Source organism: Geotrypetes seraphini, chromosome 1 (assembly GCF_902459505.1).
Source record: "Geotrypetes seraphini chromosome 1, aGeoSer1.1, whole genome shotgun sequence".
In the NCBI taxonomy this organism is placed as follows: domain Eukaryota; kingdom Metazoa; phylum Chordata; class Amphibia; order Gymnophiona; family Dermophiidae; genus Geotrypetes; species Geotrypetes seraphini.
The window spans coordinates 337,779,878-337,851,966 of NC_047084.1; the positions used below are offsets into that span (position 1 = coordinate 337,779,878).

Genomic DNA, 72,089 nt, shown 5'->3' on the forward strand with positions numbered 1-72,089 from the left:
AGAGCCGACGCTGGTGTGAGCAGCAGGTTGGGGTTGCTGCTCACGACAGGAACGTTAAAAAGGTACAGGGGAAGGCAAAGGGTGCACGTGGCAGGAGGTTTCAGGGAAGGAGCAGATGGAGTTGGGATCGGAGAAGAGGGCGGGGGAGAGGCACCACCGTCTCGGTTGCCTCTCACCCTTGCTACACCACTGGATTTAAATGGTACTTTGGGTGGTTTGGGGAGTGAAGTTGTTCTGCCCCACTTTCAGTGAGAGCAGTTTACTTAAGATAAGTAAACAGTTTGCTATGCTGCGGGTTCAGTAAGCTGGAGATCCCCCCTCCCTGCTCCTAGTGGATGCTGCTCAGTGGGCGGAGCCATCCCCCTTCTCCTGCTCTTTAGTGTGCGTGTGTGTTTAACCAATCTGTTTTTACCTTTTGGAGCACAATTTTATTTCCTCTTAGAGTATATGGGGGCAGTGGCATAGTAAGACGGGGGCAAAAGAGATGGTCCTTCCCTCCTCCCCTTTTGTGGTCTCACAGCTCCAGGTCCTTCTCTTCCCCCTCTCATCTACCTCTCTCTCCTTCTTCCTTTCCCTAGTCTGGCATCTCTCTCCTTCCTTCTCCCTCCAGTAGTCCAACATTTCTCTCCTTCACTTTCTCCCTTCTTATGGTCTGGTATTTCCTCTTCTCTCCTTCCCTCCTCCTCCTCCCTACCATGGTCGGGCATCTCTGTCCTCCCCTTCCCTTTCCCTTCCTTCCCCTGAAGATCTGGCATCTTTTTTTTTCTTCCTCTTCATCCCCGCAGTCCAGCATTTCTCTAATGACCCACCCCAGCGATCCCCCCAGCGACCCCCTGCATTCCTCCCCTCCATGGGGTTTGGTAAGGCAGCTACTCTTGTACTCTTTGGGTTGCTAGCAACATGAGTGAAGTAAACACGCTGCCTTCGGTAGCCTGGAAGCTTTCCATCTGCTACTGCTTCACGCCTAATCAGGGACAGGAAGTGAACGGAAAGCTTCTGGGTCATGGAGGTCAGTGCATCTACTTTACTCATGCTGCTGACAGCCCAAAGAGTGAAAAATTGGCTGCAGCGATGGATCCCGTGGGGGCAAGGGGTAGAATGGAACCCCGAACTGCTGCATGAGTCACCCAAAAGATCTCCGACTATGGGCCTTGAAGTGAAGATCACTGCAATATTGCGTCTGCAGTCACATGAGGTCCCATAAATATTGGGGGTGCTCAGGCACCCACAGAGCTGGTGCCTATGGCCACCAGTGCCTCTTCTGAAGATTTTACTTCACACTGGCAACAGGAAGAGCAGGTTAGAGAAGCACATGGCCTGCTATTCCACCAACTCAGCTGATGAAAGCTCTTTCTGAGCATCATCTAATACCTGTAATCTGAAGTATCTGACCTGAAAGGTCTTATTTTTGCCGGTAGTCACTTTAGCCTGCACAGTAATCTCCAAGCTCTAGCAACTGATCCATCTTACACATAAATGTTTTAAATGATTCTGTGTACCATTCTAAATTCCTTCCAAAGACAGTGTCAGCATTCCATCTTAACCAGACAATTGTCTCACCAATGACTTTTCCCAGACCTCATGCACACTCTGAATTCCAAGAGAACCTTGGCCTTCTATCTGAAGTGGAATAAAGTGTGCTCAGCTTTTTATTTCTTTTGACCCTAACAGGATTGGGGTTGCTGATGGTAAACCCAGGTTTACAGATTGGCCAGCAGACTGCATATCCTTTACATAGTCCCAAATGAGTTTCATTATTGAGAGTCATGTCACAGCCCATATTGTCAGAGCTATGGCAGACTTGGTAGACTGCTTGAGATCAGCCTCCATGGAGGAGATTTGCAGAGCTGTTCAGTCACTTTCTTTTAACATTTGGAACAAAACGCTTGACAGTAGGTTTGGTTAGTCAACCCTCCCAAAGCTCTTTGGGGATTAGAGGCTACCAACTACATCTCCCAGGCTGATTTTTGTCAGTTCTAGGCTACCTTCTTTAAAAACACAAACAGAATAAAAAAACTTTAAAAGGCCTGTTGCCACCAGAAACAATCTCAGTGTCTGCCTGTTGCAGGTTCCAAATGCTGAAGTTGCCGTCCAAGCTCACTCCAGCCTATCCAACCATCCTGTTTGCAGGATATCTACCATAAAGTCTGGCCAGTAATATCCTCACGTTCCAAGTTACTGGAGTTCCCACTGATGCCCTCCCCAGCCCATCCTACACCAAATCACCTCAGAGAAAATACAAGTTACTTACCTGTAACAGATATTATCCATGGACTGCTTTGAAAATGGACTGAAGCAGTCCTGCATTACGGAGGCATACAGAAAGTAGAGCATATGCATGGTAGACTTAGTCAAAAGTGTCTAGAATCTTAAAGGAAGTAGAATTTTCGTTGGGCTCCATTGATGGTGTAGCCTGCGTTGTGAGGACCTGTGTCCTGTTGTCAACAGAGAACACCTGCTACAGGTAAGTAACTTGCCCCCTCTTTTACTAAGGCGCGTGCTAACCACTCACACATCCATAGAATATAATGAGCGCGTTAGCATTTAGCGCATGCTAATATTTAGCGCACTAAATCAGCTAGTGCGCCTTAGTTAAAGGACCCCTTGGTTTTACTAAATGCAAGAGCTCTCAAAGGAAGTAGTGAATCAGGCACCACAAAGATTTCCAATGATTTCCATGCAACACTAAATGACAGAATAATTGTTTGTCTAACTCTGTGTTTTCTGGTGATGGTGTCTTGTCAACAGTATACTCATGAAACTACTGCTTACATAAGGTGTAATTTTCAGTCTGTATTTTTCTTTCTATTTAATCTCAGTTCTGCCTTCCACAGTTCTTGTTTTTCTCTGTTATGAATCATCTATCTAGTTTAAGCGGACTAAATGAACAGATACATGTCACATTTCGGAAATGTGTTGCAACATAGGATGTAGCAAGGAATAATCTTCAGTCTCGCCCAGCCTGGAAAAAAATAAATGTAATTTCTAGTTATAATGCCACATACTGACTATAAAGAGAAGACATCTGGCAGATGAGACCAAAGAGTAATCAATACTGTGCAAAGCTTTATATATCCTCGATTAGGCAAATAATAAATTGACAAGTTGAAGTAGTGTTGATGCTAGAGGTTTTTTCTCTGTTCATGTGTTAATTTGTCCTAAATAGGGTTGATGGCTTGGTGTGTCCCGAGGACTGCATTGAGAACCCCAGTTCTAGAAGGAAGGAGTATTTAAAATGAAACATTATGTAGAAAGAACCAGGATTGTGGAGGCACGAGTCTTGTTTAAGTTTTCTCGTATTTGTTTTAAGTTGATTTGGCGACTGTTGCCAACTTATCTTTTACCTCATTTTGTATGGTATAGTCCGATAAGGAAAACTAGAAGTCAACAGTTATTTGCTTACCCAAAAATTAATGGTTGTAAATACAAGACTTTCCTGGCAAGGACCTTTGCGTTCCAAGCAGGGAAACAGCAGTCTTGGTTGGGTAAGTGCATTTGTCAAGCCATGTCGTCCTACAGTATTTTTCGGAAACTGATCAAGACGACATGGTTTGAAAAATTTATTTCGTAGGGCTCCTTTTACAAAGGTGCGCTAGGGCCTTAACGCGCACAATAGCGTGCGTTAAATTCCTGAGCGCGCTAGCCACTACCGCCTCCTTTTTAGGAGGCGGTAGATTTTCAGCTACCGTGTGCTATAGCACGCGATAATTTTGTGCGTGCGCTAAAAACCCTAGCGCACCTTCGTAAAAGGAGCCCTTAGAGCAATTATGTTATTAAGAGTTCAGATTCTACTTAACAGTTTATACAGTATTTTCTTAATGAATAGTTGTACTTATAAGACATATTTTGTACTTTTTTATCATCTTGTATTTTACTGATTGTCCAGTCTTCTTTGGTGTAAACCGCCTAGAAATCAGCCGGTTAAGGCGGTATAGAAGAATAAAGTTATGTTATATGTTATGTTATCTTGACTTCTGCTATTGTTTTGGCTTCCACCAGTTCTGTCGAAAGACGATTTCATGCATCCGCCAGGTTTATTAAGAAAAATATGTTTCCTTATGTTACTTCTGAATTTACAAGCAAACAGACATGTGGAAATCAAAAAACAAACACACATAGAGGTGACTGGATAGTATAAGCATAAAAAAATGCTCTTTACTATAACATATCATATATTGGACTCAACATGAGCTGTGAAATCGTATTAATACAGATAAAGAGCTCATTCAAAGACAAACAGGGCCGGATTGTGTAACCGGCACCTATGTCAGTGGCTGCCTGAAAAGCGGCCCCGATCGTGTAAAAATTATTCGACAGCGCCAGTTACAGAATCGTGCCTAAATTTAGCCAAGATAGGTGGATGAAATGTAGGCCCAGAAAACCCTGGCCTATATAGCAGTTGCTTATCTATGCCGCCGTGGGATCCTATAGTCAGGCCGCAGCAGCCATAAGCTGATCATGGCAGGGGAAGTTATCCCCAATCAGCTGAGCCAGCAGTGCTCCCCGAAGCTGTGGCTCAGCAGATCATGGGGGAAATACCCTTGCTGTGATCAGCTGAATGATTGCGGCAGCAAAGCCCCATCCCCTGACATCAGCGGAGCCCCTTCCCCCGACATCAGCAGGAGGGTTGCCCACACCCTCCAGCTGGAATTCTCGAAGCACCCTTCAACTGCCCACTGCCTCCTGCCTGCAGGCTCCCCAAAACCCATGACCCGCAAATACTCCTAAACCCCCCGGACCTCCCCCAATAACTTTTGCTATAAGGCCAGCCAGAGGGATGCCTATACCCTCTGGACAGCTGGCCCGCATCTTCACAATGCCGGACCTTCACCTTCCCAGTGTATCCTGGGATGCACCGGGGAGGGACCTAAGGCCATTATTGGCCCAGGCACCATAGGAGAGGCCTTAGACACTTGGACCAATCAGAGTCATAGGCCTCCTTTCCAGTGCATTCTGAAATGCACTAGGAGTGGCCTAAGACTCCAATTGTCCAGATACCAAAAACCACAAGGAAGGGGCCTAAGAGAGGAATGCGCAAACACTGGTCACTCTTACCCCTGCCATCTCTGTTGTCAAAATAGCAGTCATTTTGAGATTGGAGCCAGCATAGGCAGGAGCAACTGTGGATCATTCCTGCCTATGCTGGCTGCAGTTTCAAAATGGAAGTCATGTGAGACTACTGTGGAAGGTCTCTGCAGCCACTTTGACAGTGGAGATGCCAGGGACAGGAGTGCTGGGGATGGCTCATGCCCTAGTTAGATCAATAGACCACCAGGGCTGCTAAGGTAGACTCAGGGAGGGCCTAGAGAAAGTGAGAGGGTGACAGTTTTATTCAAGGGCAGTTTTGGTTTCAGCCAAAAATGTACCGGCGTGCTGATCAAATTGGAATTTCAAGCTGGTTTCAGTCCTCTAGTTTTTTGGTTGTTTTTTTTACACGTTTGGAATGTGTTCGGTTTATGCAGATTTTCTTTTTGTCCCCATTAAGGGCCTCTTCTATCAAACTGCGCTAGCAGTTTTTAGCACAGAGAGCCATGCTGAATGGCCCATGCTGCTCCCAACGCTCATTGGAACTCTATGAGCATCGTGAGCAGTGCAGGCCATTCAGTGCGGCTCACTGTGCTACATACTGCTAGCGCAGTTTGATAGAAGAGGCCCTAACTCGCCCCACTACCTAGGGAAAGATGGTGTTCTAGGTGTCCCCTCTTAATTTTTCCACCCAGGGTCCATCCCATCCTAGCTATATCACTGATAAGAAGTACAGTACTCCCCCAAAATTCACGGGGGTTCCGTTCCAGGAACACCCGCGAATTTTGAAAAACCGCAAATGTGGTTTAAAGGGCTGATCGTAGGCAGGAGAGGCCAGCTGGGGCGCCAGCGGGCTGAAAATCGTTTGCGGTATTTTCCGACCGTCTCTTCCTGGTACTAAAGTCAGGCTACATCAATCAGGAGCTGCTTTGACACGTCAGAAAGCATGTCAAAGCAGCTACTGATTGATGTAACCATGACTTTAGTACAAGGAAGTGGCGGTCAGAAAATACCGTGAATTACTGAGTCCGCGATGTGCGAACTGCGACTTTGAGGGGGTTTACTTTTTATTTTTCTGTTCGGGTTTAGCTTACAACTTTTTCAGTAGTAGCTCTCGATTAGTTACACTCATGTACACTAGGTATTTTCCCCTTTCCTGTGGCACTTACAAGCTTATTTTTGTACTTGAGGCAATGAAGAATTAAGTAACTTGCCCAAGATCACAAGGATGATCAACAGGATTTGAAGTAGGTATCCTTGGCATGTGGTGTAGTATGGTGGGAGGGTGGCATCTTGGTGGGGGCACCAGCCCCCATCCTACTCTCTGCCCCCCCACTTCTTCCATGTCTCCCTCTACCACTACTGCGCATGCGCACCCCTTCCCTTCCCCCGTACCTCTCACTGCCCGGACTCGCACCTAGGAAGTGACGTCAAAGGAAGAGCCGATGTTGGCTGCTTGCGCCGGGAAGAGAAAGGGGTGCGCATGGCAGGAGGGGGCAGGGAAGGAGTGGATGGGAGTGGGGGAGTCAGAGACGAGGGCAGGAAGGGAAGCCACTGTCCCGGGGGCCTCTCACCCTCGCTTAGCCACAGTCCCTGGTTGTCAATCTAATGCTCTAACTACTAGGCTACTCCTCTACTCCATGCATTGTAACTATTTCTCTATGTGGCATTGATGGAGTGCCAATCCCAGACTTCGTTCCTTTCATCTAGCTGCCCCCTATGCTTGGAATAAATTACCTGAGTTTGTCTGCCACACCCCTTCCCTTCCCTTGTTTAAAAGCAAACTGAAAACCCACCTTTTTGATATAGGCTTCAAACCATAACCTTACTCCCTACTGCCCACCAACCCAGTCAGCAGATTAACCGTTCCCCTTAACTGTATCCATGACATCCTGTTTGGCTGTCTTGTCTGTTTAGAATGTAAGCTCTTTCAAGCAGGGACTGTCTTCTTTGTGACTCTGTACAGTGTTGCGTACATCTGGTAGCATTATAGAAATAATATTTAGCAGTAGTAGTATGGTACCTTATTTTTCATGCTAGAGGTAGTTGTTAGTAATAAAAGTTTATGAATTGCAATCATTTCTCGCCATATCATTAACATGTGAAATTTGGGTTTAGCTTTCTACCACAATCACTACAATTTTAATATCAAAGTAAAACATTGTATAAATTAAGACATTTCTTTACTTTGCATGTAGTTTTATAATACAATAAGGCAAATTGTTCTATGTAGCAAGAAAACAAAGAAAGCTGAGGGTCTGGGCTGAACAGGTTTTCCTCCCATTCTTTGTCTATGCGAAAAATAACAGCTTTGTGAATCAGCCCTTTAATACCTGTAACCAGCAATTTTGGTTATGATAATTTGTTAGGCATGTAAGTAACATAAATTCCAAGCTTTGCTGCAGTGTGCAATTAATTTGTGAGTGGATATTACGTCATGCTACGTTGATCTATCTAGTTAGCAAATATCCTGTTTTTCTAGTACAATGGTCTCCAACCTTTTTCATGTAAAGGGCCACAATGTGAATACTAAATTATATAGAGCAAAATTTTATAAGAGGGTCCCAAAAGTTTGGCGCTGAATTAGGCACCGTTCAGCGCGATTCAAGTAAAATTGGGTGCTGTTTAGAGAATCACGCACCTATTTTGGAGGCGCCCAATAAATAGGCCAGCTCTAGGCGCAACTAAAACTTAGGCGCCCATGCGAACGCTTAAGCACGCTTAAGAGTAGCGATTCTGTAACAAGGCGCCTAGCACGAAGCCACGCCCACGCCTAACATGCATAGCGCCTATTTTTTTGAAGGCCGCCTAAATTTTTTTAGAGGCACCTCGTTACAGAATCGCTCTTTCTTGATAAGCGCCTACGTTTCAATTAGTGCTGATTAAAAAGCTTAATCGAGCTTGTTATTCAGTTTAGATAGGCGCCTATCTAGTTGGACATCTCCAAAATAAGTGCCTAACATTAGGCACCGGTTACAGAATTTGGGCCTCATTGATCTACCCAGTGTCCTGTGCATCTGTCATAATTAGATTGTAAGCTCTTTCGAGCAGGGACCATCTCATGCATGTTTAATGTACAGCACTGTGTTCATTCGGTAGCACTATAGAAATAATAAATAGTAGTAGTAGTAGTGACAAGAGTCACCAAAAGATTTCAAACTTACACATTTAGGCCAATACTAGTTAAATATATCATTGAAAATTCTGTTTTTTCATTATGCATTTTTCTGTGTTTTAGCAAAACTTAGGTATGGTTTCCACAGTTCTCTGAATGCAAGTGTTTCATGGTTTCTCTAGCGTTGCCATACCACTACAGTACATGTGCATCTAATTGTGAATCCTGACCTTTGGCCTGTCCTATGGCCGTATGTACATATGGGGTAGGCATGGTAGGTCCTACATCTGCTGTATGCCGATCTTTGTTCACTCTGGCCTACAGCAATCCTTTTTTTCAGATATTTAGGAGCTGATTTTATAAACGGTACAGTGGTTAGAGCTACAGTCTCAGCACACTGAGGTTGTGGGTTCAAACGCACACTGCTTCTTGTGACCCTGGGCAAGCCACTTAATCCCCCCATTGCCCCAGGTATATTAGATAGATTGTAAGTCCACCGGGACAGACAAGGAAAAAATGCTTAAGTACCTGAATAAATTCATGTAAACTGATCTGAGCTCCCCTGGGAGAATGGTAAAGAAAATTGAATAAATAAAATCGGCCAGCGCCTAGAAAAATGGCTCTGGCCACATGTCAATCACATTTAGATGGCCACTCAGGCAGCGAAGATAGACAACCAAGTCTCCAACCTATTGACAACAAGATGTTCAGAAAAGAAATAAAAACTATACTCTTCAAGAAATCCCTTAATAAAGCTTAATACCATGATAAAGCTTAACCCCCCCTCTTACCATCCCCTCCCTAACCCCAGATCCTACTTTTCCCTCTCTTGGAAACCTTCTCTGATCTAACGTTGTAACCCTTCTTCCATAACTCTTTTTGTAATCCGTTTTGAACCGAAAGGTAATGTCGGAATAGAAATCTGTAATGTAATGTAATGTAATTTACAGAGTTGTGGCTAGCAGTGCTTATATAAAAGCTTAGGCACCTGAAATGTAGGCCAAGATTTTAAAGGGGGGGGGAGGGTCCGGCAGGAGGGATTGGGCATCCCTCAAGTTGGTAGTCTTTGTGGGGAGGACAGGTTCTCTGCTGCGGCTGCTAAACTGATCGCCGCAGGGAGATTCCCTTGCCACGATCAGCTCAGCGGCAACCCAATTCTCTAACTGGCACCTGTGACATGGACGCTAGTTAGAGAATTGTGGTGTTAGGTGGGCTTAGGTGTCTGTCTATCTATCTGTGAGGACAGACGTGATTCTATATAGGACGCCCATATTGTCATGGGTAGGTCAGCGCTGCGCCATCTGTAACGCCCGTGTGCCCTAAGCAGACCTAGAAAGGGACCTATATTTCTTGCCCAGAAGGTATCAGGGTATCCCAAACCCACAAGAATGACAGGGATGTGGGTAAAAGTAAAAACTTTCACATTAACAGGAAAGAGGTTAGCTGTCAAACCGGACCTGGGGTTGCAGTTTTCCAGGGGAAGGAAAAGAGAGCAACACCAGGGTCCCTGGAGATTAACGACCATACTAAATACACAGAGGAAGCACCTGTTTGGAAAAACAAGCTTTATCAGGGTATGCCCCGCTTGAGGAACCCAAACCCAGGCAGCAGGCTTGCCAGAGGGAGGACTTGGAGGAAAGTTCCAGCCTTCAGGAGAAAGCAGACACAGAAATGTTGGATGCTGCTTGCTGCTGAGAGTAACGGGGAGTCCTCATTAGAACAGCTCCAGTCCATAGAAGTCACTCCTGAGTGGGCAAGTAATCCCCAGAATAGGGTTGGAGAGGAAGTAGCCATGGAGGTACTGTTAGCCAAGCAAAAAGGTTGTAAACCGTAAAGGTTTTTCTTTCAACTTTAAAAGTGAACTGTTTGTGCACTGTGAAGACTGGCTGTGGCTGTTACCTAGAGTGGGGGCTGAGGAAAAAACGTTCCAGCTGGGTGATTACTGCTATCTCCATTTGCTCTAACCTGAATCCTTATCTGATAAAGCCATTAAGGACTAGTGCCTGCAGAAAGCCTAAGAGAGAGCTAGGCTGTGAAGCTTTGTTTTGAATGATAAATTCTCCTGCTTGTTCTAACCCGGGAGAGAGATTTGTAAAACCCTGCTTTCAGCAGAGAGAGAAGGGAGAGACCTCTGCTAAAGCTGTTTCAGTTTGCCCTAGAGACAAGGGTTTTTGGGGGGTTGTTGGGTTTGTTTTTTTTACAAACTGCATTTTAAAGTGATTATTTTGAATTGTAAAGGTTTATGGGCATTCTCCACAGTACAGTTTGTGATCAAGTTCTGTTTTTTTTTTTGGCAAGAAATTGCTGAATTTAAGCATTGGGCCATTCTGACTATTATTTGGAGGCTCATGGGAATGAGTAACCACGTGTCTGTCCAGCCGTCCAGAGGTGTGCGCAATGGCTGGCGGCACAAATTGCGATTCTCAAAAGCTGCTTAGGTGGCTTCTGAGACCGGGCGTCCTATACAGAATCCGGCCCTTTCTTTCCAGTGCGCCTAAATCTTAAGGGGGCTTAGGATGGGCTTAGGATTTGGATGTTCTACAGGGATAATCAAACTTTCAACAAAATGTCTGAGGTACCATTTAGACATTTGGGCTAGACCTGTTTTAAAAATGAATAAGGATCAAAAAAGTGCCTAAACTGATCAGATGACCACTGGAAGGATTAAGGCATTACCTTGCCTTACTCCCCCAGTGATCACCAACCCCCTCCCACCACCCAAATACGAGGGCTGTTAAAAAGTAAAAAGTATCAGAACATAATTTTTCTTGCGTAAACAAATAAAGCTAGGGAGGCATGGTTTGGTGCACATATGTAGGCAACCCTAAAGCGCATACTTGAATTTTTTCCTGCCTACAGAAGCTGCCAGTCGCCGACAGACCGCCGATGAGTGAGGAAGAGTAAGTGAGCGCTGTCTGATTTTCATTTGTGACAAAATGACAGAAAAAGTTGAACAACGCTACTGCATTAAATTTTGTGTAAAGTTTGGCGATTGCCAAGTGGAAATGATCCGCAAGATTCAACAGGCCTTTGGGGATGAAGCAATGGGCACCACACAGATAAAGGAGTGGTACAACCGCTTCAGAGATGGCCGCACATCAGTGGAGAGTGAAGCACGTTCTGGTAGGCTCTCAACATCCAGAAATGAGATCGTCGTTGACCAAGTGAGGACCCTGGTGATACAGGATCGTCAAATCTGAGAACTTGCAGACGAGGTGAGCAACAGCGTTGGATCCATTCATTCCATTTTGACTGAGGATTTGGTCTTCAGGAGAATTTCAGTGAAGTTTGCGCCAAAGCTGCTAATGATCGAGCAGAAGCAACTCCGTTTGGAGATCGCACAGGACATGCTGGAGACTGTAACAGTGATCCCAACTTTCTCAGCACAGTGATCATTGGTGATGAGTCCTGAGTTTATGGGTATGACCCAGAAACCAAGTTGATGTCATCACAATAGAAGCATTCAACATCCCTGAGGCCAAAAAAAGCAAGGCAGGTCAGCAGCAATGTCAAAGTCATGCTGACTGTTTTCTTTGACTCCAGTGGCGTGGTTCATCATGAGTATGCATCACACGGCACAACCATCACCAAGAGGTTCTGCATCACCTTTGTAACACTGTGAGACGCATATGGCTGGACTTGTGGGCAGCGGGCAATTGGCAGCTCCATCATGATAATGCACCTGCCCAATCTTCACATTTGTTACGGAGTTTCCTGGCCAAACACAACACACCTGTGATTCCTTAGGCTTACCTACTCTCTCGACATGGCTCTGTGTGACCGCTGGCTTTTTCCCAATCTGAAAATGCCCCTGAAAGGGACCATATTTCAGTCAAGAGAAGACATCATGCAGAATGCAATGGACCAGTTGCAAGCAATCTCAAAAGAGGCATTCCAGCACTGCTTCCAACAATGGCAGAACGTTGGAAGAAGTGTGTGGCAGCCAAAGGGAACTACTTTGAAGGAGATTAGTATAAAATTGTTGTATCTGAATACAAGTATGTTTTATGAATAATGGTCTGATACTTTTTGAACAGCCCTTGTATACTCCTCCCCTCCATATTAATTGGGGTTGTGGGCAAAGCCGGCCCACGAATAAGAAAAATTCATGAATAATTTTAGAGCTTAGACCCATCCTCTCCTCCTTCCCATCTTCAGGATCTCTCCACAACTTATATTTTAAAGCTTCTAGCAGTGAAGCAGGACAGGAGTGATCGTTCTACATTCCTGCCCCATGCAGAACCATGATAAAAAATGGCTGCCATGAGTTCCTGTGGTTTCATGAAACTACAGCGGGTCAGGAGCATAGGAAGATCGCTTCTGCCCTGCTTCACTGCTAGACCACCAGGCTTTAAAAAGTAAGTTGTGGAGAGGTCTGGGAGGTGGGGGTGGGTCAGAGTTGGCCCTAAATACTGTAAATTGTGGATGCTTTAAAAAGTAAATTGTGGCAAGGTCCGAGTTGGGGGTAAAAACTGAATAATCAAAGTTGCGAGTGCCAAACCCACAAATATGGAGGGGGAGGTGTATGTGAAAAAAAACCTAGTACTTTCCAGCCTGTTTTACATATTCACATGGCTCATATACATATCTATAGCAGAGAGGAGGGGCACTCTAAGGATTACTGCAGTGAATGTCACATTAAAAATCCCAGGTCAGATGTCACTATAATGTGCTTATATTGTATGGTGAGCCCTCAAAAATCTACTGTACCTATATAAAGATGACACCTGCAGGCAGAAGGGCTATTGTTGTGGTGAACAAGGTGGGCTCTCCCTACAAAATAAGCAGGTTACAGTGATGTGTACCTTAGACTTTTTATATGACATTCACTACAGTACCTCTTAGAGAGCCTTTCTGCTGTGCTCAGCTCTCTGTGAACAGTTTGCTAAGTATGCTGGCTGTTTGGACGTCCAAAAAGCTTGCTTTTCTGTGTTTTTCAGAAAGGAAACCAGATCTTTCAGGAATGCATGTAAATAGATTATATTTAGTTGAAATGGCTAACCTCCTTAAGAGGTATGTAAAAGTGTATAGTATATTTAGCGGCAGTAGTAAACCTAGTATTACATAGGATAACTGATTTGGTATAAACATGTGCATATAAGTAGGATGATGAATTATTGACATAACCATGCAGGTATTAATAACTCTGTAACACCACCACAGAGCTCTGTGTATTTCAGTATAGAGCCCATGCATTGTAACACCTCACAACTCCTTATGGTAACATCATTACAGAAGCTAATGAATCATTTCACCTTTACAGAAGCTCATGTAGTGTATCGCCTTTGCAGAGGCTCATATAGACTGCTCTGAATTGACTCCCCAGTCATTAGTACTGTATAGAAGCTCTCAATAATCATAATCATAATTATATTTGAGAATGGCCAAAAAAGATAGACATACTAAGGGCCAAAATGTCTAGATCAGTCAATAAAAAATAATAATAAAAAATAAAAAAATAAAAAAAATATATATATATATGTCTTGCAGTTTTGAAAATGAACATTTTCTCTACTGGATCTCTGGATGTCTTTCTCAAAACGTCCAAATTCAGACTTGGACGTCCTATTGAAAATGCCCCTCAATGTGTACACTGTGTATGCCTAATAGTGCTATAGAAATGATTAGTAGTGGTAGTTATCCACACAAATGTAGCAGTTTTAAAAGCATTTCTGGAGCCTGGTAAACACTAAGGAGCTCATAATTGAAAGAGAAAAATGTCCAAAAACTGGCCTAAGTCAGCACTTGGACAATCATCAGTCAAAAACGTCCAAGTGCCGATAATAAAACCGGGTTTTGGACATATTTCTAAACAACCTAGGCCTTCACAGTACTGCTGAACGACCATAGCTAAACGGGGCATTTCAGGAGGAGTGTCGAGGGTGGGATTTGGGCAGGACGTGGGCAGGCTTAGACTTAGTCGTACTGCATGTATAACCAAAAGTTATACAGCACAGCATAGACAGAACTTGGATGTTGTGACCTGGACCATTTAAAACATGGTCTAAGTCACAAAAACCCACCTAAAGTCACCAGATAAGCACTGCTGACACAAACTACAGACCCTCACAGATTACCCCAGTGATCACCGACCCCCCCCCCTATAAAAATATTAATCACAACTTAAAAATTGTTCCTCCAGAACATCATCACCTGGCAGCCTGGCGTAGGAAAGCCTAGTTGTGCTGCAACGAGGCGTCTTAAGCCATCTTGGGGGTGGGTTAAGGACCTATGCCCATAAGCCCCTGTAATCACTGCATTGATATTGAAACATGTGCACTCCCCTATACACCTCCAAAACCCTTTTGTACTGGCATATAAGTGGCTCCTGCAGCCATAAGAGCTATTGGGGTGGTAGATAAGTGGGTCTAGGAGATTCTGGAAGTGGTTTGGGGGGGCTCACCATGACCTATAAGGGAGCTATAGTGAGATGATGACATGGCACTCTTTTTGTGAAGTTTACAGCAGTGCCTGTATGGTACCCCACTATTTAGGTGCCATGTCTGGGTGTTCAGTCCATCACTTTGCAGACCCCTCCAACAGGGCTTGTTCTAGGCATTTTTGACTTGGACGAAAAATTGGACGAAAATGTGGTATAAATATGGACGATTTAGCAGCTTGGATGATCAGATTGGCAGGACATATACTTAGACGATTTTCGAAACAAAAAAAAATTTTGACGTATTTTTCAAAAATGTGCCCTAAGCTGTTTTTTACTGAGGACGACTTGCGACTTAGACAAAAACGGACTTAGACATTCCTTTCGATTATGCCCCTCTAAAGTTCAGTTTTGGCTAAATAAATTTGGGCAGAAAAGTTGACCCACAAAATGGGCCACCCTAAAGTTATAAAGTTATATGGGATTAATATTATCTGCATATCTCTACTTCTCAGACAGATTGCTCATCTTATGTACCTTTAAAGTCTATATCTAATACAAATGTAATATTGTTCCATTTTTATTAGATAGAGAATTTTTAATTCTAAAAAGAGGGTAATTAACTTAGGGGTAATTTTCAACAGCCTGCAATTTATGCAAAATATAGGGCATCTCTCAGAGGACATACCTTGCACCAGTTCTTAAGAGAAACAACCCGTATTTTTTAACTTTTGAAAATAAGCATATCCAAAGTATGTTTCCTTCTGTTGTTTTCTCAGCCCTCCACTTACCCCAAAAGGAATCCTATGGTAGAATTTGACTGTAAATTCATAAAACACACGTGTGAGTGTTTTCTCCCTAGTGGAAAGTTAAAGGAATTAGGAGCCTCTTAATGATATTTCTTAGATTTCTGGCAACATATTATGCTAAGATGAAGATAAACTGATTGCATAATGGAGGCTCAGTGTTTTGACTCACAAAGATTTGCAGATTAATAGGTATAGCCATGGAATTAGGAACACAGTTTAAATATGCATGCTACAGAGAAAGGACTTTACTGCTCTTCAGCTGGCCTGTCTGATCATTACTAATAGGTAAGAGAAGTTTTATCTTCAGTCTCTGTCTTACTTTGCTTGGAATATATATTTGCGTTGATGGTATGGATGTTGTACTACAGTTCAGGTATGTAAAGAAATGTGCAAAGTTTGATCTGAATTGTAAAGGTTAAGTCTTGGATAGCACACCAGTGATATAGATTATTGTGGCAGGCCTTTTGTTATGCACAGTAAACATTCTTCTCTGATGAGATAAAATGCATTGTAGCCTTTTTGAACAAACCAAAGTCTTCACATGGGGGTCTATATTTCTGCTTATCAGATGATTTTGAAAGTGAAACTACACATTCAAAATTGATGCAAAGTGTGAGGGTTAAAAGTACCAGCCTTGGATTTTAATGAACTCCCCCTGCTGGCTGCCTTGTACTCTGAAGTCTTGCTGCTTGTGTGTCTTTCCCATAATCTTTCCATGATTCTTTTATTTCTGTATTGTCTTCCCTTTATGCATGACGAAGGCCTTGATGACGTTTGTATTTGTAATAACTAAATTACTGAGTTGTTTTTAATAAACGTTTTGATTGTGGGTGACTTTAACATTCATGCAGATGCCCTCAAAAAAAGTTGGTCTGTTTACGCATGCAAGTTCACAGCAGATGCCCTATGTAGTCTGAGTACAACTTTGCTTAAAGAAAATGAGATTGTCTGCTCTGAAAATGTAATCTATATTAGGAAAAAGGAAATCTCTTTGCCCCCCTCCCCACCTTTTGCCACCTCAAACTGGAGGATTCTTTTATTTATTTTTTGTTGTTGTTTCCTGCTCAAGGGTTTTTTTTCTGCTTATTTAAAACTTCCCACCTGCAATAATGGAACATTATAGAAAACATCCAGGGCAAAATTTGAACATTTGAGGCTAGACTTGCTTCAGTAATAAATAAGTGCCAAAAGGTTGGCCAAACTGACCAGATAACCACTGGAGGAATGAAGCCATGGCACTCCTTAACCCCCTATTGATCAATGACCCTCGCCCACCCCCAAAGATGTGAATGAAATAATATATACCAGCCTGTATGACAGCTTCAGATGTTATGGTCAGTCCTATTAGAGCAGCAAACAGGTTTCTGGAGTAGCCTAATGGTCAGGGCAGTGGACTGCAGAGACGGGAACCCAGGCTCATATCCCACTCTAACTAGTACACTTGGGGTGGAAAGAGTGACTCCTCCAAAACCCACCCCAAACCTACTATACTGATATATATGTGACACCTACAAGCATAAGGGCTATTCTTGTAGTGTATAGTTAGGTACAGTAGGTTTTAGGTGAGTTTTTGAGGAACCACTGTACAATGTAAGGGGGTTATGTGAGATGTGAACCTGGGACCTGCATGGCCAGTCTACAAAGAATGCTGGCCCTTCCTAAGTCCCAATAGCTGGCTTTTGTGTGTTTTGTGCGTTTTGGACATTGTTTTTCAAAAGCGATTCAAAAAGATAGATGGATTGAGGACAAACATCTAGGAAATGGCCATTTTCAAAACAAAAATATAGGTATTTTTCTGCTTTGAAAATGGTCATTTTCTCTATTGGATTTTTGGATTTTTTTATTTGCCTAATGTCCAAAATCAAATTTAAACTTCTGGTGGGGGGAATCCTATAGGATATCGGAAGCCAGTGCTCCTCCTTCAGAAATTGGGTAACATGGTCCCACTTCCTTGCCCCTTTAACTAGTCTAATTGCAGTGTTTTGGAGTAATTGTAGACATCAAATATCAATAACAAGGATTCCTTCAACAGAGAATTGCAGTAATCAATATTTTTCAGTATCATGAAAATAATAATTCCAAAATATTAGTAGTAAAAAGAGATTTTACTGATCAAATTACACATAATTTTTAATAGCATTTTTTGGCACTCCCCCAATATTTGCGGGGGTTCCATTCCAGGAACCCCCGCGAATCTTGAAAAACCATGAATATGGTTTTTTGTGGGGGAGACTGGAGAGGGCAATGGGAGAGGCAGGAGAGAGCAGCCGAAGCGCTGGCGAGTGAAGGAAATCACTCGCTGTATGCTCCGACCGCCTCTTCCTGCACTAAAGTCGGGCCTTACCAATCAGGAACTGCGTGTCAAAGCAGCTCCTGATTGGTAAGGCCCGACTTTAGTGCAGGAAGAGGCAGTCGGAGCCTACAGTGAGTGATTTCCTTCACTTGTCGGCACTCCGGCTGCTCTCTCCTGCCTCTCCAACTATCCTCTCCTGGTCGGCGGTCAGAAAATACTGTGAATGACCAGGACTGCGAATGACCGGGAAACACTGTATATGAAATTTAAAGATAGACTCTTGTCCCGGAAAAACTCCTCAAATTTTTAAAGATGGGACCCAGTGTAAGGTACATTAGCCATTTGAATATGAGATGTCAATGTTAGTGTTTCTTTCATATTTAAAGATCAGCCCTTTCGGTTTTTTTTCTTTGTTGTGTTTCATTCCATGCTTTTCTAACCAACTAAAAAATTTATCAAGTTTTTCATTGAGAGAAGAAGAAATTTCCTGTAGGTTGGTAGAAGAAATTTCCTGTAGGTTGGTAGCATCAATTTGGAAAATTGTCTGCCTAGTCATTATTTTTTTCTTGTAGGAGCAAACATGTCTGGACTAAATACATGTATAATATGCAAGAACTAAATAAATTTGGCAACATCTGGAACCTGCAAAGAGCAAAATATAACAGTGCAAATCTCTTATCTGTGCCTATTCACTAAGGGCTCCGTTTACTAAGGTGCGCTAGCGTTTTTAGCACAGGTAGAATATTACCGCGTGCTACGTGGCTAGAACTAACACCAGCTCAATAGTGTAGCGCACGCTATTCCGCGCATTAATGCCCTAACTCAGCTTCGTAAAAGGAGCCCTGATTCTTATTATGTATTTTTCCTTATTTTTAAAGTTCATGTAAACCGTGCCGAGCTTTATCTTTATAGAGAGGATGCGGTATATAAGCTTAAGTCTTAAGGTTTAGTTTAGTTTATGGAAAAAATGACCTACACAAAATTGCAATGAAAATTCAGCAATATGGTAGCAGATATTTTGGCCTTACTTTTTTCTTCATTGTCATAGGCTTATCAATCAATATGAAGCTAATTCTTCTCGCCTATCTTTTGGGTACTGCCTTCAGCATGCCAGTCCCTGTAAGTATACATTTTATTATGGCTAAATCTTCTTTAGAATACTTTTTACCTAACCTATTGTCTTATCCTTCTATGTCTCACCTTTTCTATATCAATTGTAGTTCTTCCCTACTATCCCATTGTTGTATAGTCTGTACGTCTTTGACTTTTATCTATTATCCCTGTTTTTATACGTTCTTATGCATTTTATTATTTGTTTTTATGTAATTTTATATTGTTAACCACTTAGAAACCAGAATAAGCGGTCTATAAAATATTTTAATAAACTTGAAACTTGAATATAATGAGATCAATGTTTAAACAGCATTTATGGGCCAGATTCTGTAAACTGCACCTAAATCAGGTGGTGGCTACAAAAACTGTGCCCTTTGTGTGCCAATTATGTGTAGGCACTGTTTACAGTAGCGTGGCTACAGAAAAACTTAGGCGCTGGTAATGTAGGCCAGGGTTTTAACGGTTTATATTACTGGCGCCTAAATTTGACTGAGAATTGTGACTAATGACACCTAAGGTCAACTCTGCCCCCTAACAATGCCTACCCACTGGGTAGATGCACATGTAAATTCAAACTGTTGCCATTTAGAAACACAGAAACATGACGGCAGATTTTAAAGGCCAAGCGGCCCATCCAGTTTGCCCCTCTACACCAATAATTGTTAGCGCTTGATTATTGGCACTTAATTGGCTTGCTATTCAATTTAATTGCATGTATAAATTGGACATGCAGCCAAATTTGCACGTACAAATTTGAGTACCATATATAAAATTGGGGGGCTAATGCTGTGGAATATAGGAATAATCTGAAACATCTAGAGACTTCCAATTATTCCCTAGAGGTTTTCCTGAAAATTGACACAGATAAATATTAAAACTGTTATCAAGCTTAAAAGATTTATGTAGTTAGAAAGTTCACCAGGGTATATCCCCAATATCAGTGCCACCTGTAGCGCACTTTAGGGTTTTACCCACAAACATCATTTGTTGCCTACCCGAGATTCAAATTTTTATTTAATTACTAAAAGTGCAGTGTGCAAATATAAAATAGAGATATCAAAAATATCACAAAAATCGTTTAAACCCAGATTCAATTTCTAAATAAGAGAAAGTGTCCTTCTTGCAAATCATAACTCATTTTAACAGGAAACCTATCTCATGAAGTCCGCTGATGCTCAATAATTTTCTTGGAGGAGGGGCGGGGGGGCCTCAGCTGAATGCCCAACAAAGTACCCCATTTCGTTCCCTTCCTCAGGGGCAAACTCAGGGGCACAACCCGCTATGTTTGTAGTATCGTTGTGTGCCAGTAACTTAAATGTGTAATTATTTTCAGAGAAATATTTAGTTTTCACCAGAAAAGGAAATAGCTGGAAGAAGGAGTAGCCTAGTGGTTACAGCTACAGCCTCAGCATCCTGAGGTGGTGGGTTAAAACCCCGCGCTGCTCCTTGTGACCTTGGGCAAGTCACTTAATCCTCCACTGCCCCATTATGAGTCCACTGGGACAGAGAGGGAAAATGCTTGAGTACCTGATTTTAAACCACTTAGACCAGTGTTTTTCAACCTTTTTATACCTATGGACCGGCAGAAATAAAATAATTATTCTGTGGATCGGCATCGGTCCATGGACTGGCGGTTGAAGAACACGGGGCTAAGTTGTGGGCCAGACCCCGCCCATCTCCACCCCAGACCCCGCCTCCATAATAGTACTAATTGCACCTTGCACGTCCCGTGCCTCATCTGGAAGCCTTCCCTCTGATGTTGCAATGTCAGAGAGAAGGCTTCCGGTTCAGGCGCAGGATGCCCGTAGGAGCCACTGAATCAGTTAGGAAGAGGGAGCTGGCTCGAAGATAACGTCGCATCGATCGCACCGTGGACGGGCGGTTGAAGAACACTGTTTTGGGCCTGATGCACGTGCTGGCCCTGTGGTCCGGCAGGAAATTTCTGTGGACCGACACTGGTCCATGGACCGATGGTTGAAGAACACTGACTTAGATAACCTTGTTAGGCAGTATATAAATACTTCATTAAAAAAAAAAAATTTACTCAACAACATAGTATACCTTAGGGCTCCTTTTACAAAGGTGCACTAGTGGTTTTAGCGTGTGCTTAGCACGCGCTAAAATGCCCCGCGCGCTAGCCGCTACCGCCTTCTTTTAAGCAGGCGGTAGTTTTTCAGCTTGCGCACGCTATAGCGTGCACTAATCTTGTGCGTGCACTAAAAACGCTAGTGCACCTTAGTAAAAGGCGCCCCTAGTGTTTGAAATTCAAATAGGCATAAATTGTTATGGTTTTAAATAGTAACTGCCATAAAAACATAACTGGAAATACAATATTAGAAACATAGGAATAACCAGGGATACTGCAATAATGTCATTCAATGCTGCAGAGGTGTCATAATTTTTGATAGGATTATTTTTTTGTTGCACTCATCCAAGCTGGGTACTAAAGGCCATATTGTGCACTGATATCTCTTAGCCATAACTGCAGAACTAGGAAATGCAGTACTTCCTGCAAAGTGCAATGGTCTTGGCCAAGTCTGCCACCACAAGAATCTTCCTCCTTGCATGCCACAGATGGCGTTTAGCTCTTGCTGCAGTATGCAATATGAGTACTTGCTCATAACTCAGCAATTTTAACAGCACCAGCTGCAGGACTTTTTAACGCATGCTGACCGAGAAAAGGACTTTCAATTTCAAAAAGTAACTCTCAACAACTCTGGCAGAAACTTGGTTAGGAAGGAAATCCATGTCTTGGCTTTCCAACCCCTATGGAACCCCAACATTCCCAAGTTCTCATGTTGATTATGGTTTGCTAAATCTTCCTTATCTCTCTGCAGAATGATGAGTTTGCTGGTCTTATGCTCCAGCTTTACCACCTACACTTCAAAATCCTACTTTTATACCTTCACTTCAATTCATTCATTCTTGAAAGGGGAAGCCAATAACAGAATTTAACGGTTTATGTTTATTTAAAATTTGATGTACTGACAGGCTGGACAAGATCTAGGTGGTTTAAAATACATAAATATAAAGAAAAGGAACAAACCCCCCACGTAAAATCCAATAAATAAAAGAAAGCAAGTGGGGAGTGTGATAGAACACGTCAACCTTGAGATAAATAATATTTATTTGTACAAACTCAAAATAAAATACATATAAAAATACATGAATAAAAAGTCCTATTATGCTAATATTTGTAGTGTCCATGCAATCTTGACCTTTATTCGTGTAACGTGTTTACTTTTTCCAGATTGACAACCACACCCCTGAGGCAGGCCTTCATTACTAGGCCGAAACACGGACCGTGTTGGGTCATCCACTGGATTATTATACTAGTTTTTTTTCTTTTTTCCTTTTAATTGTAAATTTTAAAATGTACATAGCTTAGAATATTTGATTAAGCGATTGATCAAGTCACCTAATAAACTTGAAACTTGATACACATATTAGCATAATAGGACTTTTTATTCATGTATTTTTATATGTATTTTATTTTGAGTTACTACAAATAAATATTGTTTATCTCAAGGTTGACGTGTTCTATCCCACTCGCCACTTGTTTCTTTTACAATACATAAACACTTACGGCCTCTTTTACAAAGCCGCGCTAATGGCCCCGAAGCCCATAGAGATTTAAAGGGCTTCGGGGCTGTTGCCACGTGGCAGCCGCTAGCGTGGCTTGTAAAAGAGGATGTTAAACTTTACTATAAGAAAAGAACTCCATAAAAATAATAAGAAATACCTATCACATTCTTTTTTTTTTTTTAAATAAATCTTTATTCATTTTTAAAACTTTCAACAAGTGTAACATAAGATACAATCATTATATCCTTTAACATCATTTCATTTACCATCAAATTCTAACGCACATCAAATATCACCCTCCCTTATACCCAACAATTGTTCTTAAGCATAAGAAATCATAAATTATTCCCTCCCCCCGGACATGTATGAACAAATGAAGAAAATAATACTCATTCTGTACAATATTTTGTTAATGGCTCCCAAACATCCCTAAATTTCTTAAAATGCCCCTGCTGTATAGCTATTACCCGTTCCATTTAAAAGATTTGGCATTACGAATTCCACCAAAAATGATAATTAAGCAGATCCCAATTTTTCATAATTTGCTTTATGGCAACCCCTGTCATGATGAGCAAAAGTTTATTATTATTAGAAGAGATTTGACTCTTGGCTCTCAAGGAAATACCAAAATAACACAGTGTCATATGTTAATGCCACCGGATTTTCCAGTAGACTAATCACTTGGCTCCAAATGGATTTCCAAAAACTAAGTATCAATGGACAATAGAATAGTAAATGATCTAATGTCCCAGCTTCGAGATGACAGTGCCAGCATCTATTAGACTTAGAGCTATCTAATTTCTGTAAACGAACTGGGGTCCAGACTGCTCTATGTAACAAAACCCCCCAAGAGTAGCCGTATCCTGACTAGACTCCACCTCTAATTAAGTTTACCTGTTTGATATTGGTCTTTCCCTGTTTCGGAGTTGTACCGTTTCTCTTGGTGGGGATGGGAGGGGAAGGGGGGGTGTGGGATTCTTTCTGTGGGGTTGGGGTGTTGCTTCTGATTGTGGAGGACATCAGAGTCCAGTCCTCCGTGGTTGTTGGTTGATATTGTAAACCATGTTTTCTACTATTGTTGTACCTGCTGTTCTCACTGCTTAATAAAAAAGATTTAAATATAAAAAAAACAAGTTTGTCTCATAGATGCCGACGCCGTACATCTCATCCTCCAAGCCCAAATTTGTGGCCATTGAGACCTATCACATTCACACATTCACAGAAACATTCTAAGTCTCTAAAATTGTTCATCTTCTGCTTTAATCTCCAAGTTAGCAGTATGTTTTGTGGTTATTGTAGCCTCTAGGCCTTACAGCAGCTCCAACACTAGCTCCTCAGTAGGCCCATCAGGGTTAGCTGCCATTTTATCCAGGGAAGATGGATCAGATTTACCACCTCAAAGAGCATATAGAAAGTCAGGTAGAAACTCAAAATGTGTGTAATTACAGCACCTGCCTCAATTCTGTGGCTGGATGGATGGAATGGAAGAATTAAAAGAGGAGAGAGATAGAGAATGTGACATGTAAAATGAAGGTCTGAGATGAAAGGTGTCGTACAAGCTGATGTAGTTTCCACAGACAAAAATAATGAAAATAACATTTGAGTTTATGAAGGAATATAGTAGGTATTTTTCTTAAAATGTAGCATGCACAATGATTTTACTTAACTCTAATATTTACTTTTTAATTGATTTTACAAGCTGAACGATAGTGGAAGTTCCAGTGGTCAGGTAAGCTATTACTATTTGTGTTCCTGTTTTTTGGTTTTTTTTAATTAAATTACTGACTGAAATATTTCATAATTATGACACTAAATAACTGTGAAATGTTTTATTTCCATAGATGAATGACATTATTCCTCAAATAGTTCCTCAAATGCCTCCAATGCCTCCATTTCCATTTTTTCCCCAGCCTCCTCAGCTTCCACAGGTAATCCTTTGGCCTAGAAGAATAGATTTTCAATGTGCAGTTTTGTAGTAAAGAATATATTGGTTTGAATGTGAAATTCAATCTCATTTAATTAGTATCTAAGATTCTAATCCAGTCTTTGCATGGCTCAGTCACATGCGATACTGAGGCTTTATTTACCAGAACTAACAGAAAGCAAAGAATAAAGCCACATGTTAAATATGTTTAAAAATAATTAGGTCTTTATTCTGGAAGTTTTAAGCAAGTTTCTAATTTTTAATTAATAAGAAATTTTAATTTTGCTAGCTATGGGATCCTTGCGGACTAATGGATTGTGTTGCCGTCCTGTAGTAAATTTGTCTGTCTGTGCGCATACACTGTGCACTAAAATTTATTTTGCTAATTTTCTCCAAGGGGCCATGTTTGAGGGAGGAGAGTGGATGTGACAGCACTAATCAGTTACCACGTGAGGCATTGCCACACACTAATTGATTAGCACAGGGTTAGCACATGGACCGTTGGGGCCTGAGTCTATATAGCAGGGCTGCCCAAGTCCAGTCCTCGAGATCTACTGGCAGGCCAGGTTTTCAGGATATCCACAATGAATATGCACAAGAGAGATTTGCCTGAACTGCCTTCTTGGTATGCAAATCTCTCTCTCATGCATATTCATTGTGGATATCCTGAAAACCTGGCCTGCCAGTAGATCTCGAGGACCGAACTTGGGCAGCCCTGCTATATAGGATGCCTAGAAATCAAGGATACCTGGTGATGCTTAACTTTGGAATTTACATGCAACTTCTTTTTTTTAATTAGCTTAATTGGCATGGTAATTGACCGCACCAGTTTTCAGCCAATCAAAAAAAATTAAATTACCAATTAAGAGTTCCACACAGAACCCTTAGGACATCTAGCGATGCTTAAGTCATGGTGCCCTCTGACGTCTAATGATGCCTACTTGAAAAGTAGGCGTGGTTATGGGTGTAGAATAGGCATGGTTGATTTAGGCATCACTAGGTATCTGAGTTAGGCGCTGGTAAATTAGGGTAAGTAAAACCTGACCGTATGTACTGGCACCTACCTCTAGGATGCCGAATCATGCCTAGGTGCTGTCAGGTGGGATTATATAAGCAGCACTTAATGGTTGACAACTGAGTGGAGCAGTGCTTACAGCACTTTATATAATCTGGCTTTTACTGCCTGTAAAATAGGTGTCAGTAGGGGCTCATTCAGTAACTTTTTTAATGACCGTGCACCAATGGTGAAATTAGAGCATGGCCATTAATTGGGAAAATGGAAAAGTCAGTCATTTTCTGGCCATCACACAACTGGCCTTAGTGTGCAGGAAAGACAGGCGTAAGCGATGCACTAAGATCACTTTGGCTTTGGTAAAAGGACTAGGGTTACCAGATTTTACTTGCATAAAATCTGGACCCATAGACCTGCCCCCAGGACTACCCAGTTCCACCCCGTTACGCCCACACCAAGCCCACGCCATGCCCACACATTGCCCCCAGCCCCACACCCTCAGCCGGATCTTGTCGGTTGGGAGGGCATCTTCACACGCACAGAAGCCCCCTCCCGACACCATCTGAAGAGGAAACTTTTCAAAACCCGGACACGGTGCCGGAAACAACTCCCGGATAGCTAAATAGCACATAGCTGGCTATCCTGCGGTACTCAGTGGAAGATAGATGGCTATCTCCCACTGAATATCCAGTTTAGCGGATTGGCCAGTGACTGGCTCTGTCATGTGACATAGCTGGTCACCGCTGATATTCAGTGGCTCGCCGGCTAAGTTTAATAGAGCTGCTTATAAGGGTGGTCTATCTTTGACTGTTCAGATTAAGCTGGCAGCCGTGTCTTGGCCAGCCAAATCTAAATCAGAAATTCAATGCCAGTCGCTGGATACGGCCCCAGCATTGAATTTCTGGGTTCACTGCAGACCACAGGAGATTGTCTGAATGGGGGGAGGGGGGTGTATGCAGTATTTAATATCACCAGATAGACTCAAACTCTTGAACCAATTCTTCTTTAATGCAGTTAATCAAAAACAAGGAAAAACAAAAGATACTGCATACTGGAATAAGAGTTGCTGCCTTCGGCAAACTAAGTCTGTTCTTAACCAGCTCTCTCCAGGCAAGAGAGGCCGGGGAATCAGCTACATGCTTGCTGGTAATCTTGTAAAATGCAAATTATATGTTAGAAACTCAATGTCTTCATAAGAACTAGGAAAGCTAATCAGTTAGATCACAATATAGGCAGCTTCTGCTAAAGAAAATATGCTAACATAAGAACATAAGAATTGCCACTGCTGAGTCAGACCAGTGGTCCATCGTGTCCAGCAGTCCGCTCACGTGGCGACCCTCTGGTCAAAGACCAGCACCCTAACTGAGACTACCCAGTTAGCGCACGTTCTGGTTCAGCAGGAACTTGTCTAACTTTGTCTTGAATCCCTGGAGGGTGTTTTCCCCTATAACAGCCCCTTGAAGAGCGTTCCAGCTTTCTACCACTCTCTGGGTGAAGAAGAACTTCCTTACGTTTATATGGAATCTATTCCCTTTTAACTTTAGAGAATGCCCTCTCATTCTCCCTACCTTGGAGAGGGTGAACAACCTGTCTTTATCTACTAAGTCTATTCCCTTCATTATCTTGAATTTTCCATCATATCCCCTCTCAATCTCCTCTGTTCGAGGGAGAAGAAGCCCAGTTTATCTAATCTTTCACTGTACAGCAGCTCCTCCAACCCCTTAACCATCTTAGTCGCTCTTCTCTGGACCCTTTCGAGTAGTAGCGTGTCCTTCTTCATGTACGGCGACCATATGCTGCCTGGTTTTTCTTCTGAAAAATGATGGGAAGGCAGAACAGGCTCCTTATCCAGCACACTTGGAGACAAGGCAAGCCAATAAGGAAAGCCCATAAGGCAGTGGGATCAGAACATGTGATCTGAAAGGGCCAATTACCTAAGAACTACAAAATTCCAGGACCTTGTAGTCTACAATACAACAATGCTTTGCAATATAAACTGCTTCCACGCAAAAGGAGGCAGAACATAGTATACGATTTGGACTTTTTTATGTTTTATTTTTTTTACTTGAGTGACATATTGTTTTAATTGTATCATTTTACCTTTTTTGTTTTAGTATATTAATATTTTTATTACTTTATTGATTTATATATATTTGGCTGTACTCCACTTAGATATTTTAATGAACAGAGCAGTCAGTGGGTGGAGCTTTGGCACAGCACTTAGCAGTGATATTCAGGCCACTAACAAGGCTCAATATTAAGCCCAAATGCATATCACCTTTGAATATTCAGTAATGGCAGGTATCTCGATACCAGCACTGAATATCTGGTGCAATTTTAACCACAACAGTCAGCATTTTAAAAACATTGATCACTGATGAATGAATATTACCCCAAAGATATTTGGGTGAATCAACCCCATATTCTTTGTTCAAATTAAGGTAACTCCCATTCTTCATTTTAGCTATGCTTTGCTAATATAAATAACATATACACATGCAATGAATGGCATACCAACTTAAAGATATACAACTATAAACATAGGAGTCCTTTTTAGGGTTACCAGATGTCCAAATTTATCCAGACATGTCTTCTTTTTAGAGGACGTGTCCAGGCGTCCTGACAGCTTTTCAAAACCTGGCACTGTGTCCGTAGGACACTTATCGTAGGAAGCAACCTGGAATGCTAATGTATGATCCAAATATTTCTTGCTTTCACAACCCTGAACAGATGGAAAAAGAAACAAAGCATGTGATCCTCTTCTATGTTTATAAGATGCTTAGTATAAGGAATCTGTCAGTTATATAAATCGGAGCAATACCATGCACATTAGATATTTAATTAATGGAACAGATTTTGCAAATGGGTCTCAAAAATGGTACATTAAAAAATGAGTCCGGAGCACCGTTCTATACAGTATGGTTAGAGATGCGCACCATGTTCAGAATGCACATAGATCTGAGTTGCGCACTGTTTACAGGCCAGTGCTATGTGCACAGCTCACATTTATGCTTGTATATTCCTTACTTGGCGTGCATCACTAACCACGCTATTTAGAATCTACAGAAATCCATACACAAGTTTGGGCCTGATGTTGGCACAGCGATATCAAGGCATACTGTCTCATGACATCATCAGCACAGGGACGGTGAGGAAAGATGGCAACAGGCAGGAAGCAGCCTAATTTCTCAGAGGCAGACATCCTCACCTTGGCTAGGTTCTTCATGGCCAGGGGAAAAAAAATATTCAAACAAAAATTATATAGGATGCAGAGAGATCAATCTAGAATCTCACAAAAATACCTCTCTATTTAAGCTCTTAAATACTTTGAAGATAGAAAACAGTGATAAGTACTCTTCTGTTAGACTTATCTTAGACAATCTTAAATCACTGAAGAATATTTTATAAGAGGACGGGCCTCAGATCCCCGTGCGTTGTCATTAGGTTAACTCAACAACTGCACTGGACAGGGAAATAATCTCATCGTCCCCCTTTCCCCTCCTGCCTAGCGATTCACAAATGCTATTGCAACTAAATTGTCCAAAAAGTGAAATATTGAACTTAGCTTAGGCAGGGAAAATTTTAAATTTGAGGCCCCTCCTCTTATAAAATATTCTTCAATGATTTAAGATTGTCTGAGATAAGTCTAACAGAAGAGTACTTATCACTGTTTTCTATCTTCAAAGTATTTAAGAGCTTAAATAGAGAGGTATTTTTGTGAGAAAAAAAATATTCCATTGTCCTTGGCCACAAGAGATCTTACAATCAATACAGAAGGGCCTGGCAGTAGCTTACTGCCAAATACAATGAGCAAGGCTCCTTCCCTATTGCGGTAAGTAAAAAGGCAAGCAGGATACAATAAAACCACTGATTGCATCTGTTAGCCATAACCCTAGTGCCACAAAGCCCCTGTTTTGCATGACCCTTTCAGACTTCATGGGGCAATATGAAGTTCTTCTGGGGTTTGAACCTGCCACCGCTGCCTATCAGGTCAACTGTTCTATCCACTAGGCTGCCTTTACACTTGTCAATCCTTTTTCCTTAGGTAAGTCAGTAAAATAGGCAAGCAGGGTACATTGCACAGTAAATCTCTTTATTGCATCTGTCAGCCATGAACCTAATACTGCAAAACCCCTATTTTGTTTGCCACTTTTGAACTGCCTGGGGTCATAGGAGGCTCTGGTGAGATTTGAACCTACCTCAAAAATATCAATAAGTATGTAGATTTAACATAATTGAGTAATACTCACATTTATATTAAAATTATTCTTTCTTTACAGATTCCAATTCCAATCCCTATTCCTTATGATCCTGCCCAGGTAAAGAACTATATACATTCAAAGAAAATCATTTTTAATACTGAAAATGATACGGCATGTATAAATTATAAATACATCAGTAGAACAGCACAATGAATTTAAGCTATGAGGATTAAAGTACCTTTCAGCAAGAGAACACAGCTTGTTAAAGTTATATGCATAAAGTGTTAACAGCATTTTCTGCATCCAGACTTGAACATAAGATGCCCCATTGTAGATAGACCTTAGACATCGGAATTTAGATGTCCAGTTCAGTAGTATTTTAGAAAAAGATCTTTCAGTGAAGTCTTTTCTAAAAATACATATAGGAATGCACATGCATCTACTGGCTATGTGAGAGCAAACATTTTACATGTTACGATGTCTCAAACATCAACAGAGGCAATTCAACAACTTACATTATCTAAGTGTTGGCACTTACACATGTATGTTGCTAATGCAGTGTCCAAAAGAGAAAAGGAAAAAACAACCCCACGTGGGAAATGCAATATCAAAAAAAGGAGTGAGGAAGGGACACAATCAACCAACTACGGGAATAAACAATTTATTAAAAATATAACACATATAGCAAATACAAAAAAGTCTTTGACTCCTCTGTTTCCTGGACCCCCAACACGGTCCATGTTTTGGCTGAAACAGCCTTCCTCGGGGGTATGTTAAGAGAGCTCAGTAGATGACACCAATGCACAAGAGCCATTTCATAAATAATGCACACTATTTTTTTATTTACATGTTTATTTTTTTTTTTCAAGTATTTCTTTACAATCCTTCAATATAGTCTCCCTGCTTTGCAATGACCGAGTCCCAACGTCCAGGAAGTTTCATTATTCCATCCAAGACACTGTTTTTGTTCAGTTGCTGAATGGCTCGGGTATCAGTGGAAGAAAGCTCTTCCAGAGATGCAAAATGATGTCAAGCATAGGTTGTTTCAACTTTGGAAAAAGGTCTAAGTCTGGTGGACTCATGTCTGGACTGTAGGGAGCATATCTGCATAGTTTTTCAATGACGAGTGAAGAGTTCCAACTTTCCCACGACCCAAAACATTTCAATGAGCTCAATCAAAAGACAAACAAATGATGATTTTTTACTTATGATCATGAAGGCATCATCATCACAGACAAAGTTCCATGTGGAAGAAGTATATTATCATGATTTTTTGCACAATATGCGCAGAAAAATGCACAAAACCCAACCTCAGTTTCTCTTGGCTGAGTCACTCATTCTTCACAACAGCGCTTGCCCGCACATAGGGAATGGCGTTATTGAAAAACTACGCAAATACAGCTGGGAGGTGTTACCTCATGCTCCCTATAGTCTAGACATGAGTCCACCAGACTTCAACCTTTTTCCAAAGTTGAAACAACCTATGCGTGGACATCGTTTTGCATCTCTGGAAGAGCTTTCTTCTGCCATTACTCGAGCCATTCGGCAACTGAACAAAAACAGTGTCTTGGATGGAATAATGAAGCTTCCTGGACATTGGAACTCGGTCATTACAAAGCAAGGAGACTATGTTAAAGGATTGTAAAGAAATACTTGAAAAAAAACAAAACGTAATTTTAAAAAAATAATGTGCATTATTTATGAAATGACTCTCGAATAAGCAATTGAACCAAAGGCTAAAAAGCTGTAAAACCAAAAGCTCTGAAACAGTATATCAAGACCTGCCTTTCACACTTAAAACCAAAGATTCGCTGTGAAGAAATACTGCTGAAGTCTATATTTTCAAGCATCGCCAACTTTTCCTAACTGTTTTTGACAGGGATTGTTAGTTTAAGAGCATAGATCTAAATATTTTCAGCTGCAATAGGGACACAGCTTTTGTACATGTGTTGTTTGAGTGTGTGTCCCGTGACTAACGGCTGGGTTCTGATCATAGGTGCGGGACATACACAACAGATGTGCAAACAGCTACCGGCAGCTCTAGACCTGCTGGAAGACTTTGCCCAGTAAGAGGTGGGCATTCCTTTCTGTGCATTACAAGGAGTGCTCATTTTAATACTAATGAGCTCCTTGTAATGCATTTGCATAGGGTTCTTGGTGGCTGCTACCATGATTAGTAGAAGCCCCCGAGAACCTTTTTGAGCATCGGAGATTGAGTTGCCTTACAAGTAAGACTGGCTACAACCAGTCTTATTTCCACAGCAAACTTTTGAGAATCTCCCCTATGTGATTTAAACTTCTTGATGTTTCCTATCAACCATCAGTCTTAATCTAACCAGGAGATGCCACACATATAATTGGGTCCTGTTGCATAAATTAGATAATGAGTTACATGTTAGTAAAGAATCATTATCCCTTGAAAGAATTATGCAGAAGGTATATGTAGCACTACAGTGGATGGCAAATATAATTTTGAACAATAACATACTGAACATTTTACATCTTTATTTTTTTTTTCAGGGTTTACCTTTTCCAGGGGTAAGGACATTTTGTTACTTCTTTCAGTGTTTTGGTTTGTTTTTGTTAAGTTCTGTTTCATTATACTATACTGTGAGACAATATAGCCAGTTTTTCTCAATGACTACCTGGCGACAATTCACAAAAATTGCATATTCTTAGCATACACACACACATTATACTTAGTGCCCATTGACTGCATTAATTATGAATTATTTGCAACATGAAAGTAGAGGGTTAATGATCTGCTCAACTCATATCTCCTTTTTTCGCTTACTTGTGAAACATGAAGAAATATTAACAAGGTCTGGTTAACGCTCACAGTTTTGATTCTATTGCAAATGGTAGTATTAAGGGGTTAGCAGAAAGGAGTCGAACAGTGAAATGGTAGTTAGAGTTTTATTTGTGAAAAAAGGCAAGCTGGCATGAGGTGGATTTCTTCAAGCAGAAGGCTGGGTGAAGGGGAAACTTAGCAAGGCCATGAAAAAGCTTTACAACTTGACTTGACTTCTTTGAAGGTGTGAATAAATGTGGATTAAGATAAGCCAGTTGATATAATGTATCTAGATTTTCAGAAAGCTTTTGACAAAGTTCCTCACGAGAGGCTCCTGAGAAAATTAAAGAGTCATTGGATAGGTGGCAAAGTTCAGTTGTGGATTAGAAATTAGTTATCGGTTAGAAAATAGAGGGTAGGGTTAAATGGTAATTCTTCTCAATGGAGAAGAGTAAACAGTGGAGTGCCATGGGGATCTGTACTGGGACCAGTGCTTTTTAACTTATTTATAAATGATCTGGAAATTGGAACGAGTGAGGTGATTAAATTTGCAGATGACACTAAACTGTTCAAAGTTAAAATGCCTGTAGATTGTGAAAAATTACGGGCAGACCTTAGGAAATTGGAAGACTGGCAGATGGAATTTAATGTGGACAAATGCAAAGTGTTTCACATTGGGAAGAATAATCCAAATTACAGTTACTGGATGCTAGGGTCCACTTTGGGGGTTAGTGCCCAAGAAAAGGATCTGGCTGCCATTGTAGACAATACGTTGAAACCTTCCGCCCAATGTGCGGCAGTGGCCAAAAAAGCAAACAAGATGCTAGGAATTATTTTAAAAAGGGATGGTTAACAAAACTAGGAATGTTACAATGCCTCTGTATCACTCTATGATGCGACTTCACCTAGAGAATTGCATTCAGATCTTGTCTCCTTATCTCAAGAAAGATATAGCAGCACTAGAAAAGGTTCAAAAAAGAGCGACCAAGATGCCCAGTAAGAGGTGGGCATTCCTTTCTGTGCATTACAAGGAGTGCTCATTTTAATACTAATGAGCTCCTTGTAATGCATTTGCATAGGGTTCTTGGTGGCTGCTACCATGATTAGTAGAAGCCCCCGAGAACCTTTTTGAGCATCGGAGATTGAGTTGCCTTACAAGTAAGACTGGCTACAACCAGTCTTATTTCCACAGCAAACTTTTGAGAATCTCCCCTATGTGATTTAAACTTCTTGATGTTTCCTATCAACCATCAGTCTTAATCTAACCAGGAGATGCCACACATATAATTGGGTCCTGTTGCATAAATTAGATAATGAGTTACATGTTAGTAAAGAATCATTATCCCTTGAAAGAATTATGCAGAAGGTATATGTAGCACTACAGTGGATGGCAAATATAATTTTGAACAATAACATACTGAACATTTTACATCTTTATTTTTTTTTTCAGGGTTTACCTTTTCCAGGGGTAAGGACATTTTGTTACTTCTTTCAGTGTTTTGGTTTGTTTTTGTTAAGTTCTGTTTCATTATACTATACTGTGAGACAATATAGCCAGTTTTTCTCAATGACTACCTGGCGACAATTCACAAAAATTGCATATTCTTAGCATACACACACACATTATACTTAGTGCCCATTGACTGCATTAATTATGAATTATTTGCAACATGAAAGTAGAGGGTTAATGATCTGCTCAACTCATAACTCCTTTTTTCGCTTACTTGTGAAACATGAAGAAATATTAACAAGGTCTGGTTAACGCTCACAGTTTTGATTCTATTGCAAATGGTAGTATTAAGGGGTTAGCAGAAAGGAGTCGAACAGTGAAATGGTAGTTAGAGTTTTATTTGTGAAAAAAGGCAAGCTGGCATGAGGTGGATTTCTTCAAGCAGAAGGCTGGGTGAAGGGGAAACTTAGCAAGGCCATGAAAAGGCTTTACAACTTGACTTGACTTCTTTGAAGGTGTGAATAAATGTGGATTAAGATAAGCCAGGTGATATAATGTATCTAGATTTTCAGAAAGCTTTTGACAAAGTTCCTCACGAGAGGCTCCTGAGAAAATTAAAGAGTCATTGGATAGGTGGCAAAGTTCAGTTGTGGATTAGAAATTAGTTATCGGTTAGAAAATAGAGGGTAGGGTTAAATGGTAATTCTTCTCAATGGAGAAGAGTAAACAGTGGAGTGCCATGGGGATCTGTACTGGGACCAGTGCTTTTTAACTTATTTATAAATGATCTGGAAATTGGAACGAGTGAGGTGATTAAATTTGCAGATGACACTAAACTGTTCAAAGTTAAAATGCCTGTAGATTGTGAAAAATTACGGGCAGACCTTAGGAAATTGGAAGACTGGCAGATGGAATTTAATGTGGACAAATGCAAAGTGTTTCACATTGGGAAGAATAATCCAAATTACAGTTACTGGATGCTAGGGTCCACTTTGGGGGTTAGTGCCCAAGAAAAGGATCTGGCTGCCATTGTAGACAATACGTTGAAACCTTCCGCCCAATGTGCGGCAGTGGCCAAAAAAGCAAACAAGATGCTAGGAATTATTTTAAAAAGGGATGGTTAACAAAACTAGGAATGTTACAATGCCTCTGTATCACTCTATGATGCGACTTCACCTAGAGAATTGCATTCAGATGTTGTCTCCTTATCTCAAGAAAGATATAGCAGCACTAGAAAAGGTTCAAAAAAGAGCGACCAAGATGATAAAGGGGATGGAACTACTCTCATATGAGGAAAGACTAAAAAGGTTAGGGCTCTTCAGCTTTGGAAAAGAGAAGGCTGAGGGGAGATATGATTGAAGTCTACAAAATCCTGAGTGGAGTAGAACGGGTACAAGTGGATTGATTTTTTTACTCCGTCAGAAATTACAAAGACTAGGGGACACTCGATGAAGTTACAGGGAAGTACTTTTAAAACCATTAGGAAGAAATATTTTTTCACTCAGAGAATAGTTGAGCTCTGGAACGCATTGCCAGAGGTTGTCAAAATTTTTCAGAATCTAAATCTTTGCATTATATGTTGCACACGAACAGTAAAATTATTTTTGCCGAAAGTAACTTTTGATTTTCTTTTTCTTTCTAGGGATTTCCTTTTAGTCCATTTGGGGTAAGATGATAGTTTTGTGTCTCTTGTATTAGACTTGGTCTGCCAAGTTCAGCTGTACTTTTTCTGTAGCAGGGATGGGCAATTACGGTCTTCAAGGGCCACCACCCAGTCGGGTTTTCAAGATTGCCACAATGAATATGCATGAAGCAGTCCATGCAAATTAATCATTTGCATATTCATTGTGGAAATCTTGAAAACCCGACTGGATGGTGGCCCTCGAAGACCGTAATTGTCCATCTCTGCTCCAGAAGAAGTATAACTCAACTGTATATATTCAGTGCTTCTTTCCAGGTACCTTGTTTGCTGTCCTAATATAAACTACTTACGAGGGGGCAGCTGAAAAGTTCTCAGCCCAACCAACAAAGTTTGAGCAGAAGTTGGGGCAGTCTCCATCAAGGGCTAAACACTTTGTCCAGCGGTTTTCCACTTTTTTTGCTCCATATTTTCCCAATGGAATGAAAAAAGTGGAAAATCACTAGACTAACGTGTATAGCCCTCGATGGAAACAGGCCCAGCTTTGTTGGTTGGGTTGAGAACTTTTCAACAGCTCCTCATAGCCATCTGGAGAGCAGCTGAATATTGCCCCTTTTGATATAGTGGGGTGGAATTACCCCATTACTGATTGGATAGTGCAGGGGTGGTCAGAGAGAATATGTAACTGCACTACCTGCATAGTGCAGCTGAGAATTCATGAATAGAGGACATAATCCACGGAGAAAGTAATTTGATAAGGGAATTCATAGCCATATGCACACCCGAGTAACCTCTTACATCTGAATACTTCTATTAGGGCTATTATTGATCATTTCTCAAATGCATGATTTAGGGGTCATTCACTAATGGTTATTGCATGTTACTAATTCAAGACCCATTGCATAAAATGAATGATGCCACAGATAACAAATAATGATGGTATTTAAAACACTACAGCTGATAGTAAATGCCCCCCTTAATACAGTAAGAAGAATACTGCTGCATAGAAACATAAATAGAGAAAAATGAAGGCAGATAAGGCTATATGGCCTATCTAGTATGCCTAACTACAGTACTAATCCTTCCTTTCCCTTAGAGATCCCAATGTACTTGTCCCAAGCTTTCTTGAATTCAGATACACTTTTTTTTTGTCTCCACCACCTCCGCCAGGAAGCCATGCCACATATTTACCATGCTTTCCATGAAAAAGTATTTTCTGAGGTTATTTTGTCTATCTCCTTTCACTGCAACTGTGCATTTGATTTCATGTTAACATGTATGAAATATCTTACCAAACCTTATTTTATTTTGCTGTAGGGTATTCCTTTCCCTGGGGTAAGTGGTTTTTTTTTTTTCTTTTCATGTTCATTGCTTAAAATTGCAATTAAGAATTTCATAGTTATATGTAATGTAATGTAATGTAATTTATTTCTTATATACCGCTACATCCGTTAAGTTCTAAGCGGTTTACAGAAAATATACATTAAAATTAAAAATAAGAAAATAATAAAGGTACTTAAAAAAATTCCCTTTCTGTCCCGAAGGCTCACAATCTAACTAAAGTACCTGGAGATTAATAAATTAATTAAAAATAAAGATAGAAGAGGGAGTAGAAATAAATATTTTAACAAGACAGCATTGAATTAAATTCATTGGTAGATAGAAGAGAGAAGATCAAAGAGTAAATGCATAAGGGGAGACCGTTAAACAATAGAATTCTGGCGAAATTTAAAATGACAGAAATGATATAAAACGAAGAAAAAAGGCATAACAATAAGTAAGATTAAATATAATTCATAAGCAAGTAGTGAAAGAAAATAAAATAACACATTGTCTTTAAAAAAGGTATTGAAAGTCATTATGTTTTGTTTCTGATGTAACTGGGTCTGACATAAGACTCTTGTCCTGCTGATCTTGTGCACATCGGCTGAGAGCTCTGAAAAGAAGCCGAGTTAATGGGTGAAGGGGCTCTGGGGTATAAGATCTAGATGTTGATTTGGTCTTTTGCTGTGCAGTTTCCTTTTATAAAGAAGGCAGATTCTTTATGGCAGTGATTTGAACAGAGCTCACAGCAAGTACATTTCCAAAGTAGAACGCCCAAGACTACATTATCTTAAAACTATATAAGATGTGGTCAACACCCAAACTCAATAGCCACACAACTTTTTATTTTATTTATGTATATGGATTGGTTCATAGACAAAAGCGCGCAACGACAAAGGCGTGCCGACAACCCAGGGCAGACAACTGAGCGCAAGGTGGAAGCGTGCCGAAGAAAAACAGTATTTTAAGGGGCTTCGACGGGGGGTGTTGGTGGGGACCCCCCCCCCACTTTACTTAATAGAGATCCCGCTGGCGTTGTGGGGGAGTTTGGGGGGTTGTAACCCCCCTCATTTACTGGAAACTTAACTTTTTCCCTCTTTGTTAGGGAAAAAGTAAAGTTTTCAGTATAATGGGGGGTTACAACTCCCCAAACCTCCCACAACAACGGTGCGCTCTCTGTTAAGTAAAGTGGGGGGGGGGGTTCCCCCCCGTCAGAGCCCTTTAAAATACTGTTTTTCTTCGGCGCGCTTCTGCCTTGCGCTCAGTTGTCTGCGCTGGGTTGTCGGTGCGCCTTTGTCTTTGCGCGCTTTTGACCTGTCACCATATGGATTTACTAATCTCCTTTTCAATGAAGATATTCACCCAAATCAGTTTACAATACATTGAACAGTAATCAGGTGCTCATAAGTATTGTCTGATTTTCAGGATATTCTTAATAAATTTGCATAGGATATGACTGTGCACACTGTCCCCTGTTGGATGCACATACACTGTGAACCAGAAAAAAAAAACCACACCAAAATGTTTTTTGTCGTATCTCCCACAGAACTCGGCCAATTCTTATGAAATTTAGTGCACTGTGTCCTGAGTGAAGCTGATGTAAAATGTTGTAAATATTTTACACAGCACCACAACACTACCTTGTGAAAATGAACTATTGCTACGGGATATGAGCAGAAGCAGACAATAGTTTATAAACAGTCTCTGTATCAAAATGGTTTTCACTACAGAAGATTGAATTCTGATAAAGAACTTGGTACTGCTAAAAGTTTACAGCAGTCGACAGTTGTTGCAAGAGTTCCCACAGAAGGGTTGGGAACAAAAACGGCCTTGACGTGCAAGATCCGAGCAATGGGCACTGTGGATCGTAAGCCAGCCAGGGGATGACTGCGCTCGATTCGCAAACATGAGCACATTGACGTTGTATGCAATCTTGTACTGAGCCAGGTGGATGCGCCGCAAACACACCGAATAACTTGCCAAATAGCAGGAGAAGCAGGAATAAGCCAGATAACTGTGGTTAGGATAATTCATGATGATCTGAAATTAAAGTGTATTAAAAAGTGTTGTATCCAAGAGTTTACTTTCACATATGACTGAAACAGTGCAAGCAGCTTTTGACCAAGAACCCAGAGTACAGAGTCAGCCTCATCTGGTGTACAGATGAACAGATATTTATAGTAGTTCCACCGATTAACACACAGAATGATCGCCTGTATCAACAACACTAAAGTGTGAGGTTAATGCCAAACGCCTACTACTACAGACCCGACTGACCTTCAACCAATCAGTCATGGGCTCGGTCACAATCTCAAAACTCAGATTCACAGATCTGTTCTTCATCGATCCTGTGGTTAAAATCAACGGTGCATACTGCCTGGACATCCTCTTGACGCAGAAGCTGTTGCCAGCAATCCGTCGCATGTCGGGAGACTACTTTATCTTCCAACAGTACAATGCCCCAGCACATTATGCAAAGGACACTGTAGAACTGCTACATTGGGAGACCCCAGACTTCATTGGTCCAGGCCTCTGGCCTATGAGTTCACCAAACCTAGACCCATTTGATTACCAGATCTGGGAGCTTATACAGGAACGCAACTACCAGACAGCGATATCTGACATCAAAGACCTTAAACAGTGCCTCATCTCTATTTGGGCTGAGCTGAATCAGAGTGTCGTTGACAAGTCCATAGATCAGTGGTAGCCAAGGCTGAGGGAGTGCACTTTGAACATCTGCATAACTGAAACATTACTTTTTGACTTTACATTTTTTGGGAAGATATGCCATGAAACTTTTTGATGTGTTTTTATTCAGTTCACAATTCATTTTCACAAGTTATTCCACACTTTTTGTTTCAATGATATAAAATGAGACAAAAAGTATCAAGAAAAGTGTGGAATAACTTGTAAGTTTAATGACTTCACATCATTCTCTTCTTGGTTGGGCTGAGAACTTTTCAGTGGTCCCTCCTGTTGTGATGTCATAATGCCTCATTCCATCAATGCATAAGAGCCAACCTCGTTGGTGATGTCACAATGGCTTGGTTTCCCTACACTTGTGCCTATTTACTAGATGCATTTGCCTCATTGAAATGAAAAGTGTCAGGAGAAGTGTGGAATAACATGTAAGTTTCATGGCTCCACATGATTCTCCTCTTGGTTGGGCTGAGAACTTTTCAGTGGCCCCTCCTATTTAAGACACTGTGGGTTACATAGTAATGAGATACAAGACAAGCCAGGGGAGGGGGTGAGAGTGCACTAAGGGAAATATGCTCTAATAAACACCTTAGTGGTGGTTTTCTTTTTAATCAGGGGTATTTTATCAGTCTTTATATCTTAAAACCACAAAGCAGAAGCCCTATATAATAGCAGGATGGAATTTCAGTTTGAAAAGCGTTTGCTGCCAAAATTAAAAGAGTCTGGCCAAATCCTAGCGATATGTCATGAATTATCTTTTGTTTTCCTTCTCAGAAATAAAATGCTATCAGTGGTGATTCAAGTGCAATGCTTGGGCAGGACTTTTGTAAGTACTGTTTTCAGTAGTAGTAGTGAGATACATTCAGGTGCAAGAGATATTTCCCTGTCTCCAGAGTGCTTATGATCTAAATGTGTATCTGAGGCAATGAAAAGTTAAGAGGCCTTTTTACTAAAGCTCAGCATGCACTAACAGAAATTAGTGCATGCTAAATGCTCCATGACCTATTTATACCTATGGATCACATGGCACTTAGTACATGCTAAGCTTTAGTAAAATGGCTCCTTAGTGACTTGCAGAAGATCACAAGGAGTGTCGGTGGGCTTTAAATCATGGTTTACATTTATTCTCAGCCTGCTATCTATCCATTAGGCTATTCAGCAATTATCTTGTGCAAGTACTATCAATGATTTCATGCCAAACCATTTTTTAAAGGAATTTTATCAAAAGTTTGCACCTCTCTTCAGTACAATGGAATAAAATTGGTATAACATTGTTAGACTGATTCACACTCTTGGAGAACAAGAGGCATGCTGGGTGCCCTAGACATTAAGCCAATGTTTCTTCTGGAGTGTGGAGTAACTTTTTCAGTGTGGCTTCATTCACTTGCTTTGGGCACTCTTTCCTAATCCCAGAGTTTTGCCCTGCATGACTACCTTTTTTTTTTATGAGACCATTTTTTTTTTCTGTTGACTAGCCAATTTTGTGCTCTGTTAATTATAAGAGGGACATTTTAGGCTTCTTTTATAAAAGTATGCCAATGGATTTAGCACATTCTAAATGCTAAGAAGCCCATGCAGATAAAATAGGCTTCTTAGCATTTAGCCTGTGCTAATTGTTAGTACATCCTAAATCTTCTAATGCACCTTAATACGCTCCATCTGTCCTGTCCAGCATATCCTTGTCCCTTTCCTCCCCCCATATTCAGCATCTGCCCTCTGAACCTGCACCCCTCTGGGTCTCCATTCCGTCTCCATCCAGCATCTCCCCTCTGTGTCCCTGCCCCTATATTACCTCTATTCCCAGCATCTCTTCTCGATGTCCCCTTACCCTCTTCTCTCTTTTCCTTTTTGCCCAAACCTTCCATCCTGGTACTCATATCTCTCCCCTCTTTTCTTTGCTTGCCCTGCAGTCCAGTATCTCTCACTCTTTAAATCCAGTGTCTCTCTCCTCTCTTCCTCCTGATCCATTCTCTAATTCTTTCTCCGCCTTCTCCATTGCCTCTCCCTCAATCCAGAAGTACCTCTTCCTTCCCTGCCTAGGGTTATCATATGGCTCCAGAAAAAGGAGCAATTAACCACAAATAACTAGATCCACAAAAAGGTTAATTGACTGAAAAACCATCTATTGTGATGATTTAATTAAACTAATGAAGGAAAGAATCTCAGAATTGCCTAATTAATCACTAATTAATAAATATATGTACCTTACACTACTCATACATGTAAAAATTTTTGAACAATGTAAGGTACATATATTTATTAATTAGTGATTAATTAGGTCACGTTAGTATATGAAGGTTTTGGATCAATGAAAGATACCCACGCCATGATTTCCTATACGGATGATATTTATTATGATCCTTGGAGTGGCAATTCTGAGATTCTTTCCTTCATTAGTTTAATTAAATCATCATAATAGATGGTTTTTCAGTCAATTAACCTTTTTGTGGATCCAGAAAAAGGAGGACAGATTGAGACATCTGGGTTTTACTTCCATTGGTTTCAATAGAAGTAAAGCCCAGATGTCTCTATCTGTCCTCCATACTTCCATTGCTTTCAGTAGAAGTAAAGCTCGGATGTCTCAATCCGTCCTCCTTTTTCTGGAGCCATATGGTAACCCTATACTGCCCCCAGTTCAACAGTACCTTTCCATTCCATGTCCAGCAGCACCTCTCCCTTTCCAAGTCTAGCAACAACCCTTCCAATCACTCTGCCCCGGCCAGCAGCACCTTTCCTTTCCCTGCCCCAGGCAAGCAGCACTTCTCCCTCTCTTTCCCCCTCACCAGTCCTGCAGCACCTCTTCCTATTCCCCCCCCCCACCCCCAGTCCAGCAGTACCTTTCACTCTCACTTCCACTGGTCCAGCAGCAACCTTCACTTTCACCCCCCACGCCACAGGTCCAGCAGCAAGCCTCCCTATTGCTCCTGTCCTGGTCCAACAGTACCTCTCTCTCTCCATCCTCCCAGGCCCAGCAGCACCTCTCCCTTTCCTTGTCCCACCACCATTTAAGTAAAATATGACCAGGGAGGGGGCACAGGAAGGAGACGTGGTTATTCATGGGAGTGGGACAGAGGAGAGAAAGAGGAGGATGGGAGTGATGCAACACTAGATTTGGTGTGCTGCACCATTGGAATGCAGAAAGACTGCCGGAAAGTAGAGGGAGGGACCAAGAGGGAGTGCTTTCTTTTTGGGTTTTCCAGGAGTTGCATACCACATACCTCCTAGACAGGTCTCACCCTCATATCGTGTGTTGGGAAGCACTGACATATAGTAGTATATTGTTACCATGGTAATTACATCCACTTTAGAAATATGCATAAGGCATGGTAAATCTTTCTTCTTTGCTGTAATGATTTTCCAGTACTGCTCTGGGGTAGACCTGCCCTGGCACTTTAACTTCCTGTGAGTTAGAGAGTGGAGCTACATATCAGCCTATCAGGGCCCTTTTCTAACTGCCTTGTCCTGGACCTTGCATTCCTCTATGGCTAGTCCTGGTGTTTCATTAATTTTCTGGAGATTCATAATACAGAAATAACATACAAAACAGGCAGAACCCTCTTTTAGGATGTAAGCTTTAATTGGGTATCAATAAGCTCTTTCTCTTGAAGGTATTTTTTAGTAAACATTCTGTATTCTTTAATTTCAGATGGTGTTCTCAAAATATGAGGAAACTTCTAGATTTATTATTGAACAGAAATAAAGAGAGAGGGAGGGAGATAAGACACAAACTCCTAATAAAACTATAAGACTATAAGCTCAAATATGTGTTATAAACATATTGAAGATATGTGTTATTCATGAAAGATAATTCAGCTTATATTTTTCTGTTCACAGATCACCCTGGATAGTGAAAAGCAGACTTGGTGCAGTTGGAAGTCTGTATATTATTGTATTTTGTACATTCTTATTGCAATTAATCTCCTAAAAACCAGAAAAACCTCCAGCAAAACATATTAATTTTTATTTTCTCATATTAGGCCTGTACTTACTTTTCTTTGAATTTAGGATCCAGCCTCCAAATTACAACTAGCAGCTGAGACCTTCCACCCTCTCTTCCATTCTTTCTAGGGTTGAAGAGCAGGGTAGGAGAAAGGGAAGTGGGACCCTTTCTGAGGTATATCACAGCTCCTTTAGGTCATGATTTATTATGATTGAATTCAAAAGGAACTGTGCCTAAGAGAAAAAAAATGGTTAGGAAATCTAGCTCTTAATTAACCACTGCAAGCACTTGCAGAAATCCACAGCCAGTGTTTCCTTAGACTTGGTCATCTCCCCAACCCTGTCATCTCCAAGTCTCCCATTCCCCCATCCCATTCTGTCTCTCATATCCTCACAACTCTGACGTCATTCAGGCTCTCAAATCCCCAATTCTACCATCAGCCTATTTCTCTGCCTTGTCCCTCTCTTCCCCATTAGTCTCCCTCCCCTATCCCACCATGTCCTTCAACCCCCAATTGGCCACCCTATCAGCTAAGGCTTACTACTCAGAAAGCCAGACAACCAATAAGACCCTACACTTTCAGTTACCCAACTGCATGCCTGAAGCTAACCTTCACTACCTAGGAAACTAGTCAGCCATTTTCTCTCTTAAACCCTGCCCCCCCTTACCATACATCCAGTTAAATCCTTTTCCATCTAGTGAGTTCTCATAGCAGGCAAGAAACAGGCAAGCAGACAGGTACCCTCTCCTCCATCCCCTCCTCCTCTGATCAAGTCTACTCAGTTGCCACTGAGATCATGAACTTTCTGTTTGATGAACCTTGTGGCTGTCTGTGAGTTTGACTCATTTGTTACAGGAACTCTCACACTGGTCTTGTGCACCCTGAGACCTTGAGACTGGCCCTGGAATTTCTGCACTGTATCGGTGCTACAGCAGTGGCAGTAAAAGAAGCTATCAACCTAATTCTAGATTGGTGCCATAAATTGCAAGTTTAAGTATGGGTGCATACCCAACTTGGGGATGATTCTACAAACGATAGTCCCGATAGTATGCGCTGGTAGGCATTCTACTGCCGTCTGGAAGCCAATCAGGACAAATGTTTTTAGAAAAAAAACTCCCTGAGACAGAATGCTCACACTATAGGTGTTTGTCGTGGGTCTAGGGAGATGCTCAGGGACACCTAAGTCTGTCCAAGGCTAGGCGTGGGCATGGTTTCACCTGGAAGAGGACTTGGGCGAGTTTAAGCTGCCCTAGGCATCTCCCTAGAGCTGCAACAGATGCCTGAAATGTTAAAAGTAGACGTGGCTAGCTAAGCTGATCGTGGCACAGGAATCCCTGATCAGCTGAGCCAGCAGGACTCCCCGAAGCTGCAGCTTTGGATTGTCCTGCTGGTTCATCTGATCGGGGAAAAAACACCCCTGCTGAGATCAGCTGAGCCAGCTGTGGTAGAGGACTCCCTTCCCAATATGCACCCCTGAAATCGATAGGAGGGATGCCCACTTACCCCGCCTAACAGCACCCAAAAACCGCCATTGTGATTGGTAAGTGGGATGCCCACCTCTCTGACCACCCCCCAATCTGAGATTGGCAGGAGGGATGCCCTCTCCTGCATGCTGATGGCCCCCGGAACAACCGACAACCCCCATCTGAGAATGGCAGGAGAGATGCCCATTCCCTCATGTCAATGGCCCCACAAACTCCCAAATACTCCTCCCCTACCGCTGACACCCCCTGAACTCCTAAACGCCTCACTCCGATACCCCCAAACCTCAACATCCCATGCCGACACCCCTAAGTCCACCCCAACAAGCCCCACTGTAACTTTCAGAAGTAAGGCTGGCCAGAGGGATGTGTACTCCCTTTGGCCGGCAGGCCCACCTCTTCAAAATGGTGGGCCTTCCCCTTCCCGTACATCCTGGAATGCACTGGGGAGTGGCCTAAGGCCCTAATTGGCTCAGATGCCTAAGGCCCCTTTCATAGGTCTTTTTTCTTTGCTGTAATGAGTTTCCAGAATTGCTCTGTGGTAGACCTGCCTGGCATTATAACTTCCTGTGAGCTAGAGGGTGAAACTACAAATCTGCCTAACAGGCCCTTGTCTAGCTGCCTTGTCCTAGACCCTGCATTCCTCTATGGCCAGTTCTGCTGTTTTATTAATTTTCTAGAGATTCATAATACAGAAATAACATTCAAAACATGCAGAACTCTCTTATATGATGAAAGCCTTAATTGAGTATCAATAAGCTCTTTCTCTTGAAGGTATTTTTTAGTAAACAATTTCTTACTTCATTTTGTGTTCTTTAATTTCAGGCCAATTAGAGTTTTAGGCCACACCCAGTGCACCCCAGGATGCACCAGAATGGAGGTCTAAGGCCCTGATTGGCCCAGGTACCTAAGGCCCCTCCTATGGGGAGGGTCCTTAGGCATCTGAGTCAATCAGGGCCTTAGGCCCCTCTCCAGTGCATTCCAGGCGGGCCTGCTGGCCAGAGGGAATAGACATCCCTTCGGGCGGCCTTACTTCTGAAAGATATGGGGGATGTGGGAGGTGTCAGGGTGGGCTTAGAGGTGTCAGGGTAGAATATTGAGGTTGGGGGTATCAGGGTATGGTGTTTGGGGGTTCAGAGGGTGTCAGTGGTTGGGGAGAGTTGGAGGTTTAGGCAGCCATTGGCAGGAGGGAGTGGGCAACTCTCCTGCCAATCTCAAATGGGGGGTGTCAGTTGTTCGGGGGGGGGACATTGGCAGGAGGGAGTTGGCATCCCTCCTACCAATCTCAAATTGGGGGTGTCAGGGGTTTAGGGAGGCATCGGCAGGAGGGAGTGGGCATCCTTCCTGCCTAACACTACTTGATACTGCCTATCGCAGTCGGTAGGAGGGACTTGGGCATCCCTCCTGCCGATTTCAGGGGTGCGTGTTGGAGGGGTCCTCAGCCGCAGCCAGCTCTGGTGATTGTGGCAGCGGTATTTTCTTCCTGATCAGCTGCATTTAATTCCACTATGCGAGAAGTAAATTACAGGTATAGAATATAGTTGCGAACATTGAACATTCCAGAATAATTGCAGAAAAATGACTTATTTTGTAATCTTATATGGATTTTTGTAATGTTCCATTTGTCTAACCTGTAACTATATTGCAAGCACATATGAATTTTCTTCTGTAAAATCATTATATATTATCAATAAAGACTTTGCAAGAACAAAGCTTATATTTATTTGATGTAACAATAACAATTAGCAAGGACATGGGTAGCAGTGACCAGCTTTCTAGTCTCTCTTCACACCTAACAATTTTATTCTGCAAATATACAAGGGGGTGCTGAAAAGTTCTCAACCCAACCCACCAACTCCCTAAATTCTGAGTGTTATTTGGCCACTGTAGCTGAAAAGTGTTATCTTATTTTGTTAAGTGCCAATATGCAGAAATGAAATTCTATGTTTTGGCATTGTTTCGGATCATTGATTGAACCATAACTAAGTCATATTCTTCTTGGTTGGCCTGAGAACTTTTCAGCACCACCTTGTATGCTTCCTTCATACCTGAGATACTTCATATTAACTAACTATTGCTGATCCTGAAATCCTTGCCACATTAGTCTAAACTCTTATCCTGCCAGATCCACCACATTGATAGCTAAACTGGAATAATAACCCCTGAGTTCCCATTATGTATTTATTGGCATGACTGCTTTCAGTGTACCCCATCCCCCCCCAAGTCCTGCAGAATCTTCAAGCTGGGATGATTTCAGTCTGTCATGGCTACACTGAGGCCACGATTCTGTAAATGGTGCCTACAAGTTAGGTATTGAGTAGTGCGGCACTAAACATGATTCTATAAAAGCTAGGCACACTTTATAGAATCGTGCTTAGTGGTGCCTAAAGTGGGCTTAGGCGTTGGTAGGTGTTTTAACCTTAGGTGCATCCTATTTATGCCAGGGTTTTCTTGGCCTAAATGAGTGTGTCTAAGTCCAAAACATGCCCTCGATCTGCCCCTAACCACACCTACTTTCTGGTAGGTACCTTGGACTAGGCGCCTACCTCAAAGTAGTAGGAACCTAACATCCAATTATATGCAATTAACGTCAATTATGACTTAACATAACATAATAGCAAATTTCTAGACTGCATAACCTTTAGTTCAATGCGGTTAACCAAAGATTATGCTATGGGAAAATACAGAGATAATGTGATGCACAGAAATTTAGCTAGCTAAAAATTTGGTAAAAAGAAAAGTCTTCAAAAGTTTTCTGTAATGTTTGTAAGATATAGATCTAATCAGTAATGGACGGAAATCTTTGTCATAAGAAGCAGCTTGATAGGAAAGACAATGCCCATGATGTTTCTTACTTTTACAGCCCTTTGCTAAAGGAAATGTAAATAGGGCATGAGATTTTCTACTCCTCTCATGTGTCACGATAACAAATCTATCAACAAGATATGATTGAGCAACACCAAAAGCAACTTTATAATATAAACATCCCAACTTGAAAATCACCCTGGCCTCCACTGGGAGCCAATGCAACTCACGATAATAAGGATAATAAGGAGTTACATGATCGTACTTCTTCAGGCCATCAAGTTCAAGTTTCAAGTTTATTAAGGTTGTTATCTACGCAATATCATATACTTCAATGCATATAACATTTTAAAAAAAGGAGGCCAAAAACATTTTTATACAATTGAATACAAATTATATACGCTCTAATACATAACTGGTACAGAAGGCAAGGGGGATGAACTACAATCTTTAAAGAAAGAGAAGAAACATTTAGGGAAGAACACATATGGTGGGAACACATAAGAAAAAAAATTAAAAAGGAGATATAAAGGCGGAAATAATAATCATAAATCATTCTTACAGCTGTATTTTGAACCAAGGTCAATCTAGCCAAATTTTTCTTAGTACTTGTCAAATGTACAATATTACAGTAATCTAAAATACTCAAAAGTTATGTCTGAACTAAGAGTGTAAAGGCGGTAGCATCAAAGTAGGATCTGATGGTACAAAGTTTCCATAAGGTATAATAACTCTTCTGAACCACTGCATCTATCTGATTTTTCATAGTTAAACACTGATCAAAAACAACTCCCAAAATTTTAATTGTGAGACTTATTGTAAATGATACTGAATTGATCTTAATTGTTGGTTCAAAGGTAATCTTTTGTGAAGAAACAAAAAATAATTTAGTTTTTTCCTGATTTAGTTTTAGCTTGAATTCTAGCATCCAGGATTCCATTGTATTTAGCACAGACTCAATAAATTGAGTACTGTTGGATAATGTATTACAACATGTAATATCGTCAGCATAGCTGAACAACTTCAAACACAATGTACTCATCCAATGACCCAACTGGAAGAGTGGATTTAGAATTTTCACGTTTGAAGTGACTTGGATGAGAAGCAGAAGAATTTGTGTTGGGTGACTACCAAAAAATTATATTTAATTGGTTTTTTTTCTTTAAATTGTTTTTTTAAATGGCGCTGTCAATTATCCATGCTGATTAAGCTAATTAAAAATTTCTGTTAGGTACCTAGATTGGCCAGGTGCACCAATCTAGGCACCTAACTTTAGGCATCTTTTATAGAATCAGGGCCTTTTTATCTATCAGTAGCTTTTGGATAGGTAGAAAGGGGTTTCTTGATGTGGGAACAATGGCATAGTAAGGGGGGTGCAAGGGGGATGGTCCGCCCAGGACACCATGAGGGCACTCCTCCTCCTCTCTGCCCCCACATCTTCCCAATCCCCTCACCACGTGTATGTCCCCTTCCCTCCCCCCATACCTCTAATTCAAGTTGTTGCTAGCGGTGGTCAACAACATGCTCTTCGTGAGCTCGTTGGCTGTCCCACTGATTTCATTTCTGGGTGCCGCACACAGTAAGTGACATCAGAGAGCCAACTGGGTTGCAAGGAGCATGTTGTTGACTGCCGTTAGCAACAACCTGAACTAGGGGTATGGGGGAAGGGAAGGGGGCACGCGACAGGCAGGAGCAGGAAAGGAGCAGGGGGCAGAGATGAGGGGTGGGGAGAAGCACTATTAACCCGGGCGCCTCTCACTCTCGCTACGCCACTATGTGGCAAGGCAGAAAATTTGCTTTTGTTCACTTATTCTTTTTATATTCAGGGCAGGTTAACTCACACACACACGCACACATACATACACATACTCTCAATGCACCATCATACATTTTTATTGTTTTCTTTGGATTTTGCTCACACCTTTTCAGCAGTAGGTCAAGATGAGTTGTTCTCCGGTATAGTAGGTATTTTCCTATCTCTGGTGAGTTTATGCAGTATTCATCAAAACTTACCAAGGTAAGAGCAATTCTGTAGCAAGGACCAGTGGAGGTTTAACACACCAGGCACAAATTTGAGGGGTAATGCCATTTAACATTATTGCCTCTGATTTGTTATAATTAATTCTACAGCTTGAAAAAACTTAGAATGAATTAACTATTTCCATGAGGGCTGGGAATGAAGTTTGCAGTTTTGAGAGAAAAAGAAACGCATCAACTGCAGAGGCCACCAATTTACAGGTGGTGTTTGGAAGATCCAAGTTTTGTTGGGACACATTTGTTTTGCAAGCAAGAGAGGCTCCAGTGCTAGATTAAACAGAAGGGAATACATAGGTTGCTGGTTTCAGTGGTGTTGGGTCAGTCATAATATTTTTTTTTATCAGCATTCTGGAGATTGGATTGAGATGTAACCATTTGATCCAGCATATCCAGTAGCCCAAACCAATTTAGGACATTAAAGAATCTCTTCATAGGCTGTTAATAAATCCCAATCTTTAAATAAATAACATGCATACATAAATAATTTATGCTCATTTTTTGCCTTTTCAGCATCAAGTAAAACTCATTGCCATGGCTATCATTATCTTCCATAAATCTGCCTTGCCTGAATCCAACTTGATCTCTATATACAAACTCACCAAGGACCTTTCCCAGTCTATATGCAAGGAATTTTGCTAGAATCTTATAATCCAGATTAAGCAATGATATGGACCTGTACTTCTGAACCTTAGGGCTCCTTTTACGAAACCGCATTAGTGTCTTTATCGCATGTACATTTTTAGCGTGCGCTAACTCCCATGCTAGCCGAAAGACTACCATCTGCTCAAGAGGAGGTGGTATCAGCTAGCGCAGGTGGCAAATTAGCACGCACTATTACACGCGTTAAATCGCTAATGTGGCTTCTTAAAAGGAGCCCTTAAGAGATCCCTCCCTGGTTCTGGTATGAGAGCTCGGTGTGCCTCAGAGATACCACTGTGTTCTATCAGGGTGTTACAATGTATGATTGAACAGTGGCTCGTAGACTGTAGGGGGCGATATCTGTGATATGTTAATGGAATGAACAGTGCAGGCCATGATGGTGCAGTATTTTGTTGGGGTTTTCTACAAAAATGCCTGCTTTTCGTATGGTTCTGGGTAACTCTAGTTAGCTACAAGCATATGTGTTAGTTAAGACCATGCCCAATAGAAGCGTACGAAAAGTTGGTGAATAAAAATCTGAATATGGATGTAGCCAAACACACTATAGATTAATATTAAGGAAAAGCATAATAATATTCTCTTTATGTACTTTGCTATTAAGCCAGATCATAGAGGAAATCAGGTAATGCGTAATATACATAGAAATATTAATGACTCCATTTTGTTCTCTGTCTTTCTGTATCCTTTGCTTGGCTTTACTACATTTTGTGTTTGGCCTATGTCTCTCTCTGTTCTTTGTTCAGCTTCCCGCCTTAAGCCTCATGGGTAAATTGATAACAGATGTGTTTAGGCTGGTTAGGAAGAGCATATTAGATTACGTATCCCAAAATGGAGTATAACATGTATTAAGTGTGTTGGATGTGTGAAAGGGGACCCAAATGAATGAACGAATGAATGATATATAAATGATGTGTGAAGGTATACTAAACATGAGAGTGAGTTTTGAAAAACATATTTTATATATTTGCAACCTAAAGAAACTTAAAGGGAGCCTGGGGAGGCAACATCTGGGAATAGTTAGAATCAGAAATGCTGTATCAGCCTCCAGCATAGGAAGGGAGGGCACTTGTAGCTCACACTTAGGAATGGGTGTCAGTGAAACTGCCAGTTTTTCAGAACAAGGGGGAACAGCCCCTCCTTTCTCTGATGCTGATAAGGACAAAAACTTTTCAGTGCTTTTGAAATGCAGGTTCTCCTGAAACAGATAAGTATGTTTAGATTTAAAGTTTTTGGCTATGTTATAAAATATTTATGTATATTCAAGGATGAATGTAAACAAAAAATATGATTTCTGAAACTTTTATTCCATGTTAAAAGGAAGTTCTTTGTCCAAATTTAAGGACAGCCTCTGTTAATGGATTGGTTGACAAGTAATGATGTCATGCAGGACAAAAGGTACATATTGAGGAGCAACGAATTATCAAGTCGAGATCTTTGTCAGGAAGGCCAGCATTTGGCATCTGTAAAGATCTCCCGGTGACGTAATAACCTTTTGAGAATTAATATGAATAATTAATAAAAAATAATATTTTGGAACCTTTTACGTCATGTGCCATTTGTCATATTCATTTTACTCACCCATGAGCAAACCTGGCTGCTCAATGATGTCAGATAACACCCAGCCAACCTGGGCAATATATCAGAACAAAATACTCAATAAAACTCTGCTGTAAAACCATCTAGACCAGGTGTTCATATCTTTAATCTCAAGTACTTCAACAGGCTCCTCTATAAACCTGTTCCTCTAAGTTTGGATCCAGTAATGGTGTTAAAAAAATGTTCAAAAAATCAAGAAAAGGATGCCCAAAATAAATCACAAAAAATTGCACCCTCCAAAATACAGGACAAAAAAGTCACCTTTCTTTACAAAAAGGGAGAAAAGACCTCAGTGTCTAATAGGGGCTCTTTAAGCTTCCCATGTAGACAGGCTAGTTTTAAACAGAATTTAATCCTAGCAGACACATCCTTGGTCAGAAAAACTCCCAATTAGTAAGTGAACCTCTATTCTAATTTTCTAATAGTTTTATATATTTTCTTATAGTTTTATATATTTTTTTAAACTTTTCTTCAAACAACAATTATCAAAAATAGAAGTCACTTATCTGAGCACTTCGATATTCAGGTGTAGTCCTGGAGTAAAACAAGCAGGAAAAACTGCTCTATGGAAAAAAGCTATCAGTCAAAACATTCTTCCAAAATATCCAACAGGGGCCCCTGTTTTGCAACAAAATGCTTCGTCAGGGATTTGCTGTAAAACATGAAAGACACATTGTAGAAAGTTAAGAAAACAAGCAGAAAAAGGATAGCTATACCCACAGCGATCACACACCCGCTTCCACTCCTGTCATAAAAATGGCCCCTCAGCTTTCTCCTTAAATAGGCACCTCCCAGTGACACCACGTCAAAATGTGATGACATCATCTTTATGCAAATCATGCAAAAAACGTGGTGACATCATATTACTGCAATTCTTATTGTTCTCATTGCAGACTATCAAAACCAGGCTTTCCAATCCACCCCACTATTCAAACCCATAGGGGTAAAAGTTTCCAAAGAAAATATCCAGCGTTGTTCCCTTTTCAATAAAACTTGTTTGAAATCACCACCCCGTGCAGACGGTGACACTCTCTCCAAAACCCAGCAGCGCAAATCTTCAAAAACATGTTTACAGTCCATACAGTGCTGTACCATGGGAACCTCAAGCCTTTCTCGTGCAAGGCACGAGCGATGTTCAATAAGGCGTGTTTTCAAAGCCCTTGAAGTCTGACCCACATACAATTGCTGACATGGGCACTTGATAATATATATAACTCCACTAGTGGCACAATCAGAGAAGTGATGTAGATAATACACTTTACGATCTGCTGGATTCACAAAGGATGTGCACACCTCCATAATATCACAGACAGAGCAATGTCCACATTTATCATGTCCAGTGTCCATACTCCCATTCATGCATTCATTCACAGGTACAATTGCCACACTACTCGTAGGACAAAGCTCCTCTTGGATGGATTTGTTTCGTGAGTAAGAAAACATCATAGTACAGTCACGAAAACAGGGGTGCACTGACAAGCACTCCCAATATTTCTTCAAACTGCGACCATAAGCACTCCCCTGCTGAGAATAGGGTAGTACACAGGTAATCTTAGAGTCCAGATCTTTAGATTTAGAGTATTCTAACAGACGTTCCCTTGGATTATATAGTGCCCTAGTATAGGCATTCTTCACACATTTATCAGAGTACCCTCTGGCATATAGTTTTTGTTTTAACACCACTGACTGGTGCTTGAATTCATCCTTAGTCGAACAGATTCGTCTATACCTCAAAAATTGAGAATGGGGTAAACTTTCTTTTAAATGTGTGGGATGGGAACTCGAATAGTGTAGAAAAGTATTTCTGTCTGTAGCTTTACAATAGACAGTAGTAAAAAAGTTAGAATCTCTAATTTCTACTAGGACATCCAGGAATGCAATTTGCTTCAAATCAAAAGAGCATGTAAATTTGATAGTCTGTGTATACCGGTTCAACTCATCCACAGCATCCATAAGATCTTCAACTGTTCCCTCCCACAGCATAAAGATATCATCAATATACCGGCACCATAACTTGGTATGGAGGAACCAGTTAGATGAATACACAAATTCAGTTTCAAAGTGGGACATGAAAAGATTAGCTAACGCGGGAGCACACGACACCCCCATTGCAGTCCCACTGCACTGCTGATGATGTCACCACGTTTTTTGCATGATTTGCATAAAGATGATGTCATCACATTTTGACGTGGTATCACTGGGAGGTGCCTATTTAAGGAGAAAGCTGAGGGGCCATTTTTATGACAGGAGTGGAAGCGGGTGTGTGATCGCTGTGGGTATAGCTATCCTTTTTCTGCTTGTCTTTCATGTTTTACAGCAAATCCCTGACGAAGCATTTTGTTGCGAAACAGGGGCCCCTGTTGGATATTTTGGAAGAATGTTTTGACTGATAGCTTTTTTCCATAGAGCAGTTTTTCCTGCTTGCTTTACTCCAGGACTACACCTGAATATCGAAGTGCTCAGATAAGTGACTTCTATTTTTGATAATTGTTGTTTGAAGAAAAGTTTAAAAAAATATATAAAACTATAAGAAAATATATAAAACTATTAGAAAATTAGAATAGAGGTTCACTTACTAATTGGGAGTTTTTCTGACCAAGGATGTGTCTGCTAGGATTAAATTCTGTTTAAAACTAGCCTGTCTACATGGGAAGCTTAAAGAGCCCCTATTAGACACTGAGGTCTTTTCTCCCTTTTTGTAAAGAAAGGTGACTTTTTTGTCCTGTATTTTGGAGGGTGCAATTTTTTGTGTTAAAAAAATGTTACCATGATCACTCCCTACAGTTATTTCAGACTTAAAAAAGAGCAAAAGAAAGATTCAAAACTGTTTCACTACTATTAGTTAATATGTCTCCACATTCATTTTGCACACAGATATTGTTTTGGCTATGACCTTTCAGGCAGCTTACAAGCAATTGACGAGCTTTATTATCTCCAGTGTAATGACCAGATTTCTGGATAAAAATGTATTGACCTGCCTCTTGGCTCTTCAGTTTATTGTAAAAGTACTTGGGTGTATGTAAATTATTATGTGGTTTTAATATGTGCCAGTTCACAAGGGACTTTAATTTTTTTAATCTAATTGTTCAATATCTTTTAAGTCTTTTTTTTTCCAGGGCCAGTTAACTAATAATCACCTCTCTAAGGTTTTATAGGTTTTCCATAGCAAACCTGGGTGGAGGTTATGCTGCAGCAGCAAAACACAGTGGGAAAGACCAAACAAATGAAGGGAGGAGATCCAGCACAAAACGGTCCTTTATTGTAGTTAAACACACAGATTTTTGATGATAGGGTGTTAGCAGACTGGACATGGGCCATGTTTTGGCACTAACGCCTGCATCAAGAGTCCATGAATACTGAAGAAAGTGGAAAGAATAATGCAGTCTTCACAAAAATATGATGCTGCCAGTATGCTTTTAGCTATCAACTTGCCGTGTCATGCCTGGATAAGTATATATACCATCAATAGCATTTTGAAATTGAATATGATAAGTCTAAAGATGAGATGATTGAATTGTAGTAATTGGGATGATTGCATTGTTCTGAGCACCATAATTACATTTATTTCATCATTTATTTATATTCTTACTGATACTATTTATTTATATATATTTAGGGTCCGATTCTAAAAATTGTGCCCAGAGTTAAGCGGTGATAGGCGCCCTACCGCTGTCTAACTTAATTGGTTTAATTGATGCAGTATATAAAAACCAATTAAAACTCAATTTTTAAAATGGATACGCCTAAGGGCACCTCCAAAAAGGCCACTATTATCCTGCCTACAGAGGTGCATTACGATGCCTAACACCACTGTAGGTGTGATTAACGCTGGAAGTAGCATTAGGCATCGTAAGGTGCCTCCATAGGCATGATTCTCGTGAAAGGTAGGTGCCAGTAATGTAAGCCTTTAAAACCATGGCCTATATTTCTAGCACCTACCTTTCAAGTAGCAGCGATTTGCAACCATTTTTTAGGTGGCCACCAATAATGGTGCCCGTTACAGAATGCGGGCCCATGTTTTTCATTGTTAGTCTCTCACATTTTTGTGAGATTTGAGAATTTGGGGAGCTATATTATTAAGAACACCCTAATTATTTTGTATAATTACCAGATTTACTTGCCAACCTTCCTTGAATCACCACAAAAGGGCTAAAGAGATACTCTCATTGTTCTGTGTGTGTGTAATAGTTTAATAGCCCTCTGTTAACAGAGCTCTTGCACCATATATTTTCACAGAGTGTACTCTGAAGCCTACTCCTCACCCAGCATCCCAATGAATGGGGCTTCTAAAATAGAAGCCATAGTATATCTGGATTTTCAGAAAGCATATCACAAAGTCCCTCATGAGACTTGGGGGTAATGGTGGACATGACAATGAAGCCGTCGGCACAGTGTGCAGCGGCCGCTAAGAGAGCGAATAGAATGCTTGGTATAATCAAAAAGGGTATTACAGCCAGAACGAAAGAAGTTATCCTGCCGTTGTATCGGTCGATGGTGCGCCCGCATTTGGAGTACTGCATCCAATATTGGTCGCCGTATCTTAAGAAGGATATGGCATTAGTCGAGAGGGTTCAAAGGAGAGCAACACGTCTGATAATAGGTATGGAAAACCTGTCATATTCTGAGAGATTGGAGAAGCTGGGTCTCTTTTCCCTGGAGAAGAGGAGACTTAGAGGGGATATGATAGAGACTTACAAGATCATGAAGGGCATAGAGAGAGTAGAGAGGGACAGATTCTTCGAACTTTTGAAAAATAAGAGAACAAGAGGGCATTCGGAAAAGTTGAAAGGGGACAGATTCAAAACAAATGCTAGGAAGTTCTTCTTTACCCAACGTGTGGTGGACACCTGGAATGCGCTTCCAGAGGACGTTATAAGGCAGAGTACGGTACTGGGGTTCAAGAAAGGATTGGACAAATTCCTACTGGAAATGGGGATAGAGGGGTATAGATAGAAGATTACTGCACAGGTCCTGGACCTGTTGGGCCGCCGCGTGAGCGGACTGCTGGGCACGATGGACCTCGGGTCTGACCCAGCAGAGGCATTTCTTATGTTCTTATGTTCTTAGATACTCCTAAGGAACTTTAAAAATCATAGGATAGAAGACAGTGTCCTGTTGCAGATTGGGAAATGGTTAAAAGATAAAAAATAGATAGGGGTAAAATGGTTAATAGAATACCCCAGAGATCCTGAACCAGTGCTTTTTAACCTATTTATAGTTAATGTAGAGATGGAAATAACAAGTGGGTGATCAAAATTATTCAAAGTTACATAAGAACATAAGAATTGCCATACTGGGACAGACCAAAGATCCAGTAAGCCCAGTATCATATTTCCAACATGGCCAATCCAGGTCCCAAGTACCTAGCTAGATCCCAAGTAGTAAAACAGATTTTATGCTGCTTATCCTAGGAATAAACAGGGGATTTTCCCAGGCCATCTCAATAATGACCTATGAACATCCCTTTAGGAAAATATCCAAACTTTTTAAAACTCTGTTAAGCTAATTTCATCACTTTCTTTGGTAACAAATTCCAGAGTTTAATTATACATTGTGTGAAGAAATATTTTCTTCTGTCTGTTTTAAATCAAGACTGAGTGGGGGCTCCTTGTTATATACTTTCTTGAACTACTGCATCTCCAGTTGTTGTATTTGTTATTTTTCTGGCTTGTTCAATAAAAATTGTTTCAACTAAATCAAGACTGAGCTCCTTTTCTTTCCACCTAAACCTGTCTCTCCTGTTCCCCCATTCTCTTTTTCTGTGAATACCACCCTTATCCTCTCTGTCTTGTCAACTCTCAACCATGGGTAATCTTTGATTTATCTCTCTCCTTCACATATTCAACAGACTACCAAAACCTGACATTTCTTTCTCTACAATATCACTAAAATTAGGCTCGCCCTTTCTGAGTGCACTGCAAAGACCCTCATCACCTGTCGCCTAGACTACTGCAACCTGCTTCTCAGTGGCCCTCCATTAAACCATCTCTCTCCCCTTCAGTCTGTTTAGAACGCTGCTGCATGCCTCATATTCCGCCAATGTCACTATGCCCACATTACCCCTCTCCTCAAGTCACTTCATTGGCACTATCTGTTTCCAAGTTTCAGGTTTTTCAAGTTTTATTAAAATTTTGATGTATCGCAATATCATTAATTCAAAGCGATTTACAATTAAAAACAGGATCTTAATTATTAACTACAACAGAAACACACGCACATGACATACTGATACATAAGGGAAGTAGGGAGAACTACAATAAGCATAGTAAAGGACACATGAAGGAAAGTTCAAAAGGAGGGTAAAAATTTTTTTAAAGTATTGATAAAAATTGAAAAGAAAATTAAGAACCTTTTTTTAAATTATTTTTTTTAATTAAATTTCTCAGAGCCTAAGACAGAGGACATGTGAGTTTATGCAGAGAATGGGATCAAAAGAGACTCCGATGATTAGGTCTCAAAAGCATCCTTGTACAACCAACATTTTAACAGTCCTTTAAATTTACTTAGTGAGTTTTCTTCCTTAATAAATGATGGTAAGGAGTTCCATATTCTGGGCTCTGTATCTTGTCTTGTATTTATTATACTAAGTGATGGAATTACTAGACGGTTTTTGTCCTCTGATCTCAAACTTCTACTAGGAATATATGGAATAATGTACCTTTCTAGGAATGATAGAGCTTTAGTTGTTAATATTTTGAATGTTAATATTGCTATTTTATAGGAGATTCTGTGAACACTTGGAAGCCAATGAGCTTCTTTATAGTTCAAGAAAATTTTATTGATTTTAGAAAGCATAAAAATACGACAAAAAAGAAGAGCTTCCAAGGAAGCACAGGTTATAAACCGGGTCATGACACCCATCAAGTATATCTAACTACAGAATGAGAAGTGGCTGTAGCAAAAGTAGATGAGCAGTAAACATTATAACAATCATCGATGTATGCAAATCATATATAAGTATAGGAACGAGATACACAAACAGCATAAAAGAATGAGGGTAGTATGTCGAGAAAGATAAGGTATAATACAGTCAATGCTAAAAACATTACAGGTATGTATGTTATAGCGTCAGCAGACACTGATATGATAGTATGATATGATATAGAAGATAAAATAAACGCACGAGAGTGAAGGATGAGGAAAAGACAGAAAGGAGTTAAGATGAGGAGTAGAGGAAGAGATTTCTGATGAGTATAGGTGTTGATAAAAATCATGAAAAGCAGAGGAGATGGATGAAGAATCTGTAGATAATTGTCCAGAAGCATCCATGATAGATGGTATGGTGACCTTGTCTTTAGATTTTTTTAAGATAGTTCGCAAGTAAATGCCCCGGTTTGTTATTGTCAGCGTAATAGGTGGATGCCTGGACAAAAACAGAATTGGCAGCAGAGTAACATAGTAACATAGTAGATGACGGCAGATAAAGACCCGAATGGTCCATCCAGTCTGCCCAACCTGATTCAATTTAAATTTTTTTTATTTTATTTTATTTTTATTATTTTTCTTCTTAGCTATTTCTGGGCAAGAATCCAAAGCTTTACCCGGTACTGTGCTTTGGTTCCAACTGCCGAAATCTCTGTTAAGACTTACTCCAGCCCATCTACACCCTCCCAGCCATTGAAGCCCTCCCCTGCCCATCCTCCACCAAACGGCCATACACAGACACAGACCGTGCAAGTCTGCCCAGTAACTGGCCTAGTTCAATATTTAATATTATTTTCTGATTCTAAATCTTCTGTGTTCATCCCACGCTTCTTTGAACTCAGTCACAGTTTTACTCTCCACCACCTCTCTCGGGAGCGCATTCCAGGCATCCACTACCCTCTCCGTAAAGTAGAATTTCCTAACATTGCCCCTGAATCTACCACCCCTCAACCTCAAATTATGTCCTCTGGTTTTACCATTTTCCTTTCTCTGGAAAAGATTTTGTTCTACGTTAATACCCTTCAAGTATTTGAACGTCTGAATCATATCTCCCCTGTCTCTCCTTTCCTCTAGGGTATACATATTCAGGGCTTCCAGTCTCTCCTCATACTTCTCCTGGCACAAGCCTCCTATCATTTTCGTCACCCTCCTCTGGACCGCCTCAAGTCTTCTTACGTCTTTCGCCAGATACGGTCTCCAAAACTGAACACAATACTCCAAGTGGGGCCTCACCAATGACCTGTACAGGGGCATCAACACCTTCTTCCTTCTACTGACCACACCTCTCTTTATACAGCCCTGCATCCTTCTGGCAGCAGCCACTGCCTTGTCACACTGTTTTTTCGCCTTTAGATCTTCGGACACTATCACCCCAAGGTCCCTCTCCCCGTCCGTGCATATCAGCTTCTCTCCTCCCAGCATATACGGTTCCTTCCTATTATTAATCCCCAAATGCAGTACTCTGCATTTCTTTGCATTGAATTTTAGTTGCCAGGCATTAGACCATTCCTCTAACTTTTGCAGATCCTTTTTCATATTTTCCACTCCCTCTTCGGTGTCTACTCTGTTACAGAGGAGCTCAGAAGAGAGTTGTACTGTAGTCTAAGATTGCGAAGATCAGTTAAAACTTGGATATTAGATGTATCAGAGGTATGGAGGGATTCAGCTATACGAATGCGGGATTCCAGTTCTCGTTGTGCTTTTTTCTGAGAAGAATGAAGTTTAGCTGAGAATTGAATAATAGTGCCACAAATGAAAGCCTTAAAAGCATCCCAGGTAGCGATCCAATTAGTATGAGAGGGATTGTTAAATTTGAAAAATTCTTCAATGGCAGCATTAATGCAATCCGAAAATTGGTCCTCAGCAAGGAGCGATGAATTAAACCGCCATTGCTTACTGCGAGGTTCAGGGAGAAATGTGTGCATGTCATAGTGATGGCAGCATGATCCGATACAGTTATGGAGTGAATGTCAGATGAAAGGATGTGTGTCAAGATAGCTGAGCTGACAAGAAAATAATCGATCCTGGAGTATGTAGCATGGGGGGCAGAGAAGAATGTGAATTGTTCATCATCCTTATGATGGGTTCTCCAAGGATTTGAAAGTTGTAGCTGAGTTATAATATCATGCAAAGCATACCAAGACCTTGATTTTTTTATAGGGGGCATGTGATTTCCTGTCTCTATTAGAGTCCAATATGAGGTTAAAATCCCCCCCTATAATTACGGGAGTATCTGGATCCTGCAATACATGGTTGGCGAGATTATGGAAAAAGTCTGGAGAATCAATATTAGGTGCATAAATATTAATAATTTGCAATGCACGATTCGAAATAGATAATTTAGCACTTACCCATCTATCATATGTATCATGAGAGCTAAAAAGTGTAGAGATAGAGGGGTATTGTCTCACTAGAGTAATGACACCATTCTTACCATTCACAGCCGGGGAGAAAATAGGAGGATGAAAACCACATTTGTTAAACTTGGCAGAGACAGCAGCATTAAGATGAGTTTACTAGAGTAGAATAATATCAGATTTAATATCATCCAGATAAGACATCAATTTACGTTGCTTTATGACATTATTAAGACCCTTGACATTCAAGGATGTTATGGATAGTGACATTTGGAAATAAGAAAAAGGATCTGACAAAACCTTGTAATGTCTGCATATGAAACATAAGAGATTGCATACATAGTCATTAAATTGCATACATAGTCATTAAAAATGAAACAGAGATGATAAACATCAAAGAAATACCAATGAAGAAAGATAACAGAAAAGAGCAAAAAGATATACTTGAAGAGGTGAAAAAACCACTGCAAAATAGCAGCAGGCCATAAAATAGCGGTGTCTGAAGTGCCAAGGCCTGACAGCCAAGAAAAACACACACCAGCAAACCTATTAGCAGAGAATGTGAGAAAGTAGCTTTTGCTGTATGCTCAATTACACAGAACAAACCGGATGTCAGCAAGGTCAAACAGTAAAACCAGAGTAAAGATCTGAACCAATTTAAGCTAATTGGAAAATAGCCAGTCATAACAATTGAGGCAATAGAACAGTTGAAGTGAGACTAATGAGGACAGAACAAATACAGGAGCATGCTGTTAAGAAAAACAAGATATCAGAGTGACTGTAGAAGAAAGCAAAAGGCTGCAGCATACAGTGAGAGGCTAAATAGTGAAAGCTGATAACGGCTCCAGAGAGAAGTACAGCCAAAAACAATTCTGACAAGGCCGAGGCTCAAGGCGGGAAAGTGACAGGCAGAGAGCATGTTGTCAGCATGTAGTGCAGAGGATTGCAGTAGAGACAAAAGAGCAGTTAGAAATTGCACAAAAAGAATAATTGAGCCATAATTACTAAACGAGGTAATGCATCTTAGTGAGGAAATGTTCCGCTGCCTTGAAGCAGAAAGTCACTCTTGCAGAAACAGCAATGCACCCGAAAGCAGATGGGGACGAGTCAGAATCAAACAGTGTCGATCGGGTCGGCGAAGTTTCCTCTATGTAGGTGGCCAGGTGCTCCGGATCGGTGAAGTCTTTTGTTTGATTTAGGTATGTCACCCGCATCCGCGCTGGATAGAAAAGGCCAAAGCAGGCACCCATTTTCTTTAGTTGGGGTCAGAATGCAAGGAATGCTTTCACCGTGTTCTTATGGAGATCCGGGAGAATAAGAATCTTGTTACCTTCATAAGTAAGAGGAGTCATGGATCTTGCTTTTTGTTGGATAGCAAGTACTTGAGGGTATCTCAGGATTTTCAAAATGATGGGTCGTGGTCAACAGTCGTGTGGGAGTCTGTAAGATGGTGACCGGTGGGCGCACTCGATCTCAAAGTCGTGAGTGAAGGAGAGGTCCAGCAGTTTGGGAAGAAATGCTTCAAGGAAGGTAACCATGTTATTTCCTTCCTGTCCCTCTGGGACCCCCAGAAGACGTAAATTATTTCGGCGAGAACGATTACTCGCATCCTCCATTTCTTTCTCCAGGGCCAGCGTGCGTTTCACGTGGCCCTGTAGTGCTTTTACATTAGCCTCTGTAGTCGCCAACCTGATTTCTAAATCAGCCAATTTGGATTTGAATGTGGTCAAATCGGTATGGATCACGGCTAGGTCTTCTTTCAGCTCTGAAATTGCCTCCTTTGTGTCTTTCATAAGATCTTGAACTATTTTAATTGCTTGCCACAGATCAGACATGGAGGGGGATTTGGCTTTATCAGATGTCTCTGAATTGGAAGTTTTCGCCGGAGATGGTGGGTCAGGCTTGTGTCGCTTGCTCTTAGTAGTTGAAGCCGTATTTCATATAGCAGAAGATGATAATTAGAGGGGTAAAAAGCGATTGTAGTGCAGCAAAAGAGCAAAAAGTAGATAAAGGTTGCTGGAGCTAGTTGTTCAAGCGATCATTCCAGTCGGCTCAACAGCGCCCCCCATCAATGAGCTTCTTTAAGAAGAGGAGTCACATGATCAAATTTTTTCCTGTTCGTTATAGTTTTAATTGCGGTGTTTTGAATTAGTTGTATTCGATGGATTTCTTTAAGAGCTACTCCTTTATAGAGCGAGTTGCAATAATCTAACTTTGATTTCTTTACCAATTGTGAGAAATTGTTGGAGGACCTTCCAGAATAGGAAGATAAGCATTTTTCAAATGGCAGGTGAAATTTAATGTGGACAAGTATAAAGTGATGCATTAAAAAGAATGTTAGAAATTATTAGGAAAGGAATCATATATAATAAAATTCTAGAGCACACTTGCGCTCTCGAAAATTTGTGCGGTGTGGTGCCGCGAGGTGTGCTTCTGTGGCAACATTCTAACCTCACGGCGCATGTGGGGGCTGAAGGCGCGCGACTGTGCTCTCTCTCTTTCCTAACCTCCCGGCTCCAGCGGCGTAGGCAGCACTATAAACACACTGCTTCACGCCCTTCTCTGCCAAGTTCCTCTGCCGCGTCTCTGATGACATCATCGGAGACAGACGCGGCAGAGGAAATTGGCGGTAGAAGGCCACGAAGCAGCGTGTTTAAAGTGCTGCCTATGCGGCTGGAGCCCGGAGGTTTGTCGGCGGTGGGAGGGTCAGGAGCAGGCCAGATCGGGCAGTAAAAGAAGGGGGAGGGGCCGAACAGAGCAGGGAAGAGAAGGGAAAGGGGGTGGGGGAAAATGCTGCTACTGCTTCTGCACAGGAAAGGGGGGGATAGGAGGGAAATGCTGTTGCTGCTGCATAGGGAAGTGGGATGGAAATGCTGCTGCACAGGGAAATGGGGAAAAATGACAGACAGACAGCGGGAGGGAGGGAGACAGGGGCAGGGAGAGGAACAGAAAGACAGACAGAGAAAGGGGGCCAGAGAGAGAGTCAGCGGGAGAGGGAAAGGGGAGGGGGAGGGGTGTGCTTGGGGCAAACAGCTTTGCTCTGGGGGAAGACAGAAGGGGCCATGGAGAGACAGGGAGAGGGAAAGGGGGCTGCTTTGGGGGGAGGGGTGTGCTGGGGGGAGACAGAAGGGGCCATGGAAAGATAGGGAAAGGTGGCTGCTTTGGGGGGAGGTGTGCTGGGGACAGACAACTTTGCTCTGGGGTGGGAAGACAGAAGAGGGCCATGGAGAGACATTTTGGGGGGGAGGTGGGTGCTGGGGGCAGACAGCTTTGCTCGGGGGGTGGGAGGGGGAGACAGAAGGATAAACATTGACAGACAGACATCTATTCTAGCACCCATTAATGTAACGGGCTTAAAGATTAGTAGAGAATAAAACAGAGAATATCATAATGCTAAGTTCAGCCCTATATGATCAAAGGTTGCAAATTAAAAGTTATCTAAGTCAAGTGACTGTCTGCCACAGGGTGGCAGTGCAATACAAATCAACAGAACCTGAGCTGTGTGAAAAATAATTAGCATTATGATGCTAATGCCTCTCAGTTCTAAATAAAAATAAGATACAATGTCTAGATGTCCAAAACTTGAAATCAGCACTCTTAATTCAGAAAATTAAAAAATAAGCAACTCTGCATACATTACAGACAAGAGATCACTTTACTTCACCTACCATCCTTTGGCCACTGAGGCACACTTTGGGGAATAGGATCATCCCTTGTCTCCAGTGCTGGATTTCCACTGTGAGGGTCTATAGACAATAGGTGTGGGGGGGGGGAGGGAAGAGGTTGTTTATCATATCATACAAAACAAAAACAATAGGACACTTTAAGAGGCTAATGACTAGAGGTTGTGGTGGCCATTTCACATGAGCTGTTAGGGACAGGATCTCTGAAGACACACTAACCTACCTGGGATGTCCAGGTAGGCCCGAGGGACTCCTGCTTGGATGCACGAAGATGGCTATACTTGAGAGTAAACCTAGGCTTTTTCTGGGGTAGAGTACCGTATTTTCGCGGATATAACGCGCGCGTTATACGCGTTTTTACCTACCGCGCATACCCCTCGCGCGTTATATGCCTGAGCGCGGTATACAAAAGTTTTTAAACATAGTTCCCACCCCGCCCGACGCCCGATTCACCCCCCCAGCAGGACCGCTCGCACCCCCACCCCGAACGACCGCTTGCACGCGCTCCCACCCGCACCCGCATCCACGATCGGAGCAAGAGGGAGCCCAAGCCCTCTTGCCCGGCCGACTCCCCGACGTCCGATACATCCCCCCCCCGGCAGGACCACTCGCACCCCCACCCCGAAGGACCGCCGACTTCCCGACAATATCGGGCCAGAAGGGAGCCCAAACCCTCCTGGCCACGGCGACCCCCTAACCCCACCCCGCACTACATTATGGGCAGGAGGGATCCGAGGCCCTCCTGCCCTCGACGCAAACCCCCCTCCCCCCCCAACGACCGCCCCCCCCAAGAACCTCCGACCGCCCCCCCAGCCGACCCGCGACCCCCCTGGCCGACCCCCACGACCCCCCCACCCCCCTTCCCCGTACCTTTGGTAGTTGGCCGGACAGACGGGAGCCAAACCCGCCTGTCCGGCAGGCAGCCAACGAAGGAATGAGGCTGGATTGGCCCATCCGTCCTAAGGCTCCGCCTACTGGTGGGGCCTAAGGCGCGTGGGCCAATCAGAATAGGCCCTGGAGCCTTAGGTCCCACCTGGGGGCGCGGCCTGAGGCACATGGGCCCAACCCGACCATGTGCCTCAGGCCGCGCCCCCAGGTGGGACCTAAGGCTCCAGGGCCTATTCTGATTGGTCCACGCGCCTTAGGCCCCACCAGTAGGCGGAGCTTTAGGACGGATGGGCCAATCCGGCCTCATTCCTTCGTTGGCTGCCTGCCGGACAGGCGGGTTTGGCTCCCGTCTGTCCGGCCAACTACCAAAGGTACGGGGAAGGGGGGTGGGGGGGTCGTGGGGGTCGCGGGTCGGCTGGGTGGGCGGTCGGAGGTTCTTGGGGGGGGCGGTCGTTGGGGGGGGAGGGGGGTTTGCGTCGAGGGCAGGAGGGCCTGGGATCCCTCCTGCCCGTAATGTAGTGCGGGGTGGGGTTAGGGGGTCGCCGTGGCCAGGAGGGTTTGGGCTCCCTTCTGGCCCAACTACACAAAGGTACGGGGAAGGCGGGTGGGGGTGTCGTGGGGGTCGGCCAGGGGGGTCGCGGGTCGGCTGGGGGACGGGCGGAGGTTCTTGGGGGGGGGGCGGTCGTTGGGGGGAGGGGGTTTGCGTCGAGGGCAGGAGGGCCTGGGATCCCTCCTGCCCGTAATGTAGTGCGGGGTGGGGTTAGGGGGTCGCCGTGGCCAGGAGGGTTTGGGCTCCCTCCTGGCCCGATATTGTTGGGGGGTCGGCGGTCCTTCGGGGTGGGGGTGCGAGTGGTCCTGCCGGGGGGGGGGGATGTATCGGACGTCGGGGGGGGGCATCAGGCTTTCAGGATGGGGACAGACCTTCAAGGGGGGACAGGACTTCAAGGGGGGACAGTGCACGGAAAGTCAGGGGGGGTGAACGGAGAGTCGGGACAGCGCACGGAAAGTCAGGGCAGTGCACAGAAGTCAGGGGGGGTGAACGGAGAGTCGGGACAGCGCACGGAAAGTCAGGGCAGTGCACGGAAGTCAGGGGGGGTGAACGGAGAGTCGGGACAGCGCACGGAAAGTCAGGGCGGGCGAAAGGAGCGTCGGGCATCATGCGCGGTATACCCGTGAGCGAGGTATACAAAAGTTTTTGTACATATCATCGTGATTTCTGCGCGCTATACCCATGTGCGCGTTTTACACGGGTGCGCGTTATATCCGCGAAAATACGGTAGTTCAGGAGGGGGTTCACTCAGGAGGGGAGGTCATGTCATGTTGAGGGATGTAGGGGGAGATTCAGATCATGCTGAGGGAGTTTGAGCATATTGGAAGGATGTCAGCAGGTTGGGAGGATATCAGACTTTGTTGGGGGGCAGGTAAACAAGCTCCAATCTTCAAACCGGTACCTGGAAGTTTTATGGGTGCTGGCAAAACTTCAGAGACAGCATCTGCATAGCTAAGTTGGCATAATTAGGGCTACTTTTATGTGGTCCTATGCAAGCATTGGCACTGAATATTTCTGGTACCCATACAACTGCTGGCTCCTCCATGATGCTACCCCCTTTCCTGACAACTTTCAGGTTGGCTGATTTATGGCAATGTTCAGTGGTGTGAGGGGGTGCTGAAAAGTTCTCAACCCAACCAAGAAGAGAAGGGCGTGGATATGGTTCAATCAGTGAGATGAAACAATGTCAAAACACAGAATTTTGTTTCTGTAAATTGGCGCTAAACAAAATAAGAAAAACATTCTTTTCAGCTATAGTGGCAAAATTACGCTCAGAATTTAGGAAATTTGTTGGTTGGGCTGAGAACTTTCAATACCCTCTCATACTGCCCAGTGAAGTGCTACTGCAGTGGTCTTCATTAGTTTTTAAGCTGGGACAATTTTGGATTTTGATGATCTGAAGGAGCGCTGCCAAATATCTTCCCACATGGAGCCATGACATTGCTGATCAGTGTGTGTCAGTGACTTCCATTCCCACCAGTCTAAATTCACACTTCATGGGTAGGTGGAGAAGGGATATCGTCGAGGTTGTGAACATTTCCAAAGGCATTCTCTTTTTCTCTAGTGAGAAATGCCTTTTCTTTCAAGCATGCAGCTCTTCTTCCTCATCCATTCTCCTCTTTCTGTCCAAAGTCTGGGTGGAGAGGCAGAGTAGCAGAAAACAAACCCAGAAAGACAATGGGGGCCCACCACAGAGGTCTCTGGGAGCTACCATCGGTCTCAGGCCTTGCATTGAAAAACACTGTGCTACTGAAAATCAGAGGATAGCCATTTTTACAAACGCGATGCCTCTAGGATTGGGAAAAGCCAAACTAGTAAAGTTATGCACTGTATAAGTTTTGTGGGAACATGTTACACAAATAATCCAAATGCTATTATAAAATTAGCTCTTAGCACAAGGCATCACTGTACTCTCTAAATGGGAGTCCTCCAAGTGCATTGCTGCCAGTAGGGGGTGGTGCTTCAATATTGTGGGGCAGGGCTTGCCTGTCCCACACTGTTGAAAATGTGATAATGAAACAGCTCCTCCCACCGTCAAGACTGTAGGTAGAGGACTCCCATAGCTTAAAGGGAACAATGCATGCCCCAATTTGGTGACGCCTGGTAAAAAAAAAAAAAATAATAAGACAAAACATGATTTCTATTAAAAAGGAGGTTAATTGGAGGAGGTTGACAAACAGTTTCAGTTGAGACTTCAGGAAATGAAGGTTAGTCAGTTGTTTTCTTAAAGTTAAGATTAGTCAGTTGTGAAATTCAGAGGAAAATTTGTAAGAGTCCATTGCTGACTTTTTGGAAGGGGTGAGTTATGGTACTCTTTCAGGAGTAAGAGGACTATATGAGTGGTGCCTATTGGGGAAGGTCTGTCTTTCTGTCTCTTTGCCTGTCTGTTTGTCTAGGTACAAAGACATATACACATGCACAAAAAATCAATACACAGACAAACAAAGACAAAGACAGACAAGTATGCATGTACACAACAAAGACACTCAAACTTATGGAAAGATAACATACCTCCTAGCAGTGGCATAGTAAGGGGGGGTGCGAGGGGAGCTGTCTGCTCCAGGTGTGGTGATCCTTGGGGTGCCGGCACCATTCCTCCTTTTTGACCACACCCTCCCCTTCCCACTCCTTCTCCTTCCGGAAGGAAGTGACATCAGAGAGAACGCCAAAGCTGACGTGGGCAGCACGTTCATGGCTACTTGTGCTGAAATTAAAAAGGTACAGGGAAGGGGTGCATGTGAGCGGTAGGGGGGTGGGGAAGAGGGCAGGAGAGGGGCGCCACCGTCCCAGGTGCTAGTCACCCTCACTATGCCACTGCCTCCTAGAGCCCCTCTTACCTTAATGTAAGAGATACTGATTTGGTACCTATACCTCGTTAACTGATCATGAAAACCTCACAATCCCTTCTAAAACCACGTCTGTACTAGTGATTAGTAAAAATGATAAAACCCATGGGTTGTAAGGGCTGTAGCCTCCGCATTTAGGCCCATATTCTCTAAATGGCGCCAGTAGGCACCTAAGTTAAGTGAAAAAAAATGCCATTTAAAATGCTACTTAAAACAAATTTCAAGGTGCCTAGTGGTGCTTAATAAAATAGCGCCAGAATCACACCACCAAAGGTGCCTACTGATGCCTAATGCCACTGTAGGCGTGACTAATGCTGGAAGAGGCGTTAGGTGCCGGAAGTGGCATTAGAGGGCAAATTCTATAAGAAGCGCCGAAAAGTTAGGCGCTTAATTAGGCACTGTTCAGCACAATTCAAGTAAAATTGGATGCTGTTTAATGAATCACGCTGAGCGGAACCTATTTTGGAGGTGCCCAAGAAATAGGCCAGCTCTAGGCACAACTAAAAGTTAGGCGCCCATGCGAGCGCTTAAGCACGCTTAAGAGCAGTGATTCTGCAATAAGACGCCTAACACATAGCCACGCCCATGCCTAATGTGCCTAGCGCCTATTTTTTTTAAAGGCCACCTACATTTTTAGCGGCGCCTTGTTACAGAATTGCGCTTTCTTGATAGGTGCCTATGTTTCAATCAGGGCTGATTTAAAAGCTTAACTGAGCTTGTTGTTCAATTTAGATAGGTGCCGATCTAGGTGGGCGCCTCCGAAATAGGTGCCTAACTTTAGGCGCTGGTTACAGAATAGAAAATGACATGGGGAAAAAATCTGTCCCCGTCACTGCCCCGTCCCCATCCCCGTCCCACCGTCCCATTCACCGCCCCGTCACCACCATTCCCTTCACCGCCCCGTCATTGTCACTGTCATCCCTTTCACCGCCCCATCACCACCACTGCCATCCCTTTCACCGCCCCGTCACCGTCCCCGCTGCATCCATATAAGCCTTAGTACTGCAATATTTAGCTTATTCCTTCCTTATAAATCGAAGTTCCTGCTGCTAAACTAGAAAAAGAGATGTTCAGCTGGCAGGGCTTTGTTTATAAATTTTTATCAACAGAACTAATGTATGCTAATTTTATCCTCTTTCTGTCAGTGATGCTAATTTTATCCTAAAGCAAAAAATAAATAAATAGAATTTTTTTTTTCTACCTTTGTTGTCTGGTTTCTGCTTTCTTCATCTTCTCATTCAATTCCTTCCATCCACTGTGTGTCTTCTCTCTGCGTCTTCCATTTGCTGTTACTGAGCCTCTCCCTTCACCCCCCCCCAATCGGTCTAGCACCCATCTTCTTCCCTCTACTCCCCCATAGTCTGGCATCTGTCTTCTTCCTTTCTAGTGTCTTCTCCTCACTCTGTCTTCTACATTTCCCTTCAGGGTTTGTTCCTCCCACCCTCCTTCAATGCCTGTTCTATTCCTTTTTACCACCACCATTCCCTCCCTCCTTCACCATCTGTTCCTTTCTACCACCCTTCAGCTCCTCTCATGCGGCCTATCTATCTACCTCCCTCCCTCTTACTTTCGTGGCATGTTACAATGTAATTTGTGCAAGCCGCTGGAGCCCAAACAATCTCGCTTCTGTGTTCCTATTTTCTCCATTTCTAATATCTCCCCTATGTATCTGGCATTGCCCCCTCCCCCCCTCCGTGTCCATATTCCATCCTCTTGGCATGTATGTCCACTTTATGTCTCTGTCCCTATGCCCCCATGCACATAATTTCCCCTCTGTTTCTGTTACCTTCCTGTGTCCAGATTTCTCCTGTCTTCCTCTTCCACACCAATGTGTCTCTTCTCTTCAACCCCATCTAGCTTCTTTCCCTCTTTCTTCCCCCCCCCCCCCGCTTCCAGCATCTGGCTCACCTGCTTGCCCTCCCCTTTCTTTCCTGCTGTGGGTTTCTTTCTCTCCCTCTTCATCTCCTTGGCCCAGAATCTCTTTCCCTCCCACTCCCTGCTTCCTAGTGTGAGCCGGGAACACACGCAATCACGCAGTCCAGCAGCCCCCTCTCGCCCGATTGCAGCATTCAGTCAACTCCCTCCCTCCACCTCACCTTACATGCCAAGTTTGCCGGCTTTATTTTTTGCCCAGCCACATGCGTTCAAGAAGCCGCATACGCGCGGCTGCTCTGTGTTCAATATCTTCTCCTCTGACGCAACCAGAAACAGGAAGTTGGAGAAGATTGAATAACTTGAGCAGCCGCGCGTGCGCGGCTCTTTGAAAGGTACGGCTGGGTGAAAACTCTGCATCAAATGTGAAGTGGAGGGAGGGAGATGGCGGAATGCTACGATCGGACAGGTGGGGGCTGCTGGACCGCGCGATCCTTGATTGCCTCACTGCGGTGACAAGTCCATTCACCGCTCCAAGGGGCGGTGAATGGCCTTGTCCCCGCCCCTCAGCGACCACTATTTTTTCATTCCCCGTTTCGGCGGGTTACCCATGGCTACTCACGGCTAGCCGCGGGTAACAATCACCGTGTCATTCTCTATTATAGAATTTGGGCCTGGGTCCGGTAGGTGCCTTCAGAGGCACAATTCACATCAAAGATAGGTGCTGGAAATGGAGGCCTTGAAAACCCTGGTCTACATTTCCGATATCTATCTATCTTTATCTATCATGCAACTGACATGCGATCGGCATTTGCTTTTAAGGCAGCCACCGACAATGGCGTTGTTTAGAGAATCCTGTCCTTATTGCCTCAGTATTTCAACATGGTATGCATCATGCCATTATCATTCATGTACAATCTAACATCAGACATGTTATTTATCTATCATTTTTAAATATCTTAACAAATAAATAATAGTTATAAAATAAACAATGTTTATAATAACTCTGTTGTTTAGGATTTGTTTAGATTGTGTGTATGCCTTTGTAAATCTTTGTATTTTTTTGTATAATTAATATAATTTTAAGGA

At 42.2% G+C, this 72,089-nt stretch overlaps 1 protein-coding gene across 5 annotated transcripts; it reads left to right on the plus strand.

Moving 5' to 3' along the window:
- The first annotated feature begins 9,720 nt into the window (after nucleotides 1-9,720).
- Nucleotides 9,721-43,284, plus strand: LOC117367532 (U1 small nuclear ribonucleoprotein C-like). 5 transcript variants are annotated; one of them, XM_033960152.1, is made up of 11 exons: nucleotides 9,721-9,960; nucleotides 18,670-18,740; nucleotides 24,019-24,048; nucleotides 24,161-24,247; nucleotides 29,536-29,574; nucleotides 31,978-31,995; nucleotides 33,699-33,716; nucleotides 35,341-35,364; nucleotides 36,655-36,672; nucleotides 40,135-40,186; nucleotides 43,195-43,284. In XM_033960152.1, the coding sequence occupies exons 1-10, from the start codon at nucleotides 9,819-9,821 to the stop codon at nucleotides 40,138-40,140; spliced, it is 453 nt and encodes a 150-aa protein (XP_033816043.1). In that variant the 5' UTR covers nucleotides 9,721-9,818; the 3' UTR covers nucleotides 40,141-40,186; nucleotides 43,195-43,284. The 5 variants fall into 5 exon arrangements, with proteins under 5 accessions (XP_033816043.1, XP_033816054.1, XP_033816062.1 ...); XM_033960171.1 differs by having other exon boundaries at nucleotides 9,761-9,893; XM_033960180.1 differs by having other exon boundaries at nucleotides 9,801-9,938.
- The last annotated feature ends 28,805 nt before the right edge of the window (nucleotides 43,285-72,089 follow it).

What these genes read in the sequence shown, in the direction of transcription:
- LOC117367532 (XM_033960152.1), top strand. Translation starts at nt 9,819, where the DNA reads ATGCTGCTTGCTGCTGAGAGTAACGGGGAGTCCTCATTAGAACAGCTC. An exon ending in ACTGTTAGCCAAGCAAAAAG is followed by an intron (nt 9,961 to 18,669) that starts GTTGTAAACCGT and finishes TCATTGTCATAG; the next exon opens with GCTTATCAATCAATATGAAG. An exon ending in CCTTCAGCATGCCAGTCCCT is followed by an intron (nt 18,741 to 24,018) that starts GTAAGTATACAT and finishes TGATTTTACAAG; the next exon opens with CTGAACGATAGTGGAAGTTC.